The sequence below is a fragment of the Chelon labrosus genome (genome assembly GCF_963514085.1).
Source record: "Chelon labrosus genome assembly, chromosome: 1".
In the NCBI taxonomy this organism is placed as follows: domain Eukaryota; kingdom Metazoa; phylum Chordata; class Actinopteri; order Mugiliformes; family Mugilidae; genus Chelon; species Chelon labrosus.
In genome coordinates this window covers 8,839,008-8,908,673 of record NC_140337.1, presented here as the reverse complement: position 1 = coordinate 8,908,673, position 69,666 = coordinate 8,839,008, and the positions used below count along the sequence as shown (strand labels likewise).

The window sequence follows — 69,666 nt, the reverse complement described above, 5'->3', positions numbered from 1 at the left end:
CAAAACAACATAAACTCGCTTATCTCCAGTGGTATCAACCGCTCACACGCACACCAGTGTTGTTTTGCCAACTTTTTTTTTTTTTATATACCTCCTTCTCCCAAATCCCTCCACTTCAGTGGAATCTGGCAGAATTGGTTTTGCTCGCTTAAGTCAAAAATGACATTTTAAAGACTTAATGGCACCATCTCCTCCCAGAAGACGAGTCTGAACTGGAAATTTGAAGATTTTAGACTCGTATCTCGAAGGCTTGGGCAGATTAGAGGCGCAGTCTCGCAATTTTCAAAAAGTGCATGACTTGCAAGAGGATTTGAGAAGAATGAATATCTGGCCTGAAACAAGGGAGGCAAAAACAGAAATCGGACCCTGCAGATCCTGTAATGCCGGTCCGTACTACACGCTAAAGTCACTGAATCCCTCCACAGAGAACAAATAATCAAATCTTTCAATCTCCACCTTTTGACATGGTCCCCTTTCACCTTTTACTTGCTGTTTTAAATCCGGGCAATAAATTTGTGGCCTACAGCAAAAATTCTCAGATTTAAGAAAGGTCCTGTGCACATGTACAAGTTTTTCCCTCTCAATGAAACTTCCATCTCAACTCAAGGCATTTCCCGATGTCAAGGGAGCACTGATTTGCGAGACCCTTAGAGCTAGGTCACTATTGGGATTCATTCAGTAATAAACTTGCACCAATGAGGATAATGTATCCTTGGCATAAACCTGATCCACTAAATAATGTCAGTAAAGATATCAACGACTGTCTTAAGCCCTGGTCACATATAAAGCGGTTCACTCGTTGTCTGTCACTTTGTAGCTGACATTTGATCCTCCCACTCCAAATGTTTCTTAGTGAAACGACTAGAACATAAAAATAAAGCTAGTGTATTGACAGAGCTAGCTGCTCGTGCCGTCCCCGGCCAACCAATCATTGTGGTGCCATCTGGGTTCGCCCGATGCTCCAAGCCCGCTATCAGCGTGGTACATTTTTTTCCAAAGCTGTTGTGTTTTCTTGCAGTAAACCTCTGGAGAACACATATTTTTGCGTCTTATGTCAATCAACTTTATCAGTCACTTTATCAGTAGACATGAAATCATCTTGGCACCTGCCCTCCTCACTAAAGGTTTATTGTGCATGATTAAAATTCCATTGTCTCTTGATACCACATTGCTGCTAGTCTCTCGTCATTTGTGTAGATCCCCTTAGTGAGAAGGTTTATTTATGACTGACTGAGCTTCATATTTAAAATCAGTGTTGTCCTACTTTAAACTAAAACTATGCATGAGTAGGATAAACTGCTACTGCCTCTTGTCACTCCTCGTTGTATTTTTAAGCTTTCTTTGACGTTTTACCCCCATTTCTGCATGACTGAACTTGAGTGACCTCTTGTGTTCAGACCCGTGTTTGAGGAAGGGGGAGGTCAGGAGGTAGTGGTGGTGGTGTTGTTGTTGCGCAACAGAATGTCAACACGTCGGCTACCTGGATTACCCGCCTCTCCTGGATCAGGTTGTGTTTCTGAACCCCACACGACCGCACAGAGCGGGACCTCCCTGCTGGTTCACTGACGGACCCCACTTAGCTGGGTGACTCATCTGTCACCTACACACACAAGCACACACATACACACACACATTTCATTTTCACGCTATAACTCAGAACAGGGCCTCAGGCTGCGGCTTAAATCTTGAGATGTTTTGTAGGAGAAGTCATTTTCTCCAACATGCAGTGTGAGCGCAGTTCACCCCCTCAGGGTCGTCACCCTAAAGCCCACATGTCAAATTGGTTGAAGCCTGCCTGTCCTTGTTTTTAAAGGGGTAGCTTGAAATGCTGATTGCGGGACGAATTATGCTTTTGTCGAGTTAAAAAAAAAAAACTGCAAAAGAAGCAATGAGTTCATGCTGATTTTACTTTTGTGAAGGGAATATTCTGTTTTCATCTGTGTGCCTGCAGGCCATTGAGGCTGTAAGGGAGTTTGTGATGACAAAAGCACAATAGTTCTTCTTTGCAGAGCAGTATTCCTGTGAGAAACAGATTTTAAACCTTAATGTGTATTCACTGTTTTATTTTGATGCTAAAAGTTGATTTAGGTTCTTGAAAGTGCACGTTCTGCTGCTGAAATTGTAACGCCGGCTGCTGCTGCTGCTGTTGCTGGTTGGAAGTTGGGAAGTAACCATGAAATCCACAACCTTTAGAGCCGAACCGGTGTCCAGAGGCGAAGTCATCCAGCTGTGTGCGTGTGCGCAAATTTGGTCGTGTGGTCACACTCAGTCGCTCTCCACCTCCGCAACAGCAGCTTGTGATTTTTCTACAAGAGGCTTGTAGAAAGAATTTTCTCTTTCTGCTTACGGTCAGAATTGCAACTACAAGGTGAAAGCATGTGGACACGCAGTAAAGCATTTATTCTCATACTTGTGGCCATGATGTGCAGACGCAAAAATAATTGCATACATGGTTGTCTGCGACCAAAAGTGGGGGTGCTGCTTTGATATTTTTTTAAGGAAACGTGGGTTTTTAACAACGTGTCTTTTTACATGAAATTCACATGCTGAGCGTCTTTGCTCGTGGTTTCTGTTCAACAATTTAGGTCTTAACCAGTTTCACTAAAATCTTGGCTACAGCGATGATAGACCCCAAAATAAACCTGGTGTACTCCAAATATTTATAGAAATTTCCAGTTCCGTCCTTTAGACTACAGTTTTAGTCTTGTGAGACTGAAATGTCACAATATATCTTAGTAGCACAGTCTCTCTTTCCTCCATCTACAGTCTTTGGCACATCCTCCTCTCCGTCTCGCTGCGCAGCAGTCTGCCTCATCGGGCCGCCGGCTAATGACAGACATCGCTGCACATGTTGGCCGCGTGGAGCAAGTGCAAAGGATGCCCGTGACCTTTTCGTCTGCTGACGGCAGCACTTTACAAGGACGAGTGTGTTAGAAGGAGAGCTTTTGGGCGTGTCCGAGTGCATGCACAGGAGCAGGGGTGTCTGCCGTGTTCGTCTTGTAGTTGTAATTGCATCATGGGATGATTGTTATGTAGGCATTATCATTCCAGTGGAAAGTCTGTGGAGGTGGCCGCTAAAGTGTGTGGAACGAGGAAAAAAAAGAAAAACACCACACACATCTTGCGGTGACGACGCCTCGTTAAGCCCGTCGGATGACAAAACGCACACACACACACACACACACACACCTGAGAAAATGTTGCCCAACTTGCACTTGAGCATCATGTTGAGTCAGACTCTGGGCCTGCAATGATGAGGAGTGAGAGGTTGTTTGTTTGGGAGCTAAACGCTGTCGTGACAAAACAGCTGGGTCAAACAGGGTTGCAGTTCCAGCCACTGCTGCATCAGCAGCTGGCACGCGTCTGCCCCTCTAACCTGCCTGTGTGAGTCAGATGCGTTTGTGTGGCTGTTTAATAACAGAGTTAGAGGAGCATGTCAGAATTTCTTTATAAAGAAGTGTCGAGGCGGATGTGTGCAAGGAAAGAGTGTTGTGTGAAGTAAATCTGCAGACCCACGGTCCTGTTTGCCAGAGAAATCTGTGTTAAGCGCTGCAGGAGGCTTTCTGTATATAAAGAAACCCCATAATCGTCTCCGCAGCTCTACCTCTCCATCATCCTCTTAAGTGCTGTAAATATATAAAGAGAAGTAGACATTAGTTGTGCAGTCCTTCCATGCTCCTGCTGTGTGTAAATTTCTGCTTGGACTTCCTTTTCTGCAAGAGGAAGCCACTACTGTACACCAGCGTGTCTGTGCGTGATTTACATGTGTGCAGCCATGCGTGTGTGCGTCACCCTGCCACGGGCTGAAGTCCTCGAGTGGCTCTGCGTGGCAGGGGACCGACTCTCACTGACCGGCCGTTAAGGAGAAGTGGTCAGCCTTCATTCATTCAGCGTGCGTCTGTGTGTATTAATAGCGTTACTCGCTGCTCTCTAGTCTGCGCTCTAATAGGCTTTGTGGTTTTTCCATCGCCACCGCTCTGATCCAGGCCAGTGTCACACTCCAGGCTGTGACCCCTCACTTCCACACTCCCCGTCCCTCACCCTGTCTTTCGTTGCACGCTCTCTAATGAACACGCAACTTCTTATATTAGCTCAAAGGAAGTTTGGTTCACGGCCAAGAATTAAGGTCACAGTTCTTGATTGTAAATCTAAGTAAAAGTTCCTTCGGTTAAAAGTCGGTTGACGCTGGAATGCAGCCTGCTGTTGCTGCCAAACCTTTAAACAAGGTTTGCTATTGTAATCTTATGCAGCATACCTTTTGATAAGAATATAATATGATTAGATATTAACCAGTTACAATAAATCCATTTTGTATGAGTTACTTTTTTAAATGAGGCATACATTGCAGATGGAGGTGTCCTCTTGATATCAGGCCCCAAAAGTACTGATGTTCAATACCAAGTAATAATTTTAATATGTGCTTTAAGACTAGACAACAAAGAAACTAAGTTAAAGATGTTTTCGGATTCTGTTAAAGGTTTGTAATGATTGCAGATCCAACCGTAAAATTGGCAAAAACTGATATTATAGGCCTGATACTCATTTTTTTTATGTCACCAAGCCAAATCCTTAATTATATGTGAATGTTGTTGTAATCATGTTGTTGAAAAGTATTTAACGGCAGTCCTTTCTGTTTCATAATGCCAACTCTATCGCCTTTGCTCTCACTTTTTTTCTGTATCTGACACTTCTAATTACACATGTACAGTACAGTACTTCTCACCACACACTCACACACACACACGCGCTAACACACACAGAAACGCCTCTGACTACATCTCTCTGCAAACCTTGCCAAAGTATTTAGCTGTCGTCTCCTGCTTCTATGCATTTCTCTGAGCTCCGAGCCACTCTCCAGGCAAATATGCACAAACATGTAGCCTGTGGGGAAGCATGTCGCGTCTCCATGGTCACCATACCAGACAGAGCCATTGCCATGGGAGCAGGTTTGGGTGGGGAGGCAGCCAAGACACGTGAAGAGGCGCGACTGACCTGCTAATGTTCCATGGCCCGTTTCCAGATATTACGGAGTTGCGGTTTCATTTGTGACTTTGAGCCGCGTTGATGATGTCGTTTATGAACGTATGAATGTGTCATAAATGCTTTGCTGCGGGCCCGTTCTGCTAAGCTATATGTCTGACTTACTCTGAGGTGGTTTTAAATACTTTGGTTTGACGAGTTGAACAAGTTTTTAAATTGCGACATTATCTCGCCTTTCCTTCTTTCCTATTTCTAAACAGGCGATGTTGAAGCTGTAGTGTTGTAATCTTTTATCTGGAATTTGTGAATCATGTACGTTGATTTTAAAGAAAAAATTCAAGTCTTTCTTCCCCTTTTTTTTTTTTTTTATTTTAAATTTTTTTTTTTGGCTTTGCTGTCCAGGTGCAGCATCGTGTATCGGGCCAGGTGATGGCTCTGAAGATGAACATCCTGGCCAGCAACCGAGCCAACATGCTCAGGGAGGTCCAGCTCATGAACAGACTATCGCACCCTAACATACTCAGGTAACTGAAATGCTGAATGTTGCCGCTAAAATGACTCAGTTTTTGCACCTTAATACACCACAAACGCACCGCAATGCTGCGTCTTTATTGGATGACACGCTTCATATACCTGGGATGGGTCTGGTTTGTCTGCGTGAAGAGCCGTGACTCGTCAAAGGAGTGTCTGTTTTTGATTGCGTCGTGTATTTGTCTTCTGTCCCTCTAGGTTTATCGGAGTGTGTGTCCATGAGGGGCAGCTCCACGCTCTCACAGAGGTAAGACGCTGAATAAGCTGAGACTAATGACTGGGTACATACACCTATAAAAAAAAAAAAAAATCACTGAATTTGTCTGAGCGTGGCTCCATTTCACAGTTTAGATTATTCCTGATAAATTTTTTGGGGGGATGAAAGGTCAACTTGGTATCATAACACTTTTTTTTACTAATTTCACGTTCATTTCAAGCTCAATTTACATTCTTGTCCACAATTATTACGCATGTGCTACACGAAATTGTCATTTAGTCATTTGTCATTATTTATTTCTTTACATTGCAAGCGTCTGTGACTGACTGGTGAGGTCAGAATCGATTGTATTACGCAGACAGAGGTCATGACATGTCACCCGTTTCTTACATGTGAATGGTTGACCTGGCGTTTCCATGGCGACTGAGCAGCTTAACAATGAACAGAGAAAAAGACCAGGAGATGAGAGGGAGATTTGGCGCTCTGTGTCTCTAAAATCTGCTAACCAGCATAATGACGTGTCACTCACGTAATACTACCAGGCATCAAAGATTTTATTTATTTTTTTGTTAAATGATAAATTGGCAATAAACAAACTTGTCAGGAAAAAAAGAGGAAATTCTTGTAATCTTGTGGTTAGGGTGCATATTTTAACCTCTACTAACTCACACTTTTGTTACATGTCATGCTTCTCGTTCCACGGTTTACTGCTTCTTTCTCTCTCTCGCAAAAAACAAAATACCTAACCAAAAAGATAAAAAATATAAAAAATAAAAAAAAAAGTTTGCCATAATCCAGCCTTCATTTCTTCATTTTATTTTAAAAGCAGCCATTCACATCCTCCACATACGGTGTACTGAGCTGTTTTTTTCCAATTTTAACATGCTCATGTATTTTAAGCCGGAACATGGAAACATTATGGACCCTGTCAAACAAGATGTGTAAACAAGATATTTATACGGGTTTCATAGAGCAATCGAAACAGACTGAGGAGCCATGATCCATTTCAGACATGCATGTGAATCATAAACGTGTCTGTGTTTGCGCAAAGGTATGATGAGACGTTGCCACGGTTGTGACGTTAGACTAAATGTTTATTCATGTGGTTTTTGCGATTGCGGCCCTGAAGATTCATCATTGTTCAGGTGCACGTCAGAAAGATAATTGATTCACAAATGAGCCTGAGCAATATTGTGCAAATGACTGTAATAACTTCCCAGCCGTGGTCCCACTTTCCCCAAACAATATTGGAAGCAGCTTTCATATCAAGAAGAGCTGTTTGTTAGATGAATGGGATGCAGGCATTGTGCATTACTAATCAGCACCTTTCCGTTTCTGATCCAGTTCATCAATGGCGGTAACTTGGAGCAGCTGTTGGGCAGCGACGTCTACCTGTCGTGGAGCACGCGGCTCAGCCTGGCTCTGGACATCGCTCGGGGACTGAAGTACCTGCACAGCAAGGGCATCTTCCACAGGGACCTCACCTCCAAGGTGACGACACATAAGCACACACGCTTCACTGCCCACGTACAGCACACACACATCAATGAACACTAATGCAGAGTGATCCTCAGGGAGGTTGTGTAATATACTGTATGTGCACAGATGTACATTGAACCACAGTCACTTGGTTGGCGATAAGTAGGTAGGTTTTGTAAATGGAAGAAAGTGTATGCAGCTTTAAAAAGGTTGTGCAACAAAAATATTTGTGGAAAAATGCGTAGGTCAGGTTCTGTGTACAACAGCTTCCAGATACATTTACATAAAAACAAGGAGCTGGCTTTTGGGCAAGACTAGAGGCATCAGGCAAGTAATAAAGCTATTAGGTTAAGGCCTTTGTATTATTATTATTATTTTAATTCAATACCCATTGACAACCTTTGATCCTGGACTCCTCAGGGCCCTTGACGCCAGATTTATGATTGTCATTTCTACACTAAAGGTACAAGGTTCCTCCGGTACCCTACGACATAGCTTGACACGCAGCTCCCAAGAACATTGGTCTGGAGTTGCTCTGTTGGGAACTGATCATGCTCCGACAAAGATCTGCCGTGCCACATAGAAAGAAATAGAACAGTAACCGCTAAATGGTCATATATGTCATCTGAGCACCATGGAGTTGAAATTGTTTACAAAAAATGGCTCTGATTGGCCAATTACATGCAGAGTATTTATGTTTTTTTTTTTTCTCTGTATCGGTCGAAGCACGGCACGTAATGAAATCCAAAGAGCATTTTATAAGACCCATATTCTGATAAGAGTTGAGTCTGGTTATGTCAGACTAGCATACAAGTGTAAATGCGTAGCCTCCTACGACGTAGCCTCTGTGTGAACCCGTCGTTGAGTATAAATCAAGCTTAAGGTTCTGTGGCCTGTGGGTAATAATGACAGAGTTTGATCTGTTGATAGTCCAGGTTCATTTGGATTAATACTTTGGCCCATGCTACTGTTTCTAAGATAAGCTGTATCAAGTATCGCTGTGTATTTACACGGTTCACCGAGTGTGAAATGTATCCTCTATAGGAAACAATAGCAGTGTCAGGTACCTAATAGCAAATCATCAGTCTGAGGAGATACCGTGTTCACGTAGCAGCTATGAAGTTGACGTGGTGAAATAACAGTAATAAACAACACACATATAAAACTTTGTGTGGAAACATCAGCTGTTCTCAGCTGGTGTTGTTTCAGAGCCAACTGCTTCAGAGGGCACAGAGAGGGCAGCCACATAGAAAGCATCTCTCACACAGAGTGGATACAACGGTAGTTATAAAGTGACGTGTGTGACCTCTGACCCTTTGTGCAGAACTGCCTGGTGCGCTGGGAAGGTGCCGTGTGTTCGGCCGTGGTGGGAGACTTTGGCCTGGCAGAGAAAATTCCAGATTACAGGTCAGTCCGTACATCAAACTATCAATCAGCACTATGCGATTAGATAAGTCCAGCTCAATAAAACACATTCCTTCACTTCTCTCTTTGTCCTTTCTTATCATTCATGCTCTGCCTCGCTTACGTGTTCAGAACTGTTTCCCACAGCTTCTCTTTTCCCCTCTGATGAGACGCACAAAGCCAGTCCATTACTCACACCAAAGCACACTCGGGTTTTTCCAAAGTATGCCGTCTCCCCTCGCTCTCTGTAAAATGATTATTAATACTGTCGAGGCATCATTTCAAAGGTGGGGAGGGAGGACGGGCAGCAGCTCGGCTCACAGCGGCGGCGTCAATATTTAATCTGAGCTCTCATTACGCACCACAAACTCACTGCTCTGTTGCTGGAGTTTCATTGTGTCTCCTCATCTGTATTTGCAGCTGTGTGTTCAATGACATTTATGTGGTGTATTTTATTCACCACTGGCCTGCACAGTAGGACCATAAATGACCAGCAATCCTCAGATGTGTTGTTTGATTTTATTTTCTTCAGCTGCTTCTATGGTGACATCATGTCTCCTTGAAATAGGAGGGTGATCACATCCCTTACTTGAGCAAAAAGCAGAATGACCACAATGAGACAAAAGCTCCATTGTTGAAAAGGGGGGAAATCCATGCAATTGAAATTGTACTGAAGTAAAAGCAGAATGTTAGTGAAATTAACCCCTAGGTGATTCACATGCTAGCGGAGAAGCCGATGAATTCATCAAACCTTTATGTAAAACATCTGAAATAAATTTTTAAAAGTGTTTACTTCAAAATCTAGTATCTGAATCTGCAAGATAATTACTCTCTGAGAGTGTTGATAACACTGACGGTGTCTGTGTGTGACGTACAGAGCTAGAGCCAAGGAGAGGTTAGCCTAGCTTAGCATCAAGACTGGCAGTATAGGTAAAAATCTAGCCTGGCTCTCCCTAAAAATTCATCCATCAGGACATCCTAATCTTACTAAATGACATGTAATGTCCTGTCACTTTAATTTGTCGATACAGAGAAAATGCCACATGCCTATGCTAAACTAAACTGAGCTAATCTCTGTAGCTTCATGCTAAAGGCTCCTGATGGTGAAAGGTTTTGTGTTTGTATAGCACTTTTCTACCTGCTGGTACTTAAAGGGGAATTACCCCGGACTCAACGGGGAATAGCACTAGTGTATCATAACAAAATATTTAGTTTCGCGGCAGATAATGTGTTATTTAGAGGCTGCATTTCGGTGCCCCAGTCACTCCCACTATATGGATATATGCAGCGTTCCACTGGATCTAAATATCGCTAGAATGACTCCAAATGACACAAAAGTTATATGGGTGAGTAAACGATCGTATTTTATACCAGAAATGAGGTCCAGGTTGTTAAAAAAATACCCAGTAGTTCCCCTTTAAAGGGTTTCACAGTGACAATGACAGATTTACACACATCCACACAACCGTTCCAAGGGAGGAAATCGGGGAGCAGTGTCTTGCTCAAGGACACCTTGGCACTTTGTCTGTGACTGCGTAAGATACACATTTGTTAATTGGGGATTCAACTGCTAACGCTCTGGTTCCTCTGCTCTACCTACTGAGCCACAGCAGCCCTAAACCAAACTAATGGCAGACATACCAAGCCAGTGACCGTCCGTTTGCCGGTTTTGGGCCATCTCAAAGAGCAGCGATTAGCCTCTCAGCTATAAGTAGCTCTTCCGCTCTCCCTGTTTGAACGTCACCTGCTGGTATGAATTGAAGAGTTAATTTCTTTCAGGCAGGTGCAGAACTTATAATACATGCCCGCTGGCCATTGTCTGTAGCCTTTGTGGTGTGTTTTCAAGTGCAACATTTTGGACTAGACCCAGGCGACGTCACAGTCGACCTTCGGCGGCGTTGGTTCTTTGTTTGTTCGTGCTCTAAAACGCAGACGTCGGAAGGGAACCAATCCTCTCATCTGGCTCTTGGCGAAAACACTAAATAAGCATATTTGCCACAATGTAGACCCACGTCTCAATGTCCATATAAGCGCATGTGTCAAATCAATTAGTCGTCCTTAAAATAATTTCCCTGTCCGCGTCCCAACTGCCAGTCAGTGTGACACATTAGTTGGATTAATGAGAGAAGGATGTGGAGGCTGACCATAAAGCAGCAGCCAGCATGTCGACGACTCCTGCCCACACATGTGCATAGACACACATCAGTCTTCATCCTCCCCTCCTCTCTGTCGGTTAGTAAACTCGACTCTTGTTGAGATAAGACAGCTGCTCTTGTAACCTGGCCTGCCCGCTTCTGTTTGCGTGCTCCGTTTCCGCTGGCTGCGTTTGTTCCAAGCCGCCTTTTGTGTATACACGTCTCCTAATGAGACCAGCCGAAAATGTGTGTGTGTGTGTGTGTGTGTGTGTGTGTGTGTGTGTGTGCCCGTCAAGTGAGAAACAAGGTCAACGTTTTACAAATCCCCACCCACCCTGCTGTGTGTGCGCCACTGTTTACTTTTGCATACCTGCACCTATTAAACGTGACGCCTCTGTTTGCTCCGGACTCGGCTTCAATAACGGCAGTGGGTGAATTTAGTTTCAGCCTTCCCCAAGGCCGTGTTTGCTTTTCGTTTTGCTCAAACACTGTTGCATCCTGCAGCGTCCCACAAAAAGAGAATGGATGATGTTGACAGTCGCTCGCCAGTGTGTGTGTGTGTTTGCGTTGGAGTGATACCACTGTGCTTGTGGCATGGGGGGGGAAGAGGGGAAGGAGGGAAAGAGAGGAGATGACGGGGGTTTAGGCAAAGCGCTCCAAATAAGGTCAAACTATTCCAGTCCTTTTCCTTTTGCTCTCTGCGCTTTACCGGATCTCTGCTGTCCCTCACATAACGGGTCGCCCCTGCCTTTTACTTAATCATCATTTTTTTCCCTCAGCTGTTCTGTTTATTTATGAGCCTTCTGTCGAGCTGTTTTCCTTCTGCTGCTGTCTGTTTTCCGCTCAGTTTTCTCGCTTCTGTCGGTCCACTTCTCCAAATGCTGTTTACGCTGGGAGTCATGACCGTCTCCTCTCCTCATTTCTCCCTCTGCCATCATTTGCCCTTGCCTGTATTCTTCTTTTTTTTTTTTTTTTTTTTTTTTGCAGCATCATAGCCCACAGTAGCAGATGGAAATAGCACAGAGAGGAAGTATCTGCCAGCAGGGTGTGTGTGCGCGCTTGTGTGTGCGTTTGCCTGCATGTGTGCAAGCACGTCGTCCTTGCACATTCTTGTTCCTTCCTTTTTATTCAGCTCGAATTGCTCAACGATATCTCCACATAACCGAAAACACTGTGGTTTCTTAGATGAAGAGGAAGTGCACACAGACAGACACACACACAGTGAAGCTTCAACTCATAAAAACCTTCTTGATTGGATTCTGCGTTAATGAAATGGGGCGTGATGCGTGAACGCTTGACTGCTTCTCTTCCATTTATTTGTCGTTTACGTCTGTCGTTCACATATTGAAATAAATTTGTTACGGCTTCTCATATAACAAATATGTATTATTTTATCTTGTGCCTGACATGCACCAGCATGTATCATGTAGCTTTGTACCAAGACGCGTTGCACTATGATTGCCTTGATTTTCTAAGGACTAAATTGTGAATATAATAAAATCGTTGCTTCTCCACATTGAAGACGTTGATATATTTGAAGAAACTCCTCTATATGTAAAATTCTGTCCAAATTTGATAGAAGAAATTGTCATAATTTGACTGTTAGTGATTTCAGAGCATCACAACTTCTCTCAGTTTGTCTTAATTCTTAATTCATTCATTTTTTTTGCCCAGAAATTGATTTCTTTAAAGACACAAAATGTATCCTGGGAAATGTTGGTCTGGAGTCACTCTGCTGGGAGTCGATTAACCCTCACCAAAGATGTCCGGGCTTAATCATTACGTTTAGGTGGTCCTTAAGCGGTGGTAAAAGCTACATAGTCGTATGTATAATCTGTGTGCCACTGAGTTGCATTTGTTGACGACAAAACTGGCTCTGATTGGTTGTCTAAATGGCTACACCAAGGAAAAATTGCAAGTTTATTTAAAAAAGAAATAAAAATGTGACAAATGGTCAAACATTACTTTTTTCTCGGAGCCTAACAGTAAACTGATTATAAAAAAAAAAAACAATTAGTGTATACAATATTTTAGCAATTTTTTTTTATTATTCTGAGGTGTGATACATTTTTCATCTTTTTTTTTTTTTTTTTACAAGATTCATTTCCACTACAATGAAATGAAGCAGAAACTCAGACTCAGAATAAATTAAATGAGTCTGCGTTTATAATTTTGGTGAATCAAATCTTCAACAGGTTTCTTTTTTAACTTTATGTAGTATTTAATTCAGTCCTTTTCTTTTAGACCAACCTCTGTAACCTAATTCTCCACATTAATTCATTTTAACAGATTCATAAAGAGGTTTATTTCCCCAGGACATTAAATAATTTAACATGAATCCCTCTGCTTCTCTCATCCATCCATCCTCTTCCTCCTTCCTCTTTCTGCAGTGAGGAAGAGGACGAGGAGCCCCTGGCTGTCGTCGGCTCCCCCTACTGGATGGCTCCGGAGGTGCTCAGAGGAGAGGTGTATAATGAGAAGGTACTGACAGATTGCTTTCTTCGGCTGCACATTGTCGCGAGAGTTCAAGGTCCAGAGTGGGTGTGATAATACCTGGTCAAATATACCCGGCAACCAAGCAGTGGCATAAAGCAATAAATATTTAGTAAATGAGTTGTTATGAAAAAGGCAAACACGCGTTCGGTTATGTAATGGGTGTTCATCTTGGCCTGGGTTTGTAGTATTTTCTGTATGGCTTAGTGGAAATCCTGATTGACTGGTAGGGTTACATTTAAGCAGGGGTTATGTTATTACACTGTGTTTTGCAGCCTGTCTGGGTTTACGAGAAAAATAGTTTCCTCATAACGTAACGATTAAATTTAGAGTTTATGGGAAAAAGTCCAAAAATAATACCATGCAACCAGGATAATCAGGTATTCAAGGCAAACTTACTAACATAAACAGAGGTTTCACTATTTAAATGTTTTTATTAATGAAAGGTTTACAGGAATAGTTTGACATTGGTGAAATGAAAGTAAAATGATCAGATCCAGAGTATGAAATTATAAAAAGCCACATGTGTCTCTTTCTGTTTTTATTAAGATCATCTTTATCTCTCGTTGATCATCCCTTAATCCTATCTCTGCAGGTGGATGTGTTTGCATACGGGATCATCTTGTGTGAGATCATTGCGAGGATACAGGCCGATCCCGACATCCTGCCACGCACTGAGGTACCCCTAACACATACTCATCATCCAATGCACGTTGCATTTAACTAACCCCCTTGTTATTTAACTGTTTGGGACAAAAAAAAAATGTTTATAATTAAGCTGTTACTGATAATATTTAGGAGAGTTCTTGTTACTGCCTGAAGTGTGTGCAAGCAGCAGTGTCAAAGTCACTAAGCAATAGTTGCTCCATATCAGATTGATTTTGTAAATATGTGAAGTGGCGGTCATCTCACTTTGGAATCTGCTGTTTGTCATGTTGTACAAACAGGAAGCTGAATTTCTTATGCTGATAAGATATGCCTCCGTAATTACTGTTTAAAAAGTCAAAAGACACATACAGTGCTGTGTGATGAATTACTGCACCGAGTGTGCGTCATAAAGTCACTCAGTCCTCGACTCGTACACACGTTGAGCAGATTTTTCATGTGTGTTCAAACTGGAAATGCAAAAAAAAAAACTACACGTATTAAGTAGAGATGGTGAAAAGTCTTTACTTTGCAGTACGTTGCTGATTACCCACGATGCAATGCAAATTCCGTGATCTGCAAAAGATTAAAAATTAAACAGATGGTGGATGATTGCAAAAGCGAATCAAAACCCCACATAGAAGTATTCAGCGTCTATATATGCAGCCATTCTTGTTTTCAATAACAGCATACAGAATCATAAATTAGAGAATGAATACAATTAGTATTTATTTAGGATGCAGCAGCAGAGTTTAACCCACATTTAGAGCCTTTGAAGCATCACTGCAGTGTTTCTCCCCCTGGTGGCTGTTTAACAGTACAGCAGCTGAAGCCACTGTCTGGCTGCATCTCTACATTAAACAGAGGAAGGACATTTTATAATACACCTTTTCTCCTTGTGTTTTTCTTACAGGACTTTGGTTTGGATGTGGAGGCCTTTCAGCAGATGGTGGGAGACTGTCCGTCAGATTTCCTGGATTTGGCCATCGCTTGCTGTAATGTAAGAAACACTCATCTGAGACACGCATGCACCGTCCTGAATAATGTTTTCCCTTCCTTCTGTCTGTGTCCTTACATTGTTGCAGGGTCATGTGTACATTTGGCTCAATGTTGCAGGTTTTATGAAAAGAGAAATTTCTTGAGCTGTGCTTAATGCAACCTCAAATGTAGGAACGGAAGCAAAAGGGCCGTTCAGACATGTGTCAGACTTGATTTTCTGTACTATAGGTTGGATCTTAAAAGGCTGGATCTGTAACACCGTTCAGTGAGCCACAAGTCTGAAATCAGTGCCGTGTCCTTATCGGCACTTGTTATGCACAAGGAGTTAAAAGCCAACGTGAAAAGATCAGGAAATGGCACAAATGTGTTTTTTTGCAGCCGTAAAAAATGGCGGGGCCAAGGAGGGGCTCTTCACATTTTCAAATGGTGTCAAATTTGTCTTAAACTGTACATGTTCTGTGAAGAAAAAGGGAAGGTTTTTCAGAGTTGCACATCAAAAGTGAGGATTTCATAAGTTGTTGTCTTTGGGCTTCTACTGTGTTTCTGCGTTGAATTGCAGTGGAGGAATAGTAACAGATTTAGATTTTCTTACTAAAAAATGTTAGATTAGACTGTAACTTTTCTTCAGATACCAGTGGTAATTTATTTTGAACTCAAATCAACCTTATTGCATATAAGTAGACCTATCAATTTTGTACCCCATCATATAAGTGCATTATTAAGGCTATTGCCTCTAAAAGGGGGTTGACATTTATTTTATTTTTCATTTATTATGATCTATGATCTGCAATTTCCCCATTGCGGGACAAATAAAGGTTTTCTTAATCTAATTTTCTAAATCAGAAAATTAGCGTAATGTTTAATGTTGCTGTATCATTTTACATTTGTTCCCTGCATGTTTTAGCAGAGCAGTTATACAGTGTTTATGCAACTTATTGCTGCCTTCAAATGGAACTCACAAGGTTGTGGTTATGACACAGGAAGTCATTTACACAAAATGCTTTGGCGTTAAAGTAGCGCCATTGGTCAAAAGTCACGAGAACATTGCTCCTAGGCAACTGTCTAGGGTTGCTCAATGTAGGAAATGCGTAATGAAAGGATGATTGGAAATATAAACATTTTCCTCACACATAATGTAAAATAACAAAGGAAAATCTATAGGATTAAATTACCGTCTATTAATTTACCATCCATTGTGAAAAAGTCAGCTCAACTCAGTTGACGTGTTCGTGTTATGAGGTGGTGAATACCACCAGAGGGCGCTGTTTATTTAGAGTTTACCAGTGAAATAGGTTGCAGCATTTTAAAGCAGCATGTGTTTAAACACCTAGAAGCCACAGGAAGGTAACGGGGTGCTCCTCATTATATCATTATCATGTAGAAGATGAAATTAGTCCAGCCCTGCAGGCAATAATTTTTCTTGTTAAATCTGTTTTAATCTTCTGTCCGTTTCTCCCTCCTACCAGATGGATGCAAAGCTCCGTCCGTCATTCTCCCAAATCGTAGCAGAGCTGGAGAGGACACAAGCTGAGAGGAAACAGAAGAATGAACCAACAGTCAAAGGTGGGACATTTTGCAGGCACCTATTTGCAGTAACTGGATATTTGTATTTGTTACTTAACATGATTCATTTTCTTATTTTTTCTTTAAAGCTGTGTCTCCAGCTATTGGCCCTCTGCGAAGGCGATCCCTCGGCCTCCTGTTGAATCCCCGCCTCTCACGCAGCAAGTCAGACATGCTCCATCCTCCGGACACGCCCCCTTCTTCTGTTAACCTGGCACCTCCTGCTCGGGTGAACCCCTTCTCCCAGAGGGAGGATCTCAAAGGTGGAAAAATCAAGCTGTTCGACACTCCCAGCAAGTCGGTCATCTCCCTCACCTTCACTCTGCCTCCTCCACCGGACTGCGATGACAACTCTGCGTCTGAAGCTGAAGACGCTGACATGCCCAGGAGGCACAGGCGCTGCCACTCGCTGCCCTGTACGCCTCCTCCGCACCTCACATCGGCGCCGAACACCGTCCTCACAGAGGAAGACTCCCCATCTATGATAGACAATGAAAATGGGGAAAGGATCAGAGCAAGCGAGGAGCAGAGTCTACTAGGAGAAGAGAAGGATACTCACCTGGCAGGTGACTCAGGTCTCCCCCTGTCTCTTAACCTGTTGGAACATGAGGAGGAGGAGGAGGAGAAGAGGGAGGAGGAGCCCATGGACTGTACCAGCTCCCCAGATACACAAAACAGCACTTCATCTCCTTACTCCAAACTCTCCCCTCCTCCCTCTCACTCCTCAACTCCCCTCCAACCCTCCACACCTCCCTTCTCAAACGGCTGGGGGTCAGCCATCTCTAACGGGCCTCCATGCCTGCCCCCCCTCTCCAATTTGGACAACAACAACGTGGTCTTGAATCGACCACTGGGCTGGAGTGCTACCACCACTAACACTCCAACCAACCGCAACGGCTACCACTCCCCTCCCAGTGACCCGGCCGACTCCTCTCCATTCGGGTCCGGCAGCGGACATTCTCTGGACCAGGAGGAGGTGATCTCCTGTCCTGGCTGCTGTTTGGCCGGCCTTCGCTTCCCCTCATTGTGTCTGAGAGCTCCACCACGCAGAAACCCTTATAAGAACTTGAACGGGGACCACGCAGCCTCCCACGGGCTGCTTTGTCCGGGACCCAAGGGCCTGCCGCCCTCACCTACACCCACAACCACCACTACCAGCCTGGAGCCAGGACTCACCTTGCCTGGGGCACAGACATAAACCCCAATTCAACCAAATACTCCCAGAGCAGGCGTGGAAATTCTGCACCAAAAGCTCTTCCCTGGAATTTAAGCGGGTCCTCTTTGAAATTTGCACAGATTTTAACGCAGCAATACTCTGCTTATTTTCCGGATACACTTTTTGGTGCACGGGAGGCTCTGAGTGTCCAGATTGGTTTACTTAATTACTCTCCACACTCCAAAAAAATGGTCTGACTTTCTCAAAGGAAGCTGTGGAACATGAACTTTGCTGGTAGCTTGTTTTGTGTCGCCCTCTGCTGGACTGAGGGCTTCACAAACTGTGTAGATCTGACTGAATATCCAGGACTGATCAGCATGTAAACACTCCAGTGTGGAGCCCTGTCAGTTAGATCCTGTATATTTGCGGTTGTAAAGATTCTCATGATAGATGATGTTGATGATGATGTTGATGATGATGATGATGCTGAAATGAGGAATGGTAAGCTTAGTATTAATACTGTTGCAATGATCTTTTGATGTTTGGTGCTGTTTCTGAATGATCAGGCAGTTATGCTTTGATGTCTTTAATTATCAAGAGGTGTATGGCGCACTGCTGAGGTGTGTGTGTGTGTGTGTGTGTGTGTGAGAGAGAGAGAGTGTAACATGGAAGTGTGTGAATGTAATGGATTCATTGTGAGTAGCTAGATGTGTGAAAGAGAGAAGAGTGAGGAAGTGTGTGCTGCACACCGTTCTTAAGACTATTTTTGTTGCTGTATGGTCTCTGTCGGCCCTTCCTGTTGCCTGTTAAGCACTTCAACTGTATTACTGTTGTTAATAACTGTTAATATCATTATATTTGGGAATGAATGGTCAAAGACCTGCTTCAGAGATGTACAGATTCTTATTATTTAAAGATGGCATTGAATAAAAAGATAGAATGCACTGATGTCCTCCTGAAGTGTTCTTTAGCCATGTTGGCTAACTGGCTTACTAGCCATTCATGGTCTGCTGTGATACTTGATATGTATTTAGCTTTATCTCCAAAAACTCATCACATTTCTATCTGCTTCATATATACTGTTTATACTATGTGCTAATTTGAAGGTGTCATTATTATTAACATACTTAACTGAGCTGCTATACATGGTAAATGTCTCTTTAGCATGTCAGTATTTAGCTCATTAGGATATACTGGCATGCTAACATGCTAAACAAAGATGGTGAACAATTATTATCAGTAGACCCATTCAGCAAGTTCACATTTAGCTCATCAGCCTTTGCTGACATGCTAACATGCGTAACAGCTGTGGAACATGGTAGACACTGTATCTCCTGAACATCAGCATTGTTGGCATGCTAACATGCTAAAAGAAAAGGGACGGCTACGCTAGTATATCTATACAGCATGTCCATAGTGTACACATATGAGCATTTTTATGTTACTGTTTTGCTTGTTAGCAAATATTTAGTAGATGAAATCATGTCCATTTCCATTTTGAAGCTGTTTTGTAACATTTTGTTCTTCCACTTTTCTTAACTGTGTGAAGACACTTTGCTCATATGTTAATCATAATTTGTCTAAAGGTTGTGAAATGGTTGATGTTAATAGTTAAAGTCACATAGGTTTTAACTTGGTAACCTCTTTTGCCATATTTTCAATCCAAAAGTCCAAATATTGAACATAAAAAAAATCTAATATCTTCTTTATTATCTTTATCTTTTTAATAATATCTTTTTTAAATCCAAAAAAAACAACTTTATCTTTTATTCTCATCTCTTCTTTAAGTAGATTATAACCTTTCCTCTCTCTTACAAAATCAACAGGCTTCAATTAAATCCTTATCTCTCTCCTCCCCTTCCACCCTCCTGCTGTCTGCAGTTTATCATTCCTCCCTGCAGCTTATTCCATCTTGTCCTCGGTGGCTCATTGCAGGTGCATTTGTCTTGTTTTAAAGGGAGACACTCACCTCCTGCACTCTGCATGCTGTTTAAGCCCAGCATAGTCTTACTCTCTTGATTCAGAGGTCACCAAGTTGACATGAGGACACCAGGTCTTGCCAGGTTGACTGTGCTGCTGAGGCTGTGTGTCATTGTTGTTGCCCTGCTCATCTCAGGTAAGTTTTGATGTTAACATCACCGTTAAAGCTTGGTTATTCTGTTTGACGTTGCTGTAGCCATTTTCCGCGTCGCACCAAGTCATTATCTCTTGCGTGCGCGCATGCTTGCAAGTGTTAACAAAGTTGTGACAATTGGACTTAACGGGTCAGTGAGCATCGGTGTGAGTGTGCTATTTTTGGTGTACGGGTTTCGTGCAACTCCCCAGGGTCGATTGGGTTAGTCTGTTACACGGCAGTGGAATCACTGGACTTAGGTTGCCTCCTGCGGTGGGATTGTCCCAATGCCAGTCCTAATACCACCTACACCGTGCAGACGAAGACACAGGGGTAAGTATTACCGTCTGAGCGTGTGAGATGTTCGTGTCACGTCACACACACTCACTCCACACCCATAAGTGCAAAGAAAGCTTCTGCAAACTCTCTTTTTAATTGTAATTTGGCACCTCTATTAGTTTTTTTTATGCTTATGTGTGTGTAAATAGGACACTTTTGTATCATTGACATTGCTCTACAATTTTTATATAACACATATTTACTTGTGTAATATATATATATCGTTGTCACAAAAAAAAAAAACAGAATAACTTCCATTATTCCAGGGCTATTAACCTCCTAGTTTTAGTTAGTTACAAACCATCAAGAAGTTCAGAAATTTAACTTGACTTGAGCTTATGTTTCCTTTCTAATCTTCTGTCTGTTAAATTTAAAATGCTTTAAAAAGTAAGGGCGCTGTTGTGAAACCACAAGCTTCATGCAAACACAAATTTATTTCTGCTTCTGCTTAAAGCACAATTAAAGTCTGTGTAATCATGACATTAACACACACATTGAGCCAAATGTCCACAAGGGAAAGAATAGTCTTTGAAAGGGTGTCTTTGATTTACAAATTAATTTCTGGGTTAGATGGAGCCACAGAAGCAAAGAATCAACTGTTGCTTAGGTTTTCTACTTCAAACAAATGCATTATTTATATTTGAGAGAAACAATGAACAGAACTCTTGTATGCAGTGCCACATAAAAATATTTGCGCCCCTCATTTCTGCATAATAATGACCCAAAACACCTTTAATCTAATAGAAATGTTGTGGAAGGACCTGAAGCAAGTACTGTAGAAGCATGTGCAGAAACCCACAATTTCAGAACAGAAGCGGTTCTGTATTGAGGAACGGGCTAAAATTCCTACGAGCTGCTGGGGGTGACTGATCAGCAGTTACCAGAAACATTTAGTTGCTGTTATTGCTGCAACTGGTATCTTAGTGTGGGTCGCACTAAGATACTGAAAACAAACAGATAAACAAAGACATTATTTCTGTTTCACTTGTTTGAATGGGTCCTCTTCACTACTTTCAGGACTTCAGGTCAGAAAATTCTGTGACGTTTTGAGTCAATTCTATGCGGAAATATAAAAAATTGTGAGGGGCACAAAAATGTTTTAATGGCACTGTATATAAGAGATTTACAGATTTTTACAGATAGATAGTAACTTGTCTGGCAATGCTGTCATAGAAAGGCAGGTATGTTGTTAATTTAAATAGAGACTAATATAGAGAACTATGATGTCCATGGCATGTTCCTGGCTCTCTCAGGGTGTAGATGGTGGTGACATAAAACCATTAGAAATGAAAGCAGTCATTTTTGTCATGTCATTGTGCTCCTGGGTGGTGTCGTGTTGCAGGGACCCCTGGCAGGACGTGCCGTGGTGCGTTTGGATCTCCTCCCACAGCTGTGATGTCTCTCAGGCCTTTTCCAACTTTGAGCTGTACAACATGATCCGTCTCGGCGTCCACCTCACTCCCAGCTCCACCGTCTGGATGAAGCCACGCAAGTTCGACTACAGCGACTTCAGTGAGTGACAGTCACTGCAGCAGACTCAGAACTGCGATACAGACTGATGGAAGTCTATAGGGTTTTTCTTGTTTTTTTAGCTAAAGGGTTTGGCAGGGGGGTATATATCAGTAGATTGGATGAGAAAGTTTGGACTGTTATCCTCCTGTGCCAAGCGTCTTTACCTGCTTCATTGTGTAATGTCTTAATTATTTAAACTAGATAGATTAGACAGATTAACGCTGCCTCTCTCTACTCTACACACTCCAGCCTTCAGCCCTCCATCTGTCTCAGCCTCGCTGAAAGAAGAGCAGCTGTTGGTGAAAGTGCAGTTCCCCTGTACTCCCAACAGGAGGTGCTCTCGGGAGAGATGCTGTCCCATCTCTCGGCTCATTGACCCCTGGACCACAGTGACCGTGTACAGAGAACTCAGTCCCTCTGAATACCAGGTCTAACATTTCAACTGTAGCTGTCAAATTTAGTGCAGCTTTTAATATTTTCTTGTGTCATGTGATAAACAAACACTCAAATTATAATACACAGTAAGTGTATGTGCAACTCTGTTATTTTGGCTTGTTTGTATCCTACAGAGTCGAACAGTTTGGACCCAGGAAGTGATGTCCTATGTGGAGTTCTCTGGTTTGTCTCCGGGTCACAACTATTGTGTCGTGGCCAACTTCTCCTTCCCAACCTTCTCCATGGCAGCTTCCCCAAAATCTGCCCCACAGTGTGTTGAAGTGGTTTCCGAATCAGGAGAGACTGGTAAGTTAAAATACGTCATGAGATTCCCAACTTCAGAGGTCAGAGAGGAGGCCACAGTATAAACACCATACTACAACTCAAAACTAAATGTTTATTCTCCTTTCTTGTTAAATGTGTTTGCTGGAGCAGTGGATTGTTTAACGTGCGTGTGTTCTGTCTCTGCAGGGCTGATGCCTGTTCTGTGTCTGGGAATCGGTTTGACTTCACTGCTTATTTTCCCACTTCTCACTGTGTTTTTGCGAAAAACAGGACCGGCTGCAACAAGCCCTGAGACTCAACCCAAGGCTCCGGTACGATTTGTCCTGTATTTTCATACTAAAACAAATTTTTTTCCCAGATAAAGTATTCTCCTCTTTCTCTCGTCAAGGTATCCGTTCATGATCCGGTCTTTTTGATTCCTCTGTCCCTGGTCCCGGCCGACCCTTGTGACGTCCACTTGGAACTCGCTGGCGACGACCAAATCTCCATCGCGTCCTCCTCTAGTCTCCCCTCCGCTGAGGATGACCCGACCTCCGCCTTGGGCTCCGGCGTTCCTCTCTCTCATGACCCCAGCTCGTTGACAGCGTACTGGGACAGTGGAGGAATAGAGCTGGAGTTAGGCCTCGACTCTGGCATCAGCCTCCCCCGTGCGTCTAACTCCTTTGAAGAGACACGCAGGGCAAATGAACACTGAGAGATGCTTTGAGTGTTTGTCTGTAAAGGTATGTGAGCCAGAGGTTTGCCTTGTGCTCCGTGAGCATAAACTGAAGGAAAATATTGGCTCCAAAAAGCTCAGTTGAAATGTTCGGAGTGATTAGTCCTCTGTTACCTTTCAGGATAAATTAATAAAATCACCAGACATCAGGTTTTAGATTTAGATGTGCCTCTTAGAAAGAATCCAGGTGAGCAGTCCATTGCTAAAATAATAGGAATCAAATGTCTTTGCCTATAAACCTTCATGCCAACACTGATGAGAAGTCATTAAAACTATATCTGCTGATGAAGACCATGTGATACGACTGAAAGTTCCAGAACTACATCTAAATTGATCTTCCAAGTTCACAAGTTCAAGAGTGAACTTTATGAACACTACGAGAAACGAAAATCAGAAATTCAAAGTCCACTTATTGTCTTTTCCTAAGCTTTTAACCATTCTATTAGTTATTTGTTTCTCAGTCCTCTGTTTTTAAGGACTAAACTGAAATGTTCAGGCTTGAACGTTCTCTTGCAACTTTACTACTAAACAAATGAAAGTTCCAGAAAGTTGCAGTGAAAGCTCATACTGTGGCTTCAAAATCTAAAAAATGGCTGCCATTTCAAACTTTTCAAATTTGAAGATACTGGCTCCTTTCCAGCTCTTTGAAATCTCTTCTTGTATTCTGGCCTTCCTCTCTCGTGTTAGGCACAGAACAGCGTTGGTGATAAAGGTCGAGAACCAGAAGCTGATCTGTTACAGTGAGCACATCATGTTTTCCATTTCTCCCGGACCATCAGACGACCTCTAACGTTACGATCCTGTTTAGTTGGCGGCTTGTCGTAAGGTGACAGAAATGTGGCTAACGGTCTGAAACATATAAGCACATTCCTGAGTCCGTCATGAGTCAGAGTGCTGCCTGAGGGGGGTTAGAGAACTCACTGGTGAGTGAGAGTCGGCGGTGAAGCAGAAATAGTTTATCTGTGAGGTCCAAACGGAGCTGTTTTTCTGTGTATGTACTCGTCCACCGATGCCGAGAAAATCTAAATCAGGTTGCGGTTCTTCCCCCGTCCGCCTTTTGTGCTGAGGTCCAGTGGCACTCAACAGGCAAGTCCAAACCATGAGCTTCATAAACAAGAACGAAGAAAACTTCTGACCCCCTACCCTGCCTCTTACCCGTGACTGACACCTCATTCTGCCTCCTGCATGAAAACAAGAAACATCTTGACATCTCGCCTTTCTGCCTTCTGTTTTGCTGGTGTTGCATTCTTTCCGCAACACTGGGGAGCCTTGCGGGTTTGGACTTCCTACTTTGTTTGTTTCCCCTTCTGTCTTTTCCAGAGTCCACAGAGCTCGGCGTCTGAGCCAGAGTTATGTTTTCTTATTAATAAATAGCACAGTGCTGGCATTGTGGAGTGATGGTTAATATAACTGGCTTGTGCAATGAGCACCTGACCACACAAATGCGGAGCTGCCGTTCCCTCCACGGTCCAGAAGATGAACTTGTTTTTTATTTTTCTCTTTCTGCTGTTTGTTGAAACTCTTCACTAAAATAGGACTGACTTTGCTTATTATTGGATTCTGAGTTTATCTTGGCAGCCCGTTGCAGCTCCTTGAATCCAGAGGTGACCTTGTTTCTCGTAATGAATTCACACAATTTTTCTATCGTAATCTATTATGATACTATCTTTATCTTAAACTTTTGATAAAAGATGTGGTGGCTGTTTAAATTTAGCTTTAAAGTTATTAGTCTAATCTATCTATCTATCTTCTTTTGTTGGCAGTGACTTTTTTTGTATCTTTGCCCTATGGATACCTTTGAGGAAGTTCTCTTTCTTTGTAAATTTTTCAATTTAGTAGTTAAATGCTGCTTTATTCCTCTTTATTTTTTCCTATTCTCTACTGTGGCTTTGCGGCTAAACGTTTTGATGAAATCATAGAGTAGTGGTGCTAAAAGTGGTGCTTGCAGTATAGTACAGAATCAGAATTGTCAGGTCCGCCACTGGAGGCCTGTGCTTTTCACAGATGGGAGCACCCTGAGCACATGTGACAGATGCGAAAGGATCTGGAGGAGCCAAGGAGAGCGTTATGCTGCCTGTAAGATCGTTCAGCATGACCCATTTTGTGGTGGGCCAGTGGTGGTCTGGGGAGGCATATTCATGGAGGGACGGACAGACCTCTACAGGCTAGACGATGACCCCCCTGACTGTCATCAGGTATCGGGATTAAATCCTTGGATCCATTGTCAGACCCTACGCTGGTGCACCGGTTCCTGGGTTCCTCCTGGTGCACAACAATGCCCGGCCTCATGTAGCAAGAGCATGCAAGGAGTTCCTGGAGAACAAAGGAATTGAGTGGCTGCAATGAAATTTCAGCAAAATGTCCAGAATGTCTTCAGTCCTCTGTAGGTTGATCATAGTCACTTCCATCAAATGATGTGGCATACTTTCGCACCTAACATATTACCCAGTCCATATCAGTGAGTGTAGGTATCCAGCATGATTTCTTTCCCTGCTGAGATCTGATGTGTTTTCAAAGTGTTCCTTTAATTATTTTGAACAGTGTATCACCCACACCATTACGGTGCTACCACCAGCCTAAACCCTTGACAGAAGACAAGCTAGATCCATCGTTTCATGTCGTTTACGCCACATTCTGACCCGATACCATCCAAATGTCACAGCAAAAATCCCATCAGACCAGGCAGTGCTTTTACAATCTTCTATTGTACAACTTTGTAGAGCCCTTGTGAATTGTAGCCCCAGTTTTGTGCTGACAGTAGTAGGACACGGTGTGGTCTTCTGCTGCTGTAGCCCATCTTCTTCAAAGTTTGATGTGTTGTACGTTCAGAGATGCTCTTTCTGTATACCTCGGTTGTAGCAAGTGGTTACTTGAGTTATTGCTGCCTTTATCTTTTACCTAGAGAACATCAGCTCACTGTAAACCTCAGAGATGGTTGCGTTTGAAAATCCCAGTAGATCAGCAGTTTCTGAAATACTCAGACCAACAACCATGACGCGTTCAAAGTCACTTCTTCCCCATTGTGATGCTTGGTTTGAACTTCAGCAGACCGTCTTGACCAGGTATACATGCACTGAGTTGCTGCCATGTGATTGGCTGATTGGATATTTGCATTACTGAGCAGCTGAACATATCTATGTGTATTTATATACTTGATGGACCTGGCAGGTCAGTGTAAGTTGTCTGCTATGGTTTAAAAAGCTTTGTAAAGGCATGACAAACTAAATATAAATAAATACTTCAAACTTTGCCAACTTGTCAGACTAGACTATACCTTAAATAAATCTATATCTTGTGTTTCATGTTCCTTGTCTCTCAGTGTCTGGCAGGAAATGCTTAGTCACCCGCTCGCTGACTCACCCGCCCTGTGGGGATTCGACTTGTTTCAACAGTATGACCGTCCACAGATGGTCAGCAATGCTCAATTAAAAAACATGTTGCGTAGAGTAAACACTGCATAGCAGCAGTTTTTTGGGCTAAAATGATGAAAAATATACACCGCTTTAGAAATGCATTTGACTGAGTGGTTGTAACAACAGTCTTTTATTTGGCCTTACATTTCAATCAATCATTCATTCAATAATTAATATACATGATATATACAGAAGCGAACAAAGGCGTTTGTGTCTTTGTTTCACCGTCTTGCAGTAAAGGTTGGCAGTGCATTCTTGGCCTTTTTAACAGTGTCACTGGGTTTCTTTCTTCTGTCTTCGTGCACACACACACACACACACAAGCTCACGCACACATACACACTCGTACACACACACACACGGCATCAGTGGGGCCAGAGCCTTATCATCATGTGTTTCTGCTGCAGAATTTCCATCCAGTTCACCCTCGTCTCAGCCGTCTCTGCATTGTTCATCTGCGCCAATACTGAATAGAGACAGGAACATAGTCTTAATAGGAGCTACTGATATTTAACGTTCTGAAAATATCAATCAGTGCTGCAAATTTTTGCTTTTTTTTTTTTTTAAAGTTTATGTTTTACCGCCTGTGGTTTACTACAGCGTACCATTCCGAGTTGAAGTTACCACTTTGACACTGAAAAGTTTCTGTATACAAAATCCTTTAAATTTAAATTAGTTAGTTATATATTAGTTTTGTGAACACTGACCAAAAGCACTGAATTGAGCCGATTTAAGTGCTGTAAAAAGCGCTGTAATAATCAAACTCAGTTTTGGGCCTGTTAGAGTTGTGTCTTTGTTTCTATATTAGGTCAGTGTGTGCAATGATCCTATAACCAGTTATAAAGATGAAGGACAGCACTACAAAAACAGAGGAGGAGGAAGATGATACTTATGGACTTTGAAGATGAGGATTACAAAGGAGGTAAGGAGGAAACAGGCAACAAAGAAGAGAGAAGAAATAAAAAGGGAGAAAGAAGTGGAGGAGGAAGAAAGAGAGAAAATAAGATGAAAAGGAAACTAGTGAAGAGGAGAAAGAAGAGAGGTCAATGATGAAGAGGAAGAAAGGAGAAGTAGAAAGTGATGAAAATGGAGAGGCTGAGGAAGAAAGGGTAGGTGATTTTTTTTTTCCCCAAATCTAAAGAATATTTCCTCTTATACTCGTCACCCAGCTCTGTTTCATTCTGTTTTGTATATCCAACTACACTTACCTGAGCAAATTTGTGTATCTGCTCGACCACTGCAGCAAACAGAGCGCCCACACTCTCATCAATCAGACTCTGCATGTAGTGGACCGCCTCCTCATCCGACAGGTCCAACCTGAACTTATCCTGCACCTGGATCCAAATAAACGTCTCTCGTTACAATGTCAGGAACTGTTGTATCAGCTTCTCGTTCAATAAATTGTAATATAGTTAATGGATGAATGACGAAACCCCTTCATGTGACATTTGATTCTAGTCTTAGTCATGACAGACATCTAATAAATAAGATTTAGAAAACAGAGACTTGATTAACCTAAGTGAGCTATTAATAAACCTACCTTCTTGACGGTCTTGTCAGGCTCCAGAGCAATGTCGGGAATATTGGCATCCACCATGAGTGAGAACAGATTCAGGATCAGGTTGGAGTATCTGAAGGGACGAAGGGGAGACAGACGGTTTAGTTCAGAGACTGAATATGTGCAGGGCACGCGTGTTTGTTTATGATGCTTCTGAAAAAACATATGTTTGGTGGAGGATAGCAGGGAAGAATAGGAAGAACAAGGAAGAAGAAGAGGGGGAGGAGGAGAAATAGGAAGATATGGAAAAAAGAACTGTAGGAGGAAGAGGAGGCCTATATTTGTGAAGGTGAACCAGGAGAAGAACAAGAGGTGGATGAAGAGGAAGGGCTGGAAAATGAGAAGGGAGGTTGTGAGGGGAAGAAGAACAGCAGGAAGAGGAAAAACAGGAACAACATCAACAGATTCTTTCATTTTGAGCCTTTAATGCCTCCAGTTGAAACTTCTGCTATTAGTTTGTATCTACCTCCTTAGGTGAAGGAACGCGGTGTAGCACTGCTTCCTGAACTCCTGGTACTGCTCGCTCTGCATGCCCCCCATCCCTTCCACCATCTCTTTACTCAGCTTCATAGGTGGAGGCAGCGGTTTGGGGTCTCGTCCCAGGATGTAGCCGAAGTCGATGTGGAAGAGCTTCCCTGGATGAAGGGAGGTAAAGGATATTCAGAAGAACAGCTCTTGGAGAAAGTCACACATGAATCATGTCTCTAAGAGCATGTCTGCCTCACCAGTCTTGGTCAGAAGCAGGTTGTCCAGATGTCTGTCTCCTACTCCCAGGATGTATGTGATGACACAGTAACCAGCTGGAAGGAGACAGCGAGAGAGACACTGGTTAGACGGCTGAGATCAGTTAACCTGCCGTGCAGAATAATCTGTAGCGAGTGACATACCGCAGCTCTTGACGTAGGTGTCCATCACCTCCGGGCTGATGCCGTAGGGTCCTTTTTCACTGGGTGCATGCTTCCTGAAGAAGCTCTGTTATAATATGAGGTCAAATGTTAGCAGTGTTTCACTGATTTCACATTGCCTCAAGTCATGCGTTAAACTCTACTCGCCTGGATGTTGCCTTCAGTGGCCAGGACTTCAGCAACAGGAACAGACTGGACAAACTGCATGAAACCTGCAACAAGAATATACAGTTTGGATTATGGAGACACATATTCAGTACTTGTTTTTTCCAAATGCATCCTGTGCATTCAACTTAACGTATTTACGTCTTCTTACGTCACAAAAAGATCGGGATGGCATTGAGAGGTTTTCTTACCGTGTTTAGTGCTGGTGGCTAGAACTTTGTAGGGCGTCAATTTCAGGTCCAAATTCTCTTTCCTTAACAGCTATAAAGAAAAAAAAGAAGAAAAAAATAGGTTACGCTTAAGGTTTTTAATTTTAGCCAGAGGAAACAGCAGCCAGAGAATTAATTAGCTAATAAGATCTGTGAAGTTCATTTTAACCAAATAGAAGAGGTCTGCTGAATTCAGACGCAGCAGAGAGAACCTTTAAGTCCTGAAAGGTTGATCACCACAGAGGACGCCGCTGACAAGATGTGCAAATATTGAATGTCACGTTATAAATGTGCTAGGTTATCTAAAACGGATTATATTAATATATCAATGGCCGCTAATCTATGTGTAGGATTTAAAGGGTTTTTCACTGCTGACTTTATTACTGATGATGTTCACTATTTGTTGTATTGACTACAAGCTCAATCCCCTGTGGTCCCACATCCCTGTCCACTAATATCATCAGTCCTTACTTTGTCCATGAGTGAGATGATCTGCAGGATGAGCTGGTCTTGTCTCAGGTCGTCTCCGTGCTTGAAGATCACCGGGTACATGGCTCCATCCTCAGCCTTGAAGATCAGTTTGGCTGGCATCAGAGCACTCTGACACACAGACAGAAGAACATTTAATACTGACTGTACATTGCACAGATATTGGAATCCCACTGATAGTGAACCTTTAAATTCTAGCGCTGAATGTCTTTCCTAAAGTTTCGGTGACTAGATTACTTGCGCTGTAGAGTAACGTTTGAAGAGTAAGGACCACACCAGCATCTACCCAGACCTTAGTGATGTCCACAGGTACGTTTTTATGCCGTTTGATATGGTGCAGCTGAGCAGTTAGGGAGCTATGCAGCATCTAACTGACCTCATCTGCGGACTTAATCTGAGTGCTTGTTCGGTCTCTGATTAAGTTAACATGCAGGACAAGACGTATGTTCCTCTTTGTAAGTCAGAAAAGGAGGAAACCAAAGCAGGAAAACTAATGTGGTTGTTGTTCAAACTCCAAGGCTCGACTCGTCCTGTGACAGAACCCTGACTTTACTGCTTCATCCGACATTTCAATTTCAGTTTTCGGTTCAGTTGTATGAACTACCTTAAAGAGAGTTGCCGTGTCCGGGACGATGCCTCTGATCCTGATCTGAGGCTCCAGAGGAAGAGGAATCGGCTCAATCTCGGAGAGATACACCTTCTCGTTGTCAGCCAGCAGAGCCTGCAGCCGCTCCGTCTGCACACACACAGACACACACACACAGAGGGACGCCGATGTTAACACAATTAAGCAGAAACAGGAACCACTACAGCTGACCATCAGAATTAACAAAATATCTTTAGAAGAGCTTGAAAATTATAAAGGGTGTATTTTTTTTTTTTTCTTCCATCAACTGCATGCAGAGTGACATGGAAGAAATTAAACAATGATGGAGGACACTTCCCGTTTATCAGTTTCTATAATCATTTAGATCTGAATTCTAAATATATGCTGCGTGTTCAAACACATATTTACCTTCTTCTTGCGATTTCCGCTCTCCCTTTGGACAGCCTTCATCAGCTGCACCAGTCTGTCTACAAACGTTTGCTGGGCGGCTAAGAGTGACCGCATCACCCTCACACTCTTATCACCCTGGAGAGGAGAGAAAGTGTGCGCGTCAAAGGGCGGGATTTACAGAAGAAGGGGAAAAAAAAATAAGAAAGATATTTTGTCTGTAGTTTGACGTGGCTCCACTCTCATTTTTAACAGCAAACAATGACAAATTTGGCCAATTTATTTATGACATGTAGCCGATTTCACACACAAAAGCTAATTTAAGTTGTACATTAAAAAAACATAGACGAATAATTAACTTCTTGCCTTATTCTGTACATAATGTTTCGAGTGCTAACCTTGAGTAAAGCCTGACTGAACCTCCTCATGACGTTCAGGTACATCTCATGGGTCTTCGGATCTCTCTGCTGGGTGTCTTGATCCTCACACTCCACAATCACGTACCTGTGGAAGAATTTACGCATGCATGCATGTCATAATAAACCTCAAAGCTTTGGGATTTTTAATTAAAGAAACACTATGAACTGCACTCACCAGTACAAGTAGTTGGCTAGCGTGGAGTTCTTGCAAGCGCGCGATATGAGGAACGTACACAGGTCTTGCTACAAAGACACAAAGATACAACGTTGTGTTTCATACAGCTGACCTACATTAATATGTCATGTTTTTCCCTGTCTTTTTTTTTTTTGACATTTTCTAACCTCTAGATTCTCACTGTCGGCCCCTTCTTTGCCTTTCTGTGAGGCAGTGGGCGGTCCAGATGTACCAGAAACAGACTGACTGCAAAAAAAAAAGAATGAAAGAGAAACAAAAATGTTAAAAAAAATAATTAACAAACGACGAGAAAGTTTGAAGATATTACAAAAACTTAGGAGACGTTTCATTTTAATGTCTGCATTGTTCATCCGTGCTTCATTCTACATGCGGTCATCTACAACCAGCCGGCAGCCTGAGATTCTGAGCACAGCTGCAGATCTGCCAGTAAAATTGTAAAACACCCAATGAGTTCATTACGGTTTCTGAAAGAGAAATAATCACACTCTGCAAGTCAGCAAACGCTCCCGCAGCCAGTGAACACTTTGGGGTACATTTAGATCCTAGAAGTGAAGAAACATGTTTCACACTTCAAAGACATTTTTTTTTGTCAGGAAGACCAGACAAGAACTCCTGTCCCAGTAAGTGTGGCTAGTAGTGGTTCTAATTCCCAGCCAGAGCAGCTCAAGGACTGACCTGTCCACTGTGGAGTCATCTGTAAGTCCCTGGCTGTCCCTCTTGCCTGGCTCCAAGCCTCCCTGAATATCATTGAAGCTCTCATATTTGAGCGCCTGCACCAGCTGGAGAAGGTACATCAGCAGGTCCTGGAGAAGAGATGGGAACAATTATGATGATGGTACAACAAAAATATATCTCCAGTACATCACACTTTTTACAAATGTAATGAAGTATTTAAAATATATGTTTATGTTTTTGTTGGTTACGGTCAGGTTGTCGTATCCTGACCCCTCTCAGTCCTCCTTCGCCTACCTCATCATCAGCCTGCTGCAGGCGTGCCACGGCGTAGCGTCGCACTGTGGGGTTTGTGAAATGGGAGGACAGCAGCTCCAGGGAGTCCTCCACATCCATGGGCCGCCACTTCCCCAGCAGCTCAAGAGCCTGCTTAGCCTCCTGCGGCAGATCCCAGTTCACGCACTTCAGGAACTTCGTCAGGGCCTGGACGGAGGAGGAGGTAGCAACATGTGAACAAGCGTATACGGTAGCTGCCGCTTGGGGAGACACATAGTGAGGTGTTTTTGTTTTTAACGTACTGTACACGTGGATATAGCAGAAGGGAAACTACTGAGACACCCACCTTTTCCTGTGTGGTGAGATAGTATCTGAACTTCCACACCAGGTCCTGCTCCTCAGAGGTCAGCTGCTTGGTTGGAGGGTAGCTAACGATGATCTATTGGTGAATGCAGACACAAAACATGTCAAAAATGTGTTCTGATTTTTAGAGCATTGCATGTTCAGACACCTGCCTGCACTGATCTACTGTAGTCCTACTTTGCATAAGCTGTGCCCCGCTTTCGACTTTCCTTTTGTGGTTATAGCGCTTATATAACAGATCTGAGGACACATTTAAAAGAACCATTCTGTCTAGACTTACCTCAATGTGAATTATTTTTATTTGTATTTATGCAGCTTTTCATTAATCCTGCGGTGACACATCATAAACTTCCTCACTGTTGCATTTGATCACATACTTTGCAACAGATCCTACATGAAACCCGGACTCGCAGCTGCTTACATTGAGCTGGTCACGTGTGGCAGCGTTGGGCTTCAGGTCGTGATCCGAGGGCCCACTGCGAAGGCTACGAGCCAGTTTGTGGTGCTTGCTCTCCACCAGGTTCTCCTGCGAGGAAAAGTGAGAACAAACCGTGAATTAAATGCAAACACCGGCTAAATCTGCAGAATTCTTTTATACATCATCAAAGCTACTATAAATGCGTGTCTCACCATCGCCATCTGTGGGTCAGGAACCTTTACGATGTCGCAGCTGGTAAGAACGGGCGAAGTGTCATCTCCGTCCTGAATGGAGACGTAGCACAAAATACCAATCAGTGGACAAAACATTATGCATTTTTTAATAAGATGCTAATATAAATGAAAATACCTTCTCATAATAGACAATGCTGTATTCCTTGTCATTTGTTTTGACACGAGGAAACTCCACCATGAGGTACATGAAGTTAGAGCTGCGCTTCTCGCTCTGCAGAAACACACAGATGGAGTTTTACAGTGAAACTCTTAAAAACATCACAGTTACTGCATTGTTCTTTCTCACTAACTCTCCAAGATGCGCATGCGGGTCTAACAGGGACTAATTTGTATTTTCCAGGTTTTAATGATCACTCACATGAAGCTGGTGTGTTTTCCTGAGTCCATATATTCTGCAGTACATACACAACATAACGCGGCTAAACCACCTCACCTCGTTGATCATCTCAATCTCTCTGAAGGTCAGACGGTCCAGCCAGTCCACCTTCACCATGTGCCCCTGTCGGTGAGCCTTCGTCAGCTGGATGGAGATGGGGAAAGATGAGGAGAGGAAAGAGGGTGGAGAGACGAGCAGTTTACAGACATATAAATACAGAAATTGAGGTTGTGTTGTTGCAGAACTGGTCACAGCACAGTGGCTTGTGTGCAAACAGCTCGACTGATCATGCACAAACTCGGTGCCAGCAGCCAAACCAGCATGTCGGGTCACACACTCAGCAGCCAATCCACTCATCAGTTAGTGAGTGTTGGGAATGTAAGCAAACGCTTGCCGATGAACACAAAGATCACAACTCAGCTGGTTAGAATTAGCACTCACTCAAAAAACAAGAACTGGCAACAGCCGGAACCTTAAATACGATTAAGTCAACTACACTCATGATGAATAAAAATAAATAAATAAGGAAGGAAAATAAGAATTTAAACAAACGTGAAAATAAGATGCGCTCCCTGACAGCATCCTTTAAGTACCCCCCAAAAGCTGCAACAAGTTAATAAACGTCATTTTCTTGTGTCTCCACGTAAACATGAAATCCATGCACACTAAAACACACTGACATGTGACAGTAACAGCAACTTTAAAAAAAAAAAAAAAACAATGTTTGTGATGCCTTCAAGAACGCAGCCGTACACCTGGACAGACAAGTGTTCACATCAAAACCTGGTCAAAACGTATTTGTAAATGGACTAAATAGATGTATCCTGCTTATGGGCTTCCCACATAGAACAATGCAACGTGAACAGAGCTAATAGCTAATCAATAGAGAAACTTAATATTTAATGCCCCTGCCACAGTCTGAATTGTCCTGATGTGGTTATCATTAATTAATTAACACAAGTGGAGATTTATTTGCAAATACTTTTTAGCCATGGTCTTGTCACGCGCACACACACACACACACACACACACACGTTCTGCATTGCCAACACTAACTCCTCTGCTTGTACTCACATCACTGAGTACCTCCAGGTCAGGGCCCTGGAACAGATGATGGTTTAGACATCGGAGGGTTTGTCTCTTTCACCAACGCAGGCACAAGGCTTCTTATTAACCTTCCATCCAATTTATTTTTACCCAATCCACTGACTCACACACAAAATCCTATCCTCACTTTTCACGTCTGCACACTCATACTGTTATGTACCTTAGCGAGTCTACCCATCTGGTCTTCTGCCAGGCTGCTGCTGGTGCGTCCTGGTGTAGTGGTGGGCTCCCCTCCATCCCCCTCCACCCCGGGCCAAACCTTCAGGTCATGCATCCCTTGCCGAAACATACTAGAACAGGACCAGAGGAGGTGTTTGAAACACATCAAGGTTGTTTTTGTGCACTTTTACATTCAAATATCAGTGCAGTTAAGTTGTAGCTCATTTTGCAACCTTGCTTTGCTTTGTTCTGTCAGTAAGGAACAATAATTAATAAGCCATGAGTACACTCACCCATATTTGCCAAATAAAGTGACGGTTGTTCCCCCGACAGGGACGGCTCTGCCGGGCCCATAGATGTCCCAAACTGTGAGAGCAACTTGGGCACTTTGGGGAAGGTCTGGGTACTTTACTGGTAGCCGCAGCCACTCATTCCAGCTTCACAGGACAAAAAGAGGGAGCACAGTGAAAGAAAAATTAAAGAGGAGATAAATATACAAGCAGTTAGTTTTAGCTCTAAAAAGCCAATGTCAGTGCAAAAACACAGCACGGTTCTTACTTCCAACGTGTGCTGAACGCTTTGTATGAGGTGCGAACAGGGAGAGCGAGAGGTTTTCCTTCAGCAAACACCTGACAGGTGACATAGAGGTCCGAGCAGTTCTCCTGGTAGAGGCCAGAGAACCGCAGCATCGGGTCTTCGAGCAGCGCTTTGTAGCTCTTCTGCTCTCGCTTTCCTTCTAGACTCCCTCTGGTAGGGGAGACAGGAGGAATCGTGGAGGTAAGAAAGGAGAGAAGCCATTTGTTTGTTCAAGAAGAGTGCTCAAACTTGTTCATTAACAATAGAGTAAATATTTGGAGGCTTTGGACTTTTTTTCTTAGTTCTTTATCAACTGTGCTCATTTTAAAGTAGTTTTCTAGAAGCTGTCAGGATAGATGAAATTAAATATTAGCTTTAAAAAGTATAAAAGTATGCACAGGTATTTCCACAAACACCAAAACTGTTACTGTTTTGCATGTTGTCTTTAGCAAGTCTTTCCTTAAACTTTGCTCATATTTAGATGAGATAGCATGAAGAATTGCTGAAGTTAAACTATTATTGACATTGACCCAGATGCCACAGGAGTACAATACTGCAGTCAGATGAAGAGACATACTAACTTAATACTTAGCCTTTTATGATTCAATATTAGTTCACATGCTTTAAATACAGGACACATTGTGTTGCCAAGTTGAGAGTGCTCAGCAGGCACATGCTAGCTGAGTCATGATACCGAAAGTAAGCAGCCAGCCATGCTCACGACCTTTTAGTCACTTACTTTTAGTTTGGAAGAAATGTATTGCAGTTTTCATACATAACTAATAAATGTAGACAATTTATTTATGAAAAAAATGCTAAACAAATATGAGCAGTTCCTCCAGCAGGTAGGTCAGACTATGAATGCAACCACAACTTATTTTAATTATGAAGTAATCTATAGATTACGCTCCATTAATCGACTAATCGGTGTGTTTATTATACGTCGATCATAACTGGCTGTAGGGGAGCCTTCAATTTTTCCAAACACACACAAATATTTGCCTTTTAAACAAGAAACACCGAGTTTAATAGATGTACAGTCTGTTTCAGAAGCTGTAAACTGTTTGCAATTCAGAATAAACTCAGAAAAACCGCGTCAGTGAAACAATAACACATAAAACAAACACCGCGAGCATCCTGTCAAGTCACAAGACAGATTAGTTAACACCGCATGAACAAAAGCGGCGTATTAAGTGCAAAACTTACATCTTAAGTTGAACGTTGATGTCCAAGTCACAGCTGTAAACATAGTTAAATTTATCAGTGTCCATCTTCCGACGGGGAAACACTAAATTCTACCCAAAAACCTGACGACTTCAACATGAAATCCCTGACGGTTATGTGAGACTTTGCGAGCGGTTGGGTTTGCGACAAGGCCTCGGATCAGCACAAAAACGCTCCACGGAGCCCAACTAACACCTCGACCGCACGGTTAGACACGTTGTCAAGTCTGTACACAAGTTTAAAAAGATAATTTAAGCGCATGTAGTCAAAGTAAAGGCATTCTTTTAACGGCTGTCTCACCGGACATGATTTGATGTTTTTGATAGCTACACAACAACACAGCAGCAACTGAAATCTACAGCCAGGCATGAGTAGTAGATCCGTGATGTAGCGAGACTGAAATGAGAGTTCAGTGGACCGTTATATCGTGGATTGATTGATCGAGCCTGAAGCGGAAAAGAAGGAAGTGGAGAAAAGGGGCGGGGCTTCGAAAACCTTTATTAAAGGGCCATGCACATTAACCCCTAAAACATTTTAAACAACACAACATTATATCAGGTGGTTTAATAATTTGCTAATTTATTTTTTATTTTTTTTCAAATGTTTATAGAGCTTGTAAACAGAGGAATTCATTTTGTTCATACTTTACATTACAATTTAAGGTAGCACTTTATGCATTTATTTTAAAATATAAACTATAGTGAAATTATGTCGAAAATAGAAAAATGATGTACTCGTCGAATAATGGAAAGGACCAAAGTAAACAATACTTCTCACTAAATAACTACAAACAGTAAGAAAAACTGTAAAGAAACATGCATCTGTGTTGGTTTTTCTTAGATATGGTGATATAAAGAGACAGTGTAAACAAAAAATCAGACTCGTGCTGGTAGTATGCCATTTTTACATTTTAGTTAATGAGATGTATTAAAGCATTTTATTTATGTAAACAATTGTGCAACTACATGAGTTTAACTGATTCAGTCTTAAGTCTATTGGTTTACTGGCCATTTCATTTTCAACTTTAATTCACCTTTGTGTGTATTTTTGGCCATTACTGTGAGTCAGAAGTTAAACCACAAATAAAAGGCCACAAACACAGTACTATCAATAACAGCAAACTGGAAACATACATGTGATGTAACATGTAATACTGTCCACTTATGTGCTGGAATTCGCTTAACAGTAAAAAATATTCACACTAATACGACATGTATTTTCCATCTGTCAGTCGTACAAACAGAACCAGGGAAGATGACGCCATGGTAACGACCATCTGAACCTTCAAACAGAAAGTCCTCTCTAATTAAAACACACTTGTCACCAATTAAGTGCATGTCCGTGAAGGGGCAATAGGCGTGTGACAGGAAAATCCTCATTTTTGTTTTGACAGGAACCTCCCTTTTCATCGACACTGACGACAACACGGTTGTCAAATCAGGGTGTGAAGTCTGTGTCCGTGTATTGTATGGGACCCGTAAGCTCTGAGGAGGTCAGCGCCAGTTGAACTTCTGGGAGAACATGTACCATTAAAATACCTCCCATCCTTTGAAACTGTATGGAAATAAATAAAAGCTGAGTAGAGAATCAGACATCTGAAATGACCAAACTATCTATTCCATCAGGACTTATATTTAACGGTTTGTTTTATTAACAAATAATTGAACCTACGTATGAACTGTACAGCTTCAGAGAGGCAACTGTGACTCATATAGATCAAGTGAATGAAGAAGCACCCTCGCTGATCACAGAGACCCTTCAGCACTTTCCAACTACTGTGGGGGTACCAGAGAAAAGGCACATAAAACACAACATTATGAGGCCCCGGGGCCTCTGTAAGAAGCTTGAGAGGATTTTTCCGATTATCTCGACCTCTTCGTGCAGATATTAAACAAGTGGAAGAAGATGAGCTAATGCTTTTTAGCCACATGGACGGATACCACCATGCAAAGTTAAGGAAGATGACACACTCTGATATATTTCCTTGAGTTTTGTGGATGAACTTTCACAAAGATTACAAAGAAATGCAGATTGTTAAAGGCAAATTTTAATATTATATCTCAAGGATATAGTGTGGACTTTAGTCTCAATTATATACACAAGCATATAGACTTATAAGTTATATAACAAAGTACAATATAAAGTATGAAAAACCCCTTTTTAAGGTTGAACTTAAAGATTCATTCTTGACCATTAAAATTTGGCAGTTTGACAAAAAAGTGTGCTTGTTTTTTCCAACGGTTTTTAACCAAACCTTGTGGCATTTATTAGTGGATAAAGATGGTGTGGTATATGACTAAATACACCAACAAATAGACCTAGTGAGGCACTGGTTGACCAAACTGTATGTGTATATTCTATAATACTGTACAATTTAGTAAAGAAACTATATAGAAAAATGATCCCAGAATGTGTTAGTTCAGCCCGAGCCACTTGTTTGTTGTACTTCTCTGAGTTTATGAACGCTTTTAGGGTGATGATTCTTCCAAAAGATATTTCCCTCATGGAGTGTTTTGTTGTGAGTGCCAGTTGAGGCTAACACACTGGACCAAAATCACTCATAAATCTTCAGTTGGGTTGGGATCAGTAGACGTGATTGTAAAAGATTCCTTGTTCCATGTAGAAAGCATCTGTATATTTCCATATCTATATCTATATCTATATCTATCTATATAAATACATATATAGATCCATATTTAGACATGTGTTTTAGATGTGCATTAGTCACATCTTCAGCTACTCTATACTAAACCAAAAGATGTTGGTGATGAATCATTTCTCTCCTCCTCCTACTCTCCTTGGACGTAACCTTTTTCTCTCACTGCCCTCCATCTCACCTCTCTCCAACTCTTCCCTCTCTTAGTCACCACATGGATGTGTCATTGTTTCTGTCAGGTTAGAGGTTCATGCCCGCTGAAGCGCATCGAGCCGATCTCCAGAGTGCCAGAACCGTGCCAAGATACAAGATTCCCTTCTGTTTACCCCCCCTCTTCCACACAACACAGCCACCTCCTCATTCCCAACGGATGGCACCGCCGACACCTACCACAGCCAGGGCTGCGGGCCACATGACGGCGCTAACCACACCTCCACGCCATGGTCGTAAACCCTCAGGATGTATAAATGAGTGAACAAAAGCCAGAAGAGGAACCACAAGCTGAGAAGGCCACATGAAGATGGAGCCGGTGAACTGGGTGCTCGCAGCTGCAGGGTTTCTCCTCTGGACCAGCGGGGGCTTTGCTGCTCCTATGGAGTGCCACTTCGACTCTAGAGGTGAGATGCCACACTTTAAAATCTTATTACACATTAGTTTTTCTTAAAAAAAAAAAAAAATAAATAAAAAAATGCTGCACATCACTGAGTTAATTTTCGTTCTGATCCAGCTCTGTGCGAGTTCGAGGGGAGGCACTACTCACTGGGTGAAACCTGGATGGACAACGCTTGCATGCAGTGCACCTGTCTGCACCCCGTTGGTGTCGGTTGCTGTGAGACGTGAGTAAACAAACACCCAGTGTGGTTTGGTGTCCAGATGCACAGTCACTATCCTGCAGCCAGCTTTGGAGACTGAATGGAGTAAATGGATGTAAAAGCATTTCTCTTCATAGGAAATTCTGCATTGCAGTTGGCAATTGTGGGAAATTGTTAAAGTCAAAGTAGCCAGTATGCAGAGAAGATCATTGTTTTCGGGGAGGAGATATTATTGTATTATTATTTTAGGAAAGTCAGTGCCATACTTGGAAACTTCCCGAGATAAAAGCTCTGCTCTGTGGCACTGCTGTACCAGCACAAAATTCTGAGTTTATAGTCCACATTACAAAGAATAAGGTGGAAAATACACGGAATTGTTTTTTCGTTCCAAAAACTTTACCTCCATCACTGCCCAGGGTGCATCGGCCGGTGGACTTCCCTGCGTGGTGCGAGGTGCGGGTGGAGCAGGTGACCTGCAAAGTGTTCCTGGTCCAGGCGGCCGACCCCCGCCTGCCCTGCTCCCCAGGTGAAGAAAACAACGACCCGAGCCATGGATCCCTTCAGCTGCAGCAGCAGCAGCTCGAGGGCTAGAGCGACTCACTCACACTCTGTTTGCCTGTGAAGCGGATACTTACTGCAGTAAAACACCCGGAGATATTACGAGATACTTGCTTACTTAAGTTGTGTATCAGTGTAGGAAATGTGAAACATGCTTGTCGAAGTACATTTAAGTGACACTGCAGAATTATCCTGAATATTTACAAATTTAAGAACATCCAGTTGTCCTCCTTACTCATGTTACTTTTTTTCCTTTATGTTTAATATCAGTTATCATGATAAGCCGTCCCTATATTTATGGCTGATCTGAGCTACATACTTAACAAAGCAGAAGTTTAACAACTTTGTTGCAATCAGTTTTACAAGCTTAAAACCATCAGTAGTACATCTCTACATTTAAATGATTCTTTTTATGTATTCAGTTCAGTTAATCCAGTAATGAATAATTGTAAATATATTCCTACATTAATATATAATTCCGTTTTCTGAGTCTGACCTGTTCTCTGCTGTAACTCATTTATGCTCCAAATAAAACTCTCGTTCACAAATGATGCCGAGTCGGTGAATATTAAGTCACGCTTTTAATTTTCTCTCGTAAGTTCTTACGCGTCAGAACAAACTGAAAGAAAAGCAGTTATACAGAAAAAATATCTTGTATAAGAAAACGGTTGAGTTCATAAAATGAGAACGAAATAGTGTGCATAAAAGGGATAAACGGAATAAATACAGAAATGCGCGATAACCACAGGGGTGGAATCCTCCAAGAAGGGAAGAGGTTTAAAGTTCATCAACACAATGAACTGAAACAACTCTGCATATACACTGGAATAGCTCCTTTGTTCCTGGAATAAAAACCTCTGAGCTGACATTTCTCATCTGGAAAAGAAAAAAAAACAAAACAAAAAAAAACAAAAACAGTCCATCTCTCATGCAAACACGCACACACACACACACACACAGAGGGCGATGCTCTGAATCACAAAATGAATTTCCGATTAGCTCACGTTAAACAACCTCACACACACACACACACACACACACACACACTCAGATATTAATGCTGTTGGTCCCTGTAAACTGGGACACGTAGGACGCCAAAGCTGGATTTGTAGGCAGCACTTTGATTGGCAGATTCCAACTGAAGGTGTCCACATCGACATGCTCCGCCCCCGCCCAAACTGTGACCTCTGATTGGTTCTGCAGGACAGTGGGCGGTTCCACAGGCTCCCGGGCAGTGACGAACTCAAAGTGCAGGCGCCATCTTAGGGTCACTAAATTAAAAGAAAAAGAAAAAGGGAAGTTAAGAAGTAAGAAGAATCACCTGAAAGTGGCATTTGACTGAGACACCGGTGACTGACCTACGTCTGTGCTGAAACCCGGCGTGACGTTCAGGGGGATGGGGAGAGAGAAGTGGCTGGACGCGGTGTGGAGACAGGACTCCATGTGTCGCCCGTGTCCGGTCACACTGATGGCCTGCCCGGGTCGCCGTTGGTAATGTTCCTGGATCTCCTCCTCGCTCTGAAGGCTCACTGAATACTGGAAAATACACACACGGCCTCACATTAATCACACAGTGATTCAACCTAGAGGTGTCTACAAAAACTGGACTGCAAACACACCTGCAAGCAAGGAATGTCTCCCTCTGAGAAGTTGAATGTGCCGATGATGTCCTCTCCGAGTCTGTAAACGGTCTTGAAGATGCAGAACACAGCCACTTTCCCACGCATATTGGTGATATTAAACATGTCTGGACAAAAGGTGCACAAGCATGGATATAGAAATAAAAAACTATGGAAAAAGTATTATAAAGAACGACTGTTGGCAGTATATGTATAGAAATATTTAGTTTTCTAACAGATTTTTCCTCCATTATATGAAAATGTTTCATTTTAATATAGTTTAATAGCAATAATAATCAAAACAGACAAAAGTTGACAAAAGGATTGGCATGAAAAAAATAAACTTTAGTGAATTTAGTGGCTTTAAACTGTGGCTAGAAAGACTGTGAATGCAACTCACGAGGGCATCGTCTTGAGGTGGTGACCATCAGCATGTCCAGTGCTCTCTCCAAAGACCGAGCATCCCTGCGGCTCGCTTCCTCTTCTTCCAGGAATGGGTTGGAGGGAGAAACCTCCTCATCCTGAGGAAACGGAGGCTCTGGCATGCCTTCCGGTTAAATAGGAAAACAGTCAAAATCAGACATTGAAAACTGAGACAGAAGTCTAATAACGTGACTCATTTTTGAAACACAGTTTTGTTATCAAGGTGTTAAGTTGGTTTTATTCCAAAGAGCAAAGAAAAGGGCAAACTGAAAAATAATGTTGTCTCTTTCATTAACCGTAAACACATTTCTAGGCATGTGTTTCGGCTCACAAAGCCAGAAGAAAATATCCACTTTCCGGCTGCAGTTTTCACACAAAAGCAGAAGTTAACCTTTCACAACCCCTGTGGTTTCAACCTGGGAGAAGTGCAAAATGCAAGAAACTTAATTTAAAACTTGGCCAAACTCATCCCACCTTGCAGAACCAGCACTCTGAAGGGAACTCGGAGGAGTTTGATCGGGGAGTTGACCCTCTGGCAGCCGATGGTCAGTTTGTAGACGTACTTCACGGCCTGACCGCGGAAACTGGGAGGCCCATCGCTGGGAACGACCTCACTGTATGAATCTGTGAGAGAGTGACAAGAGCATGTCAGAGTGCCTGAATCTGAAAAGATTTTAATTTATTCATTCAAAGTACTGATTTGTTTGTTTTTTTTTTTTTAAAAAAAGAATTGTTTTTGGATCCAAAATATTATTCATATGTTTAACACATACAAGTTTTACTCTCTCCAGGATCCAGGCGCAGGTCACAGAATAATATCTTAGGAGGTGTGTCCAGCACACACTGCCCACGTTCTCCTGTAGAAGAAGAGACGAGATCTGAGGCAAATTACACTTTTGGATCTTTGTCATAGAATTTGCCGTCTTTTAATTTGCAGCAAAATGTTTTTGGTTAATTTAAAAGACGATACATTTTCATTTCAGATGATCGCAGATGTGATATTTTCCTTCTTCCTTTTTAGTCCGACTCACCTCTGCTTGGAATCAGCACCGTGTCGCTTTCAGCCTGGACGTCCTGTTTGTTGCCCTGGGCCGGCAGGGCGACTCTGTTCTCACTGGCATGAAACTGACAGTGGATCTGAGCGCTGGCCCACGCCAGCATCTCACTGGGACACAGTCAGAAAACAGGGCTTAAGCAAAGGCTGCACACATGGGGGTTTGCTGTGTGGCTGATTAAATTATTGAGGTAAGTGTCCTGCATTTTCTCATTCACAAGACACCAGATAACCTAACTGACAAACCAAGATTATAACATTATCTGCAATTCAAAAAAAAATACTGGAATGTATGTTTTAGCCACCATAATTTGTCAGTAAGTCTTCACCAAAACAAAAACGTATCCATCAAAACACAAGCACTATAGCATCAGACAGCCGAATAATCAAACAGTGTTTAATGGCAGATCATTCAAATATGGCAAGGGAATGCAATAATTCATTTCCTCTTCAAAAATCCAAATATTAGGCAAGACAAGCTCTGGCCTTAAGGATTAACTTACAACTGTGCGGAAAGGTGGCATTTATCAGCTGGGCACACAGATCTTCTTTTAAAACATTTGACTATATTACGCAGCAATCTCAGGCACTGAAATCTTATATGTGCAGGTCTATGACAAGTGAGGCGGACACGAGAATAAAATCCTACCTGCTCGCTGAAGTGGAAAGATGAGACATCGGGTTGGTGAACGTTATGAGACACTCCATGAGCTCCCCGGCCAGAAACACTGGGCCTCGGGCCATGGATGCCACCACCTCGATCATCTGTAACGTTAACAAGTTAGAATTTGACCACTATTACGGAGAACACGCTGCACTAGCATTGCATATACATTGTTTTATTATTCCAGTAGGACAACATTAAGGTTCTGAATAAACGCATATCTAGCCAAACTAAAGAAGTTAACTTGTTCGGTCCTGTTTGCTAATGGCTGTTGTTTTAAGGACAATTCACACACATACCTTCGGTCTCAAGCGAAACTGCGACGAGACAGTCGCTCTGTGTTTTTCCAAGGCAACCGTAAATTTACTTCTCGAATAAAACCATATCAGTCTTTGGCGAAAAACAAAGCATAGCTTCTTTAGGGACTTGGCATTCCACCTACAGTAAACAAGAAATATATATAAAGGCATTCCATTTCCGCTGTTGCACGACCATACACTAACCATGGGAAAGGGAATCGTTAAAGAATACAAATATTTATCAATATATTATATATTGATATATGTGACAGCTACTTGTTTTGAACAGATGGTCTACTATATATATATATATATGCTATATAACGTTTCAATGTTTACGTTTTTAAAGAATAAAACAAGAACGAAGTGTTTCGGGATCGTTTTTGGTCGACCCTTCAGAAGACGTCCCACAGGTTAGTCGGATGTGGGCTGGTAATATGGTAATATGAAGGGGGGAGGAAACGCAAAAATAACAAATAGCCTTTAATTTTCCACATAAATACAAAACATTCAAACGAACCAGTCTAATAAAATACGTCATAATAATGTATATTTTTTATAGTGTATCAACTTCTGTAAATTGCATGGGAAACTACTAGGTTAGGTTGAACGCAACTTTCCCCTTTTTTCAGTCAACATGGTATAGCCTTCCCAGCGGCTACGTCCACAATTGGTCTTTGTATCCCTGAGTTCGGGTTGTCAGGCATAAAAACATCCCGGCTCTTTGTTAATTTTTGCTCCATCACATCCCTACAGCAAACGATTACTTCATACGTTTTTATTTTAAAACATGATTGATAGTTAGGGTGAGGTTTAGACTTGCCAAAGACCAGTTATCTATAAGCAGCCTTGGAGAAATCGGTGCCTGACAGTCAAGGGGAGATAAATCTAACTACTGAATGAGTGACAGTCCCTAAGGATTGGCTTCAGAGCGTTGTGCTAGCAAAAGCTACAGGGTTCGGAAACAGAGGCTGGCTTGGAGAGGCATCGGGATGACGCCGTCGCTAAGGTATTTTCGAAAACAGTTATCTCGTAAAAGCATGTTAGCTAATGAAGTTGCCCCTCGCTCTTTGGCTGTATATTAGAGTGGTGTTTTGGCTAACGTTACTGATTTCGGTGACATAATGAGTTTGTGGCTTTGCAGCTAACCGCATGTTAATGAGATGCTTGTCTCATGTTGGCCCTGCTTACTGCAAGAGAGGTAAAGGTGCAAGCCACTTTCTAACCATTTACCCTGTTCGATCTCGTTGTAGGTGTCTAAACGAGTGAGGCATCTTTTATACTTCCTGGTGGTCTGTAGCTGGCATCAGTCCATCCAGGGTCCAGAGCTGACAGCTGCACAGACTCCAAGCCAAGGGGGGAAAGAGGGTCAAGCTAATCTAACAAAAACACAAAGACATCCAGATTGTGTTCAAAACATCCCTGGGGATATGATCAGACTGAGCCGGACAAGCTAGATTCGTGTGGACTGTAATGACTACATTATGGCACTGGAGCCTCCAACTTGAGTAATCACTTATTTAATGCAGAGCCGGTTTACAGGAATGACTGCTTGCAGTTTACTTAAACATTTCTAGGACAACTGTAACTACCTCCTCAGTGATATTGCACCACAGCGAAGGCACAATAAACTGACTGTGTGTACCGAAGGTGGTGGCATCGCCCTGCTTGTAATCTCAAAGCATCTTGCTCCCATTCACTACGCTAAAAGCTGCTCGAAAGTCTGGGGGAAAAAATGACTTCAGAGTGGGGCGAGAAATCCACCGCAGACCTCATGAGCAGGTATGTCTCCAAGGAAATGGGATACGGCGTGCCCAAGGACGGTTGGCGGATCTGCCTGGCGCACGAGTTCAAGGAGAAGAGGAAGCCCTTTCAAGCGAAAGATGTCTCGCTCTCCAACGTGTGGGAGCACATCGGCCTTGGAATCAGGTTAGACACTCCCACACACAAAGATGCAGGAGAATCTGTTCTGTATCAAACATGAAATCAGCTGTCACTGAAAATGGAAGTATGGCAAATCATTTGTGCATTACGTGCACGCCGAGGTTTTTTTTCTTTCCTCTTTTGACTCCACGCTGTTTCAGTTCTCACCTCCATATGTCAAAGCAACCTTAAACCCGTACTGTTTAACCCATATGCCTGTTACCATGGTGTAGTGCCCGGGGAGGCATTTCCTATAGGGTCATATTTCTCGGCACGCACCTGAGAGCGAGTGTGAAGTTTTTATATCACATTTCACAGGAAAAAAACTTAGAAGTGCTTAAGTTTAACAGGAAAAGGCACTGAAACAGTGTTGCATAGAAAACTAACTGCTGATACTGTGTGTTTTAGCAGTGTTTTCTTTACATCTGAGTTGCTCAAAGATCAAAAAGATAATCAACCTTTGTGTTTCCATTTCCACTTAAAAATCCTTGCCTTTTCTAGAAGAAATGATTGCCCTTCTTTAGACTGTGCTCTGTTTCAAGTTCAAGGTGCATGTTATACACATTTTTGTATGGCTGATGCAGCAATAAAGCTGAACATTTACAATCCTACCAACCTTTATCTGATACTGCCATAGAGAAGAACAAACACGGAGCTAGAATGCAAAGTAGTGTAGGTGGATTGCACAGCTAGTGGCGCTTTCCTTCAGGTGTTGAGTCGAACTTTGACCTCGGAGTCCATCGCGTCAGTGGGTCAGATGTGACGGTCATCAGCCCTCCGCTTTTTGTTCCGACCTTAACTGAAAGCGTCCATTGTCGGAGATGATCTGTCTACATGTTACTGGATCCGTCTTTTCATCTTTTCAAATCGCATCCTCCACGCTTGTTGCACAGTCTCTCCATGTGACGCCTCCAGTGCAGTGGAGCGAGTCGAGATTAAGACATGTAATTGTAAAAATGTCTCACAAAACAGTTTGAATAGTTCACTCCGACATCAGCTGTTCAGAAAAGTGTTACACAATGCTGCTGTAAAACATACACACTGAAGCATTTGTTAATTATTGCACACATTAATGTGACGTAGACTTTAGTTGAAGTAATAAAACCACTCCACAGAGTTTGAGTTTGCTATACTTCCTGGCCTAGAAATTGTTTTAAGCCAGATTATTTTAACTACAATTCAACAGTTGGTTAATTAGAATATTACAGAAAAGGATCTCATTGCTGTAGAAGCTTGTCATTGGCTAGTTGCCATCATTCGAGTAAGTTAGAGATGTACGTGTGGGTGTATTTTATTTTAAGGTGCACCTTCAAACCTCTTTGTGTGACATCATGGGAAAATCAAAAGATTTATTTTGAAAAAAAAAAAATGTGGCCCTCCACAAGTCTGATTGCTCCTTGAGAGATATTTCTAAATACCTGAATCCATACAAAGAATACTTTGCAAGTATAAACACCATGGAGCAGCGAGATCATATCATTCAAGAAGGAGAAACATTATGTTTCCTAGAAATCAACGTTGTATGGTCCAAAAAGAACAAACCCATTCCAGAAAAACCTCGTGAAGACACTGCAGGAAATGAAAATACCTTTCTACACAGTCAAACCGGTCTTACATCAAGATAAACTGAAAGGCTGCTCTGCAATGAAGAAACTGCTGCTCCAAAACCACCATTTAGAAAAAACAAACAAACAAACAAACAAACAAAAACTGCTGACAATTTGCAGCTGTACACGGACATAAATTTTTCTCTGGTGTTCATGTTGTGCAGGGACTGGTGGCTTAATGAGGAAGGATGATTATGCAGATGTATGAATTAGCACTTGTAGACATCACCCAGGATGTTATGGCTTGGTTTCATATGGGTCTTCCAAATGAACAATGGCCCCAGGTGGTCCTCATAAAGGCCTCACTTCAGACAGTTATGGGAAAAAGTTTGAGTAAGCAAGGAGGCCTACAAGCCTCACTCAGTCCTCAACTGCAAACACTCGACAGTGGTTGTTCAGAGACCCTGTGATAGCCACACCTTCAGCTCTCTTTTATTTGAGAGAAGGGTGTAGCACAGTGTGATTATTCAAATGTGGAAAATGTTTGCCTTCTCTGTGCAGATATAAACTAGATGGGAAGTGGATTTCCGTAGGAAGGACCTAAAGGCAGCTTGTGCGTGAGCAGTTTAGGTCCACGTTTGCAGAGTTGGCGTGCATTCACGGATCCAGATCAAAGGGAGGACCATTGTTTCCATTCCAACTGCGCTGCGGAACAGCAATATCCTGACAACAGCACAATCTGCTGCGGCTTCAAATAACTTGCCTTAACTCATCCTATTCATCTCGTCCTGCGTTTTTGGGTCATTGTTGTTTCCCTGGACTCAGCTTTGTTGTCATTGTTTGCAGTGCAGTCGGCTGTCGTGCACTGAAGTGCTGCAGCTGTACAGGATCCTCCTGTCAACAAGTAGAAAGCGCTCTGTGGCTAAATCTTTATTGATTATTCTGGTACTCGTCCCTGCCCTGGTCTGACTCCTGATGAAGGTTGCTGTACCGAGGGTTTGTTGCAACATATTGCAGCATAGATTAACCACTTCCTGCAATAAAAAAAAAACACCTAAGCTAACCTGACCGTCACGGGGGAAAAGAAGTGGGGTGCCTGTTCACACAACAAAGGCCATGTTTCAGTAACTTTTTAAGCCGTTGTCTGCTCTCAGTTTTAACCGTGAGGTGAGGCGCTTCGGTGTCTCTGCTGACAAAAAGTTTGTGGTGAAAACCCTGCTAAACTGAACACACAGAGACATATTCACACGCCTTATTGTGTATTTAATACTGCCAATGCTTGTGTCTCAGGCCACATGACAGAATGACCACATGTAAAATTGTGTTTGTGTTGGTAATAACAGGCGACACTGCGTCAGTGTCGAGTTGCTGGTTTTGTTTACCAGCCTGTCAAGCTCGCTGCAGACGTATTGTGGACATTATCAAAGACAACAAGAGCTCCTCTGTTGACATAAAAACAGTTAGCGTGAGCTAAAAGCTAAAGAGGCTAAATCCAATGCACCTAGTAAAATATTATTGCTCAACTGAAATCCTTTTTTGGCACATCAGCAGAAAATCTAGCATGTCTCGGATCAGAGTTCAGAGCACGGCCAGATTAAGGGAAGCTGAACCGCCGAGCCTCCAAGCCAGTGGCTGGATAGAGAGTGCTGCACCTAGACACACATGCACGCACACACAAACACACACTGTTAACGTTGCTCCGATAAAGCAGCCACTCTTGACCACACTCCTCTTATTTTACAAGTGTTTCCTTTTGACAGTTGAACAATTCCCCCTTTTTCTATCTGTGCCTGTGTAAGTGTGTGCAAGATCGAGCTGTGAGTGCCAAGGGCTCGAAAAGAGTAAAAAAATTAAAAAAGCGAGAAGAAAAAGCATTCTTACTAGCCGCATTTGTACTTGTGATGGCAATGTCTAAACTCCTTTAAAAGTTAAGAGCCTTCCTAATAAGCACCTTTTAATACACATCCTTACATTCCTTCCACATTTGCCTTGTGACGTGATCAGTCTGCTGTATACATGTACATCCAGGTATCTAAAATGGTGGTACAAGAAGACCCAGGTGGAAAAGAAGGCTCCGTTCATTGACATGTTTGGTGCCCTACCCCTGCGTCAAATATATGGTGAGTTCAGGCTCACTTTATGCTGAATTTGAAGTGTTTCAGTTGTTTGTACTGTCAAACCAATCCTTGGTCCCTTGCTGAACGACCTGTTATATAAGATCTGGATCATCCATTACTCATGGCTCGCTCTTTTGTGTGCTCTTACTCACAGGTGCTCCGCTTGGTGGCATTGGAGGAGGTACCATCACGAGAGGTTGGAGGGGGGAGTTCTGCAGATGGCAGCTTAACCCTGGGATGTACCACTACAAAACCGTGACAGCCAACCAGGTATGTAGGATCACTGGGAGAAATTTGTTACTGAAAGGAAATTCAGATTGCTATATATATATTTTGGAACCTTTTAAGTCGTATACAATGGCTCGTTGACTTGAATGCCAGCAAATAAAGTTCAACAATTACAGCTCCCACACCTGGCTAGGTTTACAACTGTAACTTGTCTGGGTTTATGCATCATAAACACATTACGTTTTTATGACGTCTGTGCCACCTCCCTAATATTGTACTAGTCCTCCTTTTGCTGCCAAAACAGCCCTGACCTATCGAGGCTTGGACTCCACTAGACCCTTGAAGGTGGGCTTTGGTATTTGACACCAAGATGTTAGCAGCAGATCCTTTAAGTCCTTTAAGTCACGAGGTGGAACCTCCGTAGATCGGACTTGTTTGTCCAGCACATCCCGCAGATGCTCGATCGGATTGAGATCTGGGGAATTTTGAGGCCAAGTCAAGAGCTTGTTGTTGTGCTCCTCAAACCATTCCTGAATCATTGTTGCTTTGGGGCAGGGTGCATTATCCTGCTGAAAGAGGCCACAGTCATTAGGTGTACATGGTCCACAACAATGCTCTGGTAGGCGGTGTGTGTCAAAGTAGCATCCACGTGAATTGCAGGACCAAAGGTCTCCCAGCTGAACATGACCCTTGGCCACCCGTGACCCTGACACTGGTTCACCACTTGTCCTTCCTTGGGCCACTTTTGATGGGTACTGACCACTGCAGACCACACAAGAGCTGCAGTTTTGTGAAATACCCTGACCCAGTCATCTAGCTATCTAAATCTGGTCCCTCAAATCCTTCCACTCCTGCTTTTAACATCAACTTTGAGGACAACATGTCCACTTGCAGCCTAACATATCCCACACACTGACAGGTGCCACAATAACCAGATAATGTGAGTGTTAGTCACTCACCATAATGTCATAATGTCATAATGTTATGGCTGATTGGTATCTTTGTGATGCCAATTGTAGTTTAATACTAAAGCAATTTTCAGGTGCACTAAACATTCTCAGGAATACATTCTTGTAGAGCCGTCGGTGGGTAGACTTGTTTTTGTTTCAAGGAAAGGGTGTGACTCATTCCGTCCCTGGAAAAACTTGCCCTCCTGTTCTTAGTGTTACAATCACTATTGTTGGCACTTGAATAAACTCAAAATAGCTGGGAGCACATTTTATGTTCAGGCACATGTCCAGAAATGACAAGGAAAATTCACGGGGGAAGTGGTTACTTAAATTCTTCTGTATGCACTTCCTTGACAATGCCGAATGTCTCCTGACGTATACTATAAGCTCAGGATAAAGAATTTGTTGTTTGTCTTGCTTGTGTGTTTTCCCAGTTCACAGTGTGTTTGCGTCGTGGAGGACAAACTGTTTACCAGCAGGTGCTTTCTGTAGAGCGTCCACCCACATTACAAGGCTGGAACTGGGGCTACTGCGGGGAGTACGCTTTCTACCACGCCTTGTACCCTCGCGCCTGGACCGTGTACCACTTGCCTGGACAGAATGTCACCCTAACCTGCAGGCAGATTTCCCCAGTCATTCCTCATGATTATCAGGTAACCGACATGTGATTGATACATCTTACAAGTCAGCTGGTGTTAGAGCTAAGACAACAGGTACACATGTTGGAGATGCTGGAGAAGGTTAACAATAAGTGGAGAGACTTTATGTATGGATGGAACACCTTTTAGATGGTACATGTTGGTTTTATAAAGGCGGTCCCAATCTCCTCTCTCTCTATCAGGACTCGAGTCTCCCAGTGGCAGTATTCGTGTGGGACATAGAGAACAAAAACGACTACGCCCTGGACGTCTCCATCATGTTTACCATGGTCAACGGATCAGGACACAAGGACGACAAGAGTGGCGGACACTGGAATGAACCATTCCACCTGGAGAAGGAGGGGGAGACGGTGTCTGGGGTCTTGCTACACCACTGCACCACAGTGAACCCTTACACCCTGTGCATCGCAGCCCGGGAACAGGTGTGATTTCTGAATTTAGCGCCGTCACGAAGGTTGTCGTGCTTAGCTGTACGAGCAGTTTCCCGGGAGTGAACTCCCAAGTTTATGTAACAGTAGTCCTTGTTGCGCTGGTGTTATTTACTGACAGAGTGTGTTTGTGTTTGTGCTCATTTCACCAGCCTGACAGGGAGGTCAGCCATCAGACAGCGTTCAGTCCAAAGGGAACCTGCAGTGCTCTGTGGAGCGACCTCATCACCGACGGACGGCTGGACTCTCCTACAGGTCAGTGGCTGAAAACTGTGGAAAGATGAAACGGATGTCTGAACTTGATGCTTCCCCAGCATAAAGAATACAAAGAAGAGATAGAAATAGAAACTAACCTAAAAACTAAGCTGCAGAGAGACAGAAATGTCCAGCTGCCTCTGCTTCAGGTTTGCTTTTTGGATACAACATGACCTGGATCATTGACACTACAGTGTACCACATAAATCAATGCAACTTGTTGATTGTCTCCAGCCACATGACATTCTTTTGTTTTAACACATGCTCATTATAAAGCTGTATTTAATCATTTTTAACCACCAAACAGTTGATCTGTTTCTCTGTAAATCAATGTTACCCTACAGAAGTAATCTATAAAAGGCTGCCGGGTTTGTAAAATCTCTCCTCTTGTTTGTTCTCTGTCATAGTTTAAACTTCCCTAATTCCAGGGATTTCATCAGCTTAATTATTAAATCTGAGGGTGTTGGTGCAGTGTTCTTTATTTTTTCAGTAACAGGAACTGCCCACGGACACTTCTCCACCTTATCTTTTTTATTCACTTTACCTCTACAGTCATGTTTACACCCTCCATGGACAGTTTGGATAGTTAATACATTTATGGCACAGTGTTCTCTTAACGGCCACTAACTTCTTGTCCTTCTCTGTCTGACCTGCAGGATCCAGCCCGCCGACACCGAGGGGAGAAAAGGTAGCAGCGGCGTTAGCTGTGGGCTGCTCGGTGTCCGCTCAGAGCCACAACGCCCTGGAGTTCTGCCTGGCCTGGGACATGCCCAAAATCACCTTTGGGTCTAGGGAGAGAGAACACATCAGGTAACAGACACAAAAGCAAAAGTGGAAGGTGCTGACGTCCCTTCTTTTTACGTGCCTGTGGTTATGTCCTGTAATGTTTGCCTCGTTGCTGTAGTTCTACAAACACAAGAATCTCCCTGTGTGACGTTGCCCAAGCTCTTCTGTTACCAAACCTGTCCTCTGACTTCATTGATAAATTATTTTAAATATGTTGTTTGCTTTTGTTTCATTAGTCTGTGTCTTTGCTGTTTGCAGGAGATACTCTCGTTACTTTGGCAGCAAAGGGGATGCAGCCCCCTCGCTCAGTCATTACGCCTTAACGCACTACAAACAGTGGGAGAGGAGCATTGAGGAGTGGCAGCGACCCATACTGCAGGACAGGTACTTCAAACCTCTGAAAGCTGCGATCGCCATCTAGTAACACACGTTTTAAATTGTTTATCAGAGTCTGCGAGCGAATTTCCAAGCTATGAATGCTTATACCCTTGTTTTCAACTGATTCACATTATTTCTTACACGTTGTAGTTCCCTCCCCTCCTGGTATAAGTCGGCCCTGTTTAACGAGTTGTACTTCGTGGTGGACGGAGGGACCGTGTGGACGGAGCTGCCGGAGGATGTGGACGTCAGCGGCGGCAAGCGCAGTGAGGACGGTGGACTTCCAGCTCAGCCTGCTGTCGTCAAGGAGTACGGCCGTTTTGCTTACCTTGAAGGTGAGGAAATAAGTCATAGTGTGTAAATCTATGTTTATATTCATTGTTTTTTTTTGTAGACCTTCACTAATCGCATTGAGCATCTTATTCATAATGTGGCACGCCAGTACATAAGCATCAAAATTACAACATTCATCTTCTTTTTTCTAGAATACAAACTTTAATCACAGCCTTTTTAACAAAAAAATGTTTATGTAAAATGATCAGTCGGTGGTAACACGTATTTCCTGTTTCCCAGGTCAGGAGTATAGAATGTACAACACTTACGACGTGCACTTCTACGCCTCTTTTGCACTTATCATGCTGTGGCCCAAACTAGCCTTGAGTGTGCAATACGATATCGGTAAGTGAAATCTTTATAACAATTATCTAAGCACGGGTAATTAAAGGCTTTGACACGCCAGGCCGGCTGTCGGGCTGTCTGGGAGTGGCGTTGCCCTGGTGTCAAAGGTTTGTACCACACAGTTGCCAGTATTCGTACTCCTGGCGTCTGCTTTTCAGCCGATTCAGCTTGCTGAATTGGCGGCAGAATCAGTGACTTGGGGTGAGGTTCGTGGCTGGTGAGGCACAGATTTACAATTATGAACCCAATGGAATAGCTTAGATTCGCCGTTTCACACTAACTGGTTAAGTTTCATATCTCAAATGACCATTCTTTACGCACATATAGGTATACGGTACATGCATTTAAAACCAAATCATCACCTTAATTCATTATACACTCACCGGCCACTTTATTAGGTACACCTTGCTAGTACCGGGTTGGACCCCCTTATGCCTTCAGAACTGCTTTAATCCTTCGTGGCATAGATTCAACAAGGTACTGGAAACATTCCTCAGAGAGTTTGGTCCATATTGACATGATAGCATCACGCAGTTGCTGCAGATTTGTCGGCTGCACATCCATGATGCGAATCTCCCGTTCCACCACATCCCAAAGGTGCTCTATTGGATTGAGATCTGGTGACTGTGGAGGCCATTTGAGTACAGTGAACTCATTGTCATGTTCAAGAAACCAGTCTGAGATGATTCGCGCTTTATGACATGGCGCGTTATCCTGCTGGAAGTAGCCATCAGAAGATGGGTACACTGTGGTCATAAAGGGATGGACATGGTCAGCAACAATACTCAGGTAGGCTGTGGCGTTGACACGATGCTCAATTGGTACTAATGGGCCCAAAGTGTGCCAAGAAAATATCCCCCACACCATTACACCACCACCACCAGCCTGAACCGTTGATACAAGGCAGGATGGATCCATGCCTTCATGTTGTTGACGCCAAATTCTGACCCTACCATCCGAATGTCGCAGCAGAAATCGAGACTCATCAGACCAGGCAACGTTTTTCCAATCTTCTATTGTCCAATTTTGGTGAGCCTGTGCGAATTGTAGCCTCAGTTTCCTGTTCTTAGCTGACAGGAGTGGCACCCGGTGTGGTCTTCTGCTGCTGTAGCCCATCCGCCTCAAGGTTCGACGTGTTGTGCGTTCAGAGATGCTCTTCTGCATACCTCGGTTGTAACGAGTGGTTATTTGAGTTACTGTTGCCTTTCTATCAGCTCGAACCAGTCTGGCCATTCTCCTCTGACCTCTGGCATCAACAATCAATCAATCAATCAATCAATCTTTATTTATAAAGCACTTTAAAAACAACGAGGTTGGCCAAAGTGCTGTACACAGACATGAGAATATAAAAACACAAAGAAAGATTAAAATAGGATTTAAATCATAAAACCAATCAAACCAAGTAAACAATAAGACTAACATCTCATGCTGAGTTAAAAGCCAAAGAGAAAAAATGTGTTTTAAGGGAGGATTTAAAATGAGGAAGACAGTCGGCCTGTCTAATGTGCAGTGGCAAGTTGTTCCACAGTTTGGGGCCAGCAACTGCAAAGGCCCGGTCACCTCTCATTTTCCTCTTTGTCTTTGGGACAACCAACAGTGACTGATCTGCCGACCTAAGAGAGCGTGAGGGAGTGTACGGCTGGAGCAGTTCGGACAGATACTGAGGAGCGAGGCCATGAATACATTTGAAAACAAATAAAAGAATTTTAAAATCAATCCGGAAACGGACAGGGAGCCAATGAATTTCTGCTAAAATTGGGGTAATGTGATTGTGCTTTTTGGTACCAGTTAAAAGTCGAGCAGCAGCGTTTTGTATGAGCTGTAGTCGAGACAGTGACGCCTGGTTAAGCCCAACATAAAGTGCATTGCAGTAGTCTAAACGAGTTGTGATAAAAGCATGGATTAACAAGCTTTCTCTTTTTCGGACCATTCTCTGTAAACCCTAGAGATGGTTGTGCATGAAAGTCCCAGTAGATCAGCAGTTTCTGAAATACTCAGACCAGCCTGTCTGGCACCAGCAACCATGCCACGTTCAAAGTCACTTAAATCACCTTTCTTCCCCATTCTGATGCTCGGTTTGAACTGCAGCAGATCGTCTTGACCATGTCTACATGCCTAAATGCATTGAGTTGCTGCCATGTGATTGGCTGATTAGAAATTTAAGTTAACGAGCAGTTGGACAGGTGTACCTAATAAAGTGGCCGGTGAGTGTATATTATGTATAATAATATTGAGTTGTTAAATCTTGATGATTTGATCCATTTTTTATACAGACTGTTAAACTAAATGTCTTCCATGATTTACCACTTCCTGTTTTGACTGAAGGTCTAGTTTTGAGAAAGTTTTAAGCTTAGATATTCAATCTTCTATTTTTGGCTTTCATGCAGAGAAAAGATCCCAATAAACTGACCATGGCTGTTCAATCAGCATAGAAGAAGAGCAAAAGCATGAACCAGTGGCTCACTAGCGCCCTCTTCCATGAGGGAGAAGTACTGGCTGCCTCATCTTGTGCTTATTCAGTGCGGTTTGATGTCAGATCTACAAGGCTAAGTGTGTTACTCTCATATATGAAACACATTGGGCTATGGAAAATTATGACGCATGATAAAAGTGCGTACAACCATTATATTGGTGCCATACAGGGAGTTAGCCACAGGCTTGCGCCAAGGACACAAGCCTAACTCCGTTTGTTCGAGGTGAGGCTTACTGCTGCTTCAACTCACATCTCTTCCTGTTTTTACACAGGAAATTCGTAAATTCCTAGTATAATTTATTTTGTCATTACTTTTCATGATGACAGCTGGGGAACTGCCTCACCTTCCTCCCCTGACTGCACGTCCCTGGGCGGAATTAGTCGGAGAGAGAGAATTTACTCTTGATTGGCTGATCAGCTTGGCGAACTTTAAACATGATCAACTAGATCATCCAGAATGAATAAACTGTAGACCAGCTGCTCAGCATGAGTCAGGCGAAGCCAGCTCTGTACGACGGTTTGTAGCTCTTGCCAGTATCCTAGCCCCCAAGCTAAGTTGGCTGTAGTCTCTGTGGTGTATTCAAGTGCAACTGTTTGATCCACCGGTGGTTTTTAGATGTTGATTTTGTGTGTCAGGGCCTACGTAGAGAGCCGAAACAGACCCGGGTTTAAGAATTTTTATTTCTTCTCAGCTGGCAGCGTGGTTCAGCAAGACCCAACAGAGAGGCTCCATCTGATGAGTGGGCTGTATTCTCCTGTCAAGGCCAAAAATGTGGTGCCTCACGACATAGGAGACCCAGGTACACATCATGGAATGCCAAATTTTGATCAGTTTACTACTTTTCAGGGAGTTCATGGTCCATTTGTGTTGTTTATATCACAAATTGTCCTTCTCTAGATGATGAGCCTTGGCAGAGGGTGAATGCCTACCTCATACACGACACGGCGGATTGGAAGGACCTGAACCTTAAGTTTGTCCTGCAGGTCTACAGGGACTTTCATCTGACCCAGGACCATCAGTACCTCCGGGACATGTGGCCCATCTGCCAGGTAGAAAAGATGAAATATGCTTAATTAATCTGAATGCTGAATTTTTGGCGACTTGTTCAGCACTTTTACGTTCCGCTCTGCCGTCTCGCTCTGGCTGACCTGTTAGGCGGTAATGGAGTCGGAAATTAAGTTTGACCTGGACGGAGATGGCCTGATAGAGAACTCTGGATACGCTGACCAGACCTACGACGGATGGACGGTGACTGGACCAAGGTGAGAGTTTGAGGAGTTGACGGGATTGAAAAACATGACGACCTCCTACACCAGTCTGAAAAAATATGGAACTTGAAGAAAGCAACGCATTATAAATGGTAGAAGAATACAAAAGACTTTATATTTTATATTCTGTGGTAATTTCTATAAATTCCCTTCCCCCAGCCTGAATAGGATGTCTGGGGGAAGGGAGCGAAGGAAGGAAATAGAACACGCGGAGTTGTGAATAGCTGCAGTTCCTCTTTAAAGTCTTCGGCTTTGGAAACTCACAGTTGCTGTTTTCAGTTTTTCAACTTGAAAGTAGCTGACACAGGAAACACGTAGAATCGTCACACAGTGGGGAAATTTGTTCTCTGCTTTCAACCCATCCATTTGTACACACAAGGTTCAAGGGTTAGGTGCCTTGCTCAAGGGTACTTCAGCCATGGATGGATGTGTGGGGATTCCAACCATTGACCCTATGACCCTGAGTCCACTTCTTCTTCACCATACTTTAATTCTTCTTTTTGTATTTTACAGTGCATACTGTGGCGGGCTGTGGTTGGCATCCCTGTGTGTAATGTGTAAAATGGCCAGACTGGTGGACAACGAGGAGACGTACCAGCATTATAAAGACATCTTGGACAGAGGAAGTGCGGCTTTTGACAAACTACTGTGGAACGGTAAGTTCACGCGTCCATTAAGTTTAATTTGTACTGTACATGGAAAGGCTACTTTCAGCTCCACAAAAAATACAAATCACGTATTTTGATCGGTGATGTCAAGTAATCTTGGTTAAGTCTAAATAATCTATTTTATCTCGTCTCCCGTCGTGTTTAGGCAAGTACTACAACTATGACAGCAGCGGGAGAGACCTTTCTAACAGCGTCATGTCCGACCAGTGCGCTGGCCACTGGTTCCTGAAAGCATCTGGGCTGGGAGATGGAGACTACCAGGCAAGTTAAAACACACTTTCACCTAAAGGGAAGAAGTAAATGCCACAGAGATTAGTTTGGGAAATGTAAATGTAAAGAACCAGTTGGCCTACAACACATGGGGAGGTGTAGCCCATACTCAGGTGTACTGATATATGGGAATTTATGAAATTAAAACTTCATATCCATTAGTTAGTCGATTTAAACCATTAACACGTGACATAAACAGTCTTATATGTTGAATTATATGGGTTTTTCCAAAGTCATAGGTTCACAGCATGGCTCTGTGTGACACCACAAACACCACCATGGAAAAACCTAATTAATGTAAATACTGAGACCAAGATAGTGATCGGGATGTATTTTAGAGCTGAATTTGACTAATTTTCTCAAACAAAAAATGTAATTATGAGCAAAAAAAAACAACAACATGTTTACCACTTAAGCGTAATGTACATTTTAATTCAATGAAGTCGGTATTTGTGTTCTTTGTTGTCCTTTAAATGGCTGCTGTTGTATATAGATGCCTCCAAATGTTTCACAATAAAAGCACTGCCCAATAAAACACTTATAATTTGAAACACTAAGAGTCTTATAATTATAGGGAATTAGAAATACAGGATTACTCTACTTTATAAGCCTGTTTTGAAGCCCAAGATATTATTTGAGGAAATGTAGTTATTCATTTATTAAGAATCTCATTCTCTTGTTACCAATTGGACACCATATTAAGTATGTAAATGTTTCCAAATTATATTTTTCCTGTTATATGTATGCAGAGAATGTAGATTTTTGAGTTAATATTTTAAATCTCATAAATATATTGCATGGTGCACACAGGGTTTTCCTTTCAAGGTTAATGACTGAACATATCGTCCTTTACAACCATCATGCCTCAGAGTGAACTAATATCGGTGATTTACGATTAGGACATGTCATTAAAAATGTGCGATCTCATCATCACTATTTCTCGTCCCTCCAGGCTTTTCCAAAGGAGAAGATCCAGGGCGCGCTAAAATCTGTTTTTGACTTGAACGTGATGAGCTTCGCCGGAGGTCAGATGGGGGCCGTTAACGGCATGCGTCCGGAAGGAGTGCCTGACCGCTCCAGCGTTCAGTCAGATGAGGTCTGGATCGGGGTGGTGTACGGACTGGCAGCCACCATGATCCACGAGGTACATGTTTGTCAGGATCAACTTGACACTCTTAAAGGTTAATAATAGTAGTGGTAGCAGTAAGTTAAAATACATTTTCATGTTTCAGCTGTTATCGTGTGCAGATACGAGGCTTTTCTTGGTCCCATATAAAGATCAATGATATTAATATCTTAAGGTTAGAAACAGAATTTTTATGATAACACTTTGGGCTCCTACATTTTCCACTTTAAACCGCTGATCCATTCAGCAGTAAAATAAACTAATCATGCAATTAATAGCATGTAAAGTGTTTTAAGGATGTCATAGACAACTGAGGAATTACTCAACTACTGCTGAACCGCTGAAAGTAACTGCTCCCCAACTTGAGAAATACTTCCTTGTCGTCTCCTGACTCTTGCATCCTAAATCGATTTTTTTTTTACTTAACTGCCTCGAAAATAAGTGCGCGTTTGTATTTGCTGATACTGTGACTTTAAATGAAATACTACCTCAAGCTTCATGAGACTGTGTTTTTTCCTCAGGGTATGCTGGAGGAAGGTATGCGCACGGCGGAGGGTTGCTACCGGACTGTGTGGGAGAGGCTAGGCATGGCCTTCCAGACTCCTGAAGCCTACTGCGAGAAGGGCATCTATCGCTCTCTGGCATACATGAGGCCTCTGAGCGTTTGGGCCATGCAGCTGGCCCTGAACGCCTCACAGAATGATCACACCACATCGGCTCAAAATGGGGACGGAGCTAGGACCTGAGTCATCAGATAGGGTGTGAATAGAGTGACCTAGAAACTCTCATCTGGACTGACAGCATGCAGTGCTCTGTTCAGATGGTTGCTGACCTTGAATTCACAGTTTGTTTGGCTTCGAATGTCTTTCAGATGTCTTTCAACGGTCACAATGGAAGTTTATGTTTGTTAGCTATGAAGTAGCAGTTTTTAAGTGAAGGCATATTTCAATCATCTTGCAGTGCAGGGTGTTTGCAATCTCAAAATCCCAGCCTGTGTGTATTCCTAATTAAAAATTGACCTTTTGGCCCAACAACATGTTGCCTGTTTGCACGCATGTAACAAAACACATGCAAACACTACATTTCACAATCATGCCAACAATAATATTTGCAGACATGGAACACATTAATATGTATAAGATATTCTCTTTCCACCATTTGAGTTTGAATGCTGTACTGTGTAGTAAGTGATGAGTGGTGTTGAAAGTTACGTTTGAAAAATATATATATTTTACTTTCTTTTTATAGCATTTGGTGCCTTGTTGCATGTCGGCCTATATCTACACTGTATAAATCTAGCGGCAGCATTTACTGTTTTATAGAATCCACTATTCACGACAATCATGTTGAATAAATGACTGAATGAGATGCAACAGGAGATTTGTTGTGTTATTAATCAACCCATGGAACCATTAAATCTGGAGGCAGCTGCTCATACAGATTGGAACTTCTTTGTTCATCAGTATCAGTCTTGGTACATGTCTTTGTCCAGGCCTTAAAATGTATAGTTCAATTCTTAACCTTCTGTGGTAACTTATAAGTGTTCCCTTTTCATTATGAGACAAACAGTATTCAAATGAATCCTGTAGCTTTTTAGATATATATACTCCTTGTATTTTGAATATGTCATTTTTTTGCTGAGAGGGACAAAGTTTAAAGTTTGAATGGACATGTTTTGACCATTCATACTTGCCTGTCCAAAGACATGTTCGTTAGGTTAACTGGTAATTCTAAATTGGCCGTAGGTGTGAGTGTAGCTGTCTGTCCCTCTGTGTTAGCCCTGCGATAGACAGTGTACCTTGCCTCTCGCCCAGTGACAGCTGTGATAGGCTCCAGCCTCAGCTCCCGCGACCCCCCCAGAGGACAAGCGGTTACAGAAAATGAATGAATGAATGAACTTCTTGTTATTTTAAATCTTGAGCTCTAATCAGATAGTACATTTTCCACAAACTTTCTTTGGGATTGAATGATAAATAGAAGACGTCCCTGGGTGGGCTCGAACCACCAACCTTTCGGTTAACAGCCGAACGCGCTAACCGATTGCGCCACAGAGACCTGCAGAACCTTTCCTGTCGCGGTGGGTGTGGCTTCGTTCTTCAGTGACCTCTCGTGACCTCTACAGGCTTTCATCGTTCGGAGTTCTCTGTAATCATCCTCCAGGAAATGTCCACTTCCATCCAGGGACTCTTTCTCTTCAGAGGACAAGTCTTTGTTTACCTGTAGGCCTTAGGACAAGCTCTGGAATATGAATGTGATGAATGTTGCACCTACTCAAAGACATTAGTTTTTAAACTTCTAAGGTTTGTGCAACTCATTTCACTTAATGATGTTATAATCTAAAATGCCAATATAAGGAAATATATATGAAGGACATAAGTAGGATAGACAAATTGATCCAAAGGGCTGGTCATGTTATTGGCGCTGAGTTGGAGACGTTTGTCTCAGTGAGGTACAGGAGGACACTCGATAAACTGCTCTCCATCATGGACAAACCATCTCATCCACTGCACCAGACGATAGAGGGGCAGCGGAGGTCATTCTCCAACAGATTGATCCAGCTCTGCTCCCACAGTGAACGCTACAGGACTTCTTTCATACCATTCTCACTCCAGCTGTACAACAACTCACCTTTCTGTAACAAATACACTCACCGGCCACTTTATTAGGTACACCTTGCTAGTACCGGGTTGGACCCCCTTTTGCCTTCAGAACTGCTTTAATCCTTCGTGGCATAGATTCAACAAGGTACTGGAAACATTCCTCAGAGAGTTTGGTCCATATTGACATGATAGCATCACGCAGTTGCTGCAGATTTGTCGGCTGCACATCCATGATGCGAATCTCCCGTTCCACCACATCCCAAAGGTGCTCTATTGGATTGAGATCTGGTGACTGTGGAGGCCATTTGAGTACAGTGAACTCATTGTCATGTTCAAGAAACCAGTCTGAGATGATTCGCGCTTTATGACATGGCGCGTTATCCTGCTGGAAGTAGCCATCAGAAGATGGGTACACTGTGGTCATAAAGTGATGGACATGGTCAGCAACAATACTCAGGTAGGCTGTGGCGTTGACACGATGCTCAATTGGTACTAATGGGCCCAAAGTGTGCCAAGAAAATATCCCCCACACCATTACACCACCACCACCAGCCTGAACCGTTGATACAAGGCAGGATGGATCCATGCCTTCATGTTGTTGACGCCAAATTCTGACCCTACCATCCGAATGTCGCAGCAGAAATCGAGACTCATCAGACCAGGCAACGTTTTTCCAATCTTCTATTGTCCAATTTTGGTGAGCCTGTGCGAATTGTAGCCTCAGTTTCCTGTTCTTAGCTGACAGGAGTGGCACCCGGTGTGGTCTTCTGCTGCTGTAGCCCATCCGCCTCAAGGTTCGACGTGTTGTGCGTTCAGAGATGCTCTTCTGCATACCTCGGTTGTAACGAGTGGTTATTTGAGTTACTGTTGCCTTTCTATCAGCTCGAACCAGTCTGGCCATTCTCCTCTGACCTCTGGCATCAACAAGGAATTTGCGCCCACAGAACTGCCGCTCACTGGATATTTTCTCTTTTTCGGACCATTCTCTGTAAACCCTAGAGATGGTTGTGCATGAAAGTCCCAGTAGATCAGCAGTTTCTGAAATACTCAGACCAGCCTGTCTGGCACCAACAACCATGCCACGTTCAAAGTCACTTAAATCACCTTTCTTCCCCATTCTGATGCTCGGTTTGAACTGCAGCAGATCGTCTTGACCATGTCTACATGCCTAAATGCATTGAGTTGCTGCTATGTGATTGGCTGATTAGAAATTTAAGTTAACGAGCAGTTGGACAGGTGTACCTAATAAAGTGGCCGGTGAGTGTAACTCCATGTTATTCATGTTAATGGACACTATTGCACTTTACCATCATTCCTACGTATATAATATATATTCTTCTGTCTCTATTTCTTGTACATTAGTTCATATGCCAACTCTACATTTTTTCCTTTTATTTTATTTTTTTCTTGTGGTTCTTAAGAGTGTTTTTTATGTAAGCCTAAAATGTGAAGAGTCGCTGTAACATTTTCGGTGTGTCTTCACTATTGCAAGTGTGACCAGCTTGTCTCTGTGGCGCAATCGGTTAGCGCGTTCGGCTGTTAACCGAAAGGTTGGTGGTTCGAGCCCACCCAGGGACGATTTATTTTACGCTGAGTTTGCCACATACTCTTGTGGAAGCAAAGAAATCTGCCTGGGCTTTCACAATTAAAAACAGAAGGTCCCTGAAGCTTGAAATACATTGTAATGATGCTGTTCCTTTAACCAATCACATTTCAAGTTCGTATTCTTAGGCCTTCTCTGTGGCCTATGGTAACGTCAGGGCTTTCGCTGATAGCTATTTTTTTAACCCATGATGGCAAAGGAGGAGATGCTATTGATTTGGTTGGAGACATTTTCACAGCGGACTTTCCAGGAAAAAATGGATATTGTAAGGAAAGACCACCCAATCCTGGACCTAGCTAGCCTGACCCAGCCGGGAAAACAGTGACTTCAGGACAGTGACTATGAGCGCTACCCTTGGCTGACAGCTCCTAGGAGAACTCTAAGGGCCCGTCCACACAGAAACGCAAAAACGCCGAAACGCATAAGTTTTTCATCGTTTTGGCCTTTCGTCCACACGTATCCTGTAAACGCATAGCCCTAAAACGCACTTTTCTGAAAACGGGTCCCAGGGTGGAGAAATTCGAAAACGCAGCTCTTGCGTTTCTTTGTGGACGGCTAAAACGGGGAAAACGATGACGTCATCGCCACACTCCCGAGCAGCCTTCCACATCCCGCGAGACGTCTCGTAACAACATCAACAACAATGGCGGACTACATGCTAGTTTTCATGCTGGAGACGATGTTGAGCCTATTAGGATTACTAGGGCAAAATATCATGCTCCTGTGCCACCACGCTGGGCAAAAAAGGCGATTTGTAAACAGCGCTCAAGCTTTATGCGCATGCTCCGCATCTTCATCTCCCTTTTTGGTGAATTTCTGAAACCGAAACAGCGCCACTTATAGGCCTGGAATAGGAAATAGCGTTTTCGGTCGAGCTAAAACGGATCCTTGTGGACGCGGATATTTCTTGAAACGATGATCGAAAACGGAGAGGAAAAAGATCGTTTTCGTACGTGTGGACGGGCCCTAAATTGTTTCTCAAGTTTTGGTGAGTAAAATGAATTACGTATTTTGTGTATATTCTTGTCATTTTACTGGGTCGACATTGATGCGTCTGCTGGATTTGACGTATGTGGCGCTGGTGTGCATTCGCAGCAGCTCTGATTACTGCAAGCATTAGCTGTGGCATTGTTTCGATAAGAAGATGGTTCCCCACTATTCTTCCAGTTTTTAATAATGCGCTGGACAGTTCTTAACCCAATTTTAGTAGTTTCTCTCTAGATTTTTTCTCTACTTGATGCATGCCAATGATTTGACCCTTCTCAAACAGACTAACATCTTTTCCACGACCAAGAGATGAGTCTTTCGACATGGTTGTTTAAGAAAAGAGAAGCTACTCATTGCACCACTTGGGGTTAAATAACTTGTTGCCAGCTGAAAGATAATCACCCATGCAGTAATTATCCAATAGGAGGCTCATACCTATTTCCTTAGTTAAATCCAGGTGGGCTCTGAAGAGTGGAAGAGCCTTCTGGCTTCAAACTCCACATCTCCATTTTTCATGTGGTTCATCACCTCCCACCCCAGTGAAGGGGTGGTCTGTGTTGCCTTCCTTCAGAAGTCAATTACCATCTCCTTGGTCTTGGTGGCATTGATGTGAAGTGAGAATATGATATGCAACTAGATTTTAGGATGAGGATTTGTTCCAGTATGTACTCACATCACCAGTTTTGGACAATGTCAACCTGTCAACTGCTGAAAATTGGTCATAATTTGATGCCTGAATGGTAAACATTATGACATATTCTTAATGTCCCGAAGAAGATAAAGCTTGTCTTATACTCACACGCTATGTTTTAAACCCAAACTTTGCACTTGAAGGCCATGCGGTCTCTGTGGCGCAATTGGTTAGCGCGTTCGGCTGTTAACCGAAAGGTTGGTGGTTCGAGCCCACCCAGGGACGGCTCGTTTTCTTTCCTTGCCTTAGAAAAAGCGCAAAGCAAAATTTAGACTATCGGGGCGGAATTAAGTAGGAACAACTAGACAATATCCCTATAAATAATTTTTTTATTAATATGAAATGTACTTCAATGATTGCTTTATTTTATAATAGTAATAATAATAATATATACAATTGCTTTATTTTATGATCTTTTTTTCTGATTGTATCTGTCCCCTTTACAATTTCAGTTTCGTTGTGAGTTTATCCCCATCTTAACGGAACGGCTTATTAGAAGTGAATAGAAAGTAAAAAGAAAAACGTCGTCCCTGGGTGGGCTGAACCACCAACCTTTCGGTTAACAGCCGAACGCGCTAACCGATTGCGCCACAGAGACGAGGACGCGTCACTTTTTATGGTTCAGCGTCTTTGTGAGGAAGAAGCAGAAACGTACACTCAGAGTGTATTTGAATGCCTGTGGCTGAGTGAGGAGACAGCGTGCTTTGCAGCCCGGCTAGCTCAGTCGGTAGAGCATGAGACTCTTAATCTCAGGGTCGTGGGTTCGAGCCCCACGTTGGGCGTTGGCTTTTTGTACGTAACATTCATGTTTTTTAGCAGTGCTGCCACATCATACAACAGTCACTGACATGTCCATGTTTCATGCTGCTTGCACGTTTGTTGGTATGTTTGGTTTGTTTATTTATTTGCTTATCCAATGTTCTTGTCATGCAATTTTTTGGCCCAAAATTTTTACGCACAGTTGTACAATGATTTGATCTGATTTGGTGTATTTTTCATGTATCTGTGACATTTGCACTGGATCAGCTTTGCACAACATTCTGTACAGTTTGATTTGAAAGCAGTATATACAGTCAATGGTCAGAAGTAGTGGACTGTAAGTACCTGTGAGTCCATATGAACAGTGGTTAAAATGTGGTCTACAAATGCATAAAGTAAGCGCCCAACGTGGGGCTCGAACCCACGACCCTGAGATTAAGAGTCTCATGCTCTACCGACTGAGCTAGCCGGGCTGTAACGCTCACTTCGTCAGTTGTGTTAATGAGTAAGGCGGATGACGCAATCTTTTTAGATAATGGACCACGCAAGAGGGCAAACGGCACTGTTCAGTGTTTTCCACTCATTAGTAGTTAGCGCCTAAAAACGAAATAGGTACGGAGTATCAGTTAGGTAAAATTCTAACAGACGTTTATAGGTCGTTGTATTTACTCAGCATTTACGGGCCAGGCTGTTATTATTGTGCCAGTATCCTTATTGTGTCAATATAATTAGCATTTTCCCAAAATTTCACTCGACTGCCAAAATTACTGAGTTGCTTGTAATATCTGGCTACTACTACTGGGTCTCCAGCGGCCATCGAAAAATTAAAAACGCTATATAAGATATAGCTTTCCGTTTGTTGAAGTCAAATAACGTTTAAACAAAATTTAAGCTAGCATATCGAATTACAGTTTCCAAACACAAGACTCATTTTTCTGGGCGGAACCATTTCAATGGAGGAGGAGGGTGGTGCACCATTAAAAAACTATTTGACATGAACTTTGACCAAATTATAAAATGTTACGTTTACGATAAAATCTATTTTACTCGTTCCTTATTGTGGTCAAGTGGTTTCTCTTCGTTTTTAATTTTCCTATAAAGGTTTTAGCACACATGTCTTACGAGATAACTACGTCAGAGCCATAGAGAGAGAGAGTTGCGACACTCTTTGATGTCGCCGCTATGGCTGTCACGTGGTTCATGTAAACCCAATTAGTTCCTAAACATACGCTGGCTGTCATGTTCTTCTATGGGACAGACAGCAGCGATTGCATTATTGAACGGTAAATATAAAATAAAACACACACCCAAGTACTTTCTCAGCTGTTATTACATTATTGCATTTTTGTTAATGTCAGTTTGGAGGGAAAAGCTTAGTGTTCATGTTCGCATGGGTAGTAGCACTGGCTTTAGAGGCTCTAACTTAACTTTTCCATATCATTCATCTGATGGTAGACGTCTCATGATATTCATTTGAGCACAACTGGGCTGTATTAGGCTATTGATTCCCGTGATTTTGCTTATAAATTCCGATTCAGCTATTAGCCTACATTCGTGATAACGCAAAGAGGTCTGCCACTCAAACTCGCCAGTCCTAAAATTCCCGTCATTCCTAATTAAATAACCCTCGCTCAAATCACGAGTCACGACAATGCCTTGACATACCCTGATCACGAGCTCATGGCATGGGATAGCAATCTATCGGCATCTCATCAAGCATCAGCAAGTAGAGCTGGGCAAATTGTACAATAGCCAAGTGAACATGGAACAGGAACAGTACAACAAATTAAGTACAGCCAACATGTCACATAATGAAAAGTTAGTATATCCCAAAATTCAATTAAATAAAAGTTGCTATAAAGGTGGTAGCGATTCATTACCGAACTAATTACCTTCACCATGACCTTCACAGCTGGCTAAGTCACGCTAGCTAACTAGCTAGCAGGCAGTGCTTGAAAATTGGTTGAAACAACCAACATAAAATAGAAATAATTACGCTGTGCATGTACAAACTGAAGATCAGTATAAGCATCGCAAAGGGTCTCTGATACAATATAGAGTTGGCAATTCAAAAGAGGTCGATATTTCAGCAACTTACCTCTGGAACTCGACGCGCAGCCTTCACCAGTCAAACTCGCCAGTCCTAATTGAAATTCCCACCATTCTTAATTATAAGCCTCGCTCAAATGAACACGGAGCAGTACAACAAATTAAGAACACGTCACATAATGAAAAGTTAGTATATCCCAAAATTCAATTAAATAAAAGTTGCTATAAAGGTGGTAGCGATTCATTACCGAACTACCTTCACAGCAGGGGAAGTCGCGCTGGCTAATTAGCAGGCTAGCAGGCAATGCTAGAAAATTGGTTGAAACAACCAAGATAAAATATAAATAATTACGCTGTGCATAT

General features: G+C 42.7%; 5 protein-coding genes and 1 pseudogene across 9 annotated transcripts in view; 3 read left to right on the top strand and 3 right to left on the bottom strand.

Annotated features, from left to right (window-relative positions):
* Window positions 1–18,546, top strand: part of tesk1b (testis associated actin remodelling kinase 1b) — a 26,481-nt gene extending 7,935 nt beyond the window's left edge. The window contains exons 3-11 of the mRNA XM_084561216.1: window positions 5,383–5,504; window positions 5,710–5,758; window positions 7,073–7,219; window positions 8,532–8,614; window positions 13,137–13,227; window positions 13,835–13,918; window positions 14,798–14,884; window positions 16,350–16,446; window positions 16,536–18,546. Coding sequence (XP_084417342.1) covers window positions 5,383–5,504; window positions 5,710–5,758; window positions 7,073–7,219; window positions 8,532–8,614; window positions 13,137–13,227; window positions 13,835–13,918; window positions 14,798–14,884; window positions 16,350–16,446; window positions 16,536–17,644 — 1,869 coding nt within the window. The 3' untranslated portion in view covers window positions 17,645–18,546. The remainder of the gene's footprint in view (window positions 1–5,382; window positions 5,505–5,709; window positions 5,759–7,072; window positions 7,220–8,531; window positions 8,615–13,136; window positions 13,228–13,834; window positions 13,919–14,797; window positions 14,885–16,349; window positions 16,447–16,535) is intronic.
* Window positions 18,547–26,509: 7,963 nt separating this feature from the next.
* Window positions 26,510–37,153, bottom strand: pik3c3 (phosphatidylinositol 3-kinase, catalytic subunit type 3). Of its 2 annotated transcripts, XM_084546331.1 has the most exons (26): window positions 36,757–37,153; window positions 35,533–35,721; window positions 35,268–35,411; window positions 34,976–35,105; window positions 34,783–34,809; window positions 33,766–33,852; window positions 33,448–33,543; window positions 33,291–33,362; window positions 33,082–33,186; window positions 32,644–32,736; window positions 32,319–32,504; window positions 32,025–32,152; window positions 31,496–31,574; window positions 31,329–31,396; window positions 31,133–31,238; window positions 30,756–30,872; window positions 30,345–30,476; window positions 29,723–29,851; window positions 29,234–29,303; window positions 29,025–29,089; window positions 28,860–28,944; window positions 28,698–28,772; window positions 28,439–28,607; window positions 27,955–28,045; window positions 27,623–27,748; window positions 26,510–26,880 (listed from the first exon to the last, which is right to left on the bottom strand). In XM_084546331.1, the coding sequence occupies exons 1-26, from the start codon at window positions 36,819–36,821 to the stop codon at window positions 26,866–26,868; spliced, it is 2,649 nt and encodes an 882-aa protein (XP_084402457.1). In that variant the 5' UTR covers window positions 36,822–37,153; the 3' UTR covers window positions 26,510–26,865. The 2 variants fall into 2 exon arrangements, with proteins under 2 accessions (XP_084402457.1, XP_084402458.1); XM_084546332.1 differs by lacking the exon at window positions 34,783–34,809 and having other exon boundaries at window positions 36,757–37,152.
* Window positions 37,154–39,519: 2,366 nt separating this feature from the next.
* Window positions 39,520–41,265, top strand: msmp1 (microseminoprotein, prostate associated 1). The gene is made up of 3 exons (XM_084563771.1): window positions 39,520–40,047; window positions 40,158–40,266; window positions 40,659–41,265. Exons 1-3 carry the CDS (start codon window positions 39,945–39,947, stop codon window positions 40,831–40,833), a joined length of 387 nt encoding a protein of 128 aa, XP_084419897.1. The 5' UTR covers window positions 39,520–39,944; the 3' UTR covers window positions 40,834–41,265.
* Window positions 41,266–41,368: 103 nt separating this feature from the next.
* On the bottom strand, window positions 41,369–45,170 carry rgp1 (GP1 homolog, RAB6A GEF complex partner 1). Of its 2 annotated transcripts, none has more exons than XM_084563577.1 (9): window positions 44,860–45,170; window positions 44,546–44,661; window positions 43,874–44,007; window positions 43,616–43,699; window positions 43,317–43,466; window positions 42,820–42,966; window positions 42,420–42,547; window positions 42,159–42,336; window positions 41,369–42,071 (listed from the first exon to the last, which is right to left on the bottom strand). In XM_084563577.1, the coding sequence occupies exons 1-9, from the start codon at window positions 45,064–45,066 to the stop codon at window positions 41,848–41,850; spliced, it is 1,368 nt and encodes a 455-aa protein (XP_084419703.1). In that variant the 5' UTR covers window positions 45,067–45,170; the 3' UTR covers window positions 41,369–41,847. The 2 variants fall into 2 exon arrangements, with proteins under 2 accessions (XP_084419703.1, XP_084419704.1); XM_084563578.1 differs by having other exon boundaries at window positions 41,934–42,071; window positions 42,163–42,336.
* Window positions 45,171–45,624: 454 nt separating this feature from the next.
* On the top strand, window positions 45,625–62,011 carry gba2 (glucosidase, beta (bile acid) 2). Of its 2 annotated transcripts, XM_084546300.1 has the most exons (18): window positions 45,625–45,868; window positions 46,113–46,788; window positions 50,358–50,449; window positions 50,601–50,716; window positions 52,059–52,277; window positions 52,466–52,705; window positions 52,864–52,966; window positions 53,623–53,776; window positions 54,011–54,136; window positions 54,281–54,465; window positions 54,704–54,808; window positions 57,974–58,081; window positions 58,180–58,331; window positions 58,438–58,544; window positions 59,064–59,206; window positions 59,364–59,479; window positions 60,441–60,632; window positions 61,136–62,011. In XM_084546300.1, the coding sequence occupies exons 2-18, from the start codon at window positions 46,595–46,597 to the stop codon at window positions 61,358–61,360; spliced, it is 2,577 nt and encodes an 858-aa protein (XP_084402426.1). In that variant the 5' UTR covers window positions 45,625–45,868; window positions 46,113–46,594; the 3' UTR covers window positions 61,361–62,011. The 2 variants fall into 2 exon arrangements, with proteins under 2 accessions (XP_084402426.1, XP_084402427.1); XM_084546301.1 differs by lacking the exon at window positions 45,625–45,868 and having other exon boundaries at window positions 45,967–46,788.
* LOC311485989 lies at window positions 54,823–57,940 on the bottom strand (annotated as a pseudogene). Its single transcript has 2 exons — window positions 56,726–57,940; window positions 54,823–56,059 (listed from the first exon to the last, which is right to left on the bottom strand). The product of its transcript is annotated as an uncharacterized misc_RNA (transcript).
* Window positions 62,012–69,666: the final 7,655 nt, after the last annotated feature.

Bases quoted from the DNA above. Each gene is read 5' to 3' on its own strand.
- pik3c3 (XM_084546331.1), bottom strand. From the start codon at position 36,821: ATGGACACTGATAAATTTAACTATGTTTACAGCTGTGACTTGGACATC. The intron at 32,153-32,318 runs GTAGGCGAAGGA...TCTCTTCTCCAG, and splicing joins TGCAGCAGGCTGATGATGAG to GACCTGCTGATGTACCTTCT. The intron at 28,608-28,697 runs GTGAGGCAGACA...CCCTTCATCCAG, and splicing joins CCTGCTTCTGACCAAGACTG to GGAAGCTCTTCCACATCGAC.
- msmp1 (XM_084563771.1), top strand. From the start codon at position 39,945: ATGAAGATGGAGCCGGTGAACTGGGTGCTCGCAGCTGCAGGGTTTCTC. The intron at 40,048-40,157 runs GTGAGATGCCAC...GTTCTGATCCAG, and splicing joins GTGCCACTTCGACTCTAGAG to CTCTGTGCGAGTTCGAGGGG. The intron at 40,267-40,658 runs GTGAGTAAACAA...ATCACTGCCCAG, and splicing joins GGTGTCGGTTGCTGTGAGAC to GGTGCATCGGCCGGTGGACT.
- rgp1 (XM_084563577.1), bottom strand. From the start codon at position 45,066: ATGGTTAGTGTATGGTCGTGCAACAGCGGAAATGGAATGCCTTTATAT. The intron at 43,467-43,615 runs GTATGTGTTAAA...ACTCTCTCACAG, and splicing joins TCCTGGAGAGAGTAAAACTT to ATTCATACAGTGAGGTCGTT. The intron at 42,548-42,819 runs GTGAGTTGCATT...CCTTTTGTCCAG, and splicing joins CACCTCAAGACGATGCCCTC to ACATGTTTAATATCACCAAT.
- gba2 (XM_084546300.1), top strand. From the start codon at position 46,595: ATGACTTCAGAGTGGGGCGAGAAATCCACCGCAGACCTCATGAGCAGG. The intron at 46,789-50,357 runs GTTAGACACTCC...ATGTACATCCAG, and splicing joins CACATCGGCCTTGGAATCAG to GTATCTAAAATGGTGGTACA. The intron at 50,450-50,600 runs GTGAGTTCAGGC...TCTTACTCACAG, and splicing joins ACCCCTGCGTCAAATATATG to GTGCTCCGCTTGGTGGCATT.